This window comes from Crinia signifera, chromosome 1, assembly GCF_055691185.1.
Source record: "Crinia signifera chromosome 1, ASM5569118v1, whole genome shotgun sequence".
Lineage (NCBI taxonomy): Eukaryota > Metazoa > Chordata > Amphibia > Anura > Myobatrachidae > Crinia > Crinia signifera.
Genome location: NC_139217.1, coordinates 331210254 through 331282342, shown reverse-complemented (window position 1 = coordinate 331282342; position 72089 = coordinate 331210254). Strand labels below are relative to the sequence as shown.

Genomic DNA, 72089 nt, shown 5'->3' with positions numbered 1-72089 from the left:
TGACACATACTCAACTTGAGCTTGGTACACTCCCTTCTTCTGTTAAATCAAATGTACCCTAGATCGATAACTTTTAGAGGCAATTGAAGTTGGATCAATGTTGGGTCCAAAGGACTGACATTATACTTAAGCTAGCCCAACAACTTATTTTAGGGCACATCCCTTTGTGTCTGTAAGGCAAAATGAGCGATTTTACGATAGCAGTGTGATGCCACATTGAGGGCATGTGTGTAAGTAAAGCAAAAGAAAGCAAGTAACTGGGCAATACCAAGTTGCCCTGCAGGTGGGGCAGATGTAACATGGGAGAGAGAGTTAGATTTTGGTGGGGAGTGATCAAACAAAAATCTAAAATGCAGTGAAAAAATAAAGCTATCTAACATTTGTGGGCTACATGCCAAAGCAGACAGTATTTACCATGCACAGAAACAATATAACCCACCCAAATATAAATCTCTCTGCACATTATATCAGCCCCAACTGCAGTGCAATATGTTTTTTTTTCCCAGTTGCTTGCTTTTTTACTTGACTTACAAACATTTCCCATTGCCCACACTACATCACTTGAATTGATTTGCCCCCTTAATACTGTACAAAGGGGGAAATTTACTAGGATGGGATTTCTAGTTCTCATGGGATGTTGCTATGGGCAACCAATCAGAAACTTAAAACTGACCTGGCCAGAATATCTATGGTGATCTACCTGTCAAATTGTGGAGCTCCTGCGGATAGATCGCGATCAAATCTGGCGGCTGGCCTCAAAATACCTGCATTAGCTGTTGTGGTCCCAGATATGCATTGCGGGGGGTGATGTCCCCGCACAACCGCGCACCTGTGGGCGACATCACCGCACACAACGAGGAGCTTGTCTGAGCAGTTGTGTCTCATATTGTGAATTTTGGCTCATTCCATGTGGTATAATGTGTAAGGGGCGTATTGCACGGGGAGGGAAATATTTGGCACAGGGTTAGTAAGTGTAAAAATGTAAATCCCAGGTTCCAAAAGTCCAGCCACAACTGTTCTAGAAGATAATGGTAAGTATATGATTGGTTGCCCATAGCAATCTCCCCTGAGAAATAGAACTCCCGTCTTAGCAAATTTCCCTTTAAGCTTCATAACACTTCTTGAAAGAAAAAAAATTCAGATTAAAAAAAATATAGAAATTCTTTAAGGAGAAGAAGCAGAATTAGTTTCCATACACAGGGAGACCAGGATGCAGATGAACTTTTCTCATATCTGGAGAAGTGCACAGGAAGGTGTCTCTCACAGGTGACATACACAATGCCCTTCACGTCTTTCTGACTGTAGGAACAGCTTGTGGAGGATTGAGACCTGAGCAAGCTACAGTCAGTGAGTTTTAGTGCGCTATCACTCCCAACAACTGTAGACGTCACGTACGGAGAACACATCTGGCGGATTTTCTTTGCACCTGTATCATGGATGAACGTGTTACGAAATCGGCAAGTTTGTTTATTGAGGTTGCGCTCTTGAATAGTTACATTGCAATTGATGCTGTCTTGATCATCAATAATGTGTTTACTCTTGAAGGTATCAAAGTTCTGACATTTAATAAGGGACGCACTGGCAAGAATTCCAATAATTATGAGAGGACAACAAGCTGGTGACATTCTGACTGATGACACCTGCAAAAAAAGAAGGCACAAGAAGATCTCATAATGGTTATATGTCCGCCACAATTAAATAAAATATTGACAGGGGACATCATTGACACTGGGATCTGGTGTCTTTTCCTGCTTATAAAATAATCTCGATAATGTCATTTTTGCAAGACCGGCTGCAGATATTGCCATGTTTTTTTCCCCATGCTGGAATCAGTTCCAAAATTAACACCATGGTGGCTTCAAGGACACATTGCAGGAAGATCACAAGATCCTGACACATACAGGACAGTGAACATGATAAAATGGGACTCATTAGCCATGGCATCATCATACACATGCCAATGACTATTGAATCATCACATTTATCTGTGCAAAGTCAATTGATTCCATAATTTATGTTAGAAAGAAGGGATGGCCATCGACCATTGATGATTCGAAATCATCAATGGTTTATGGCAGATGGCAGATACTTTTGCCATCGATGAGGAGAACCATATGGTTTCCCTACATCGATGGCACAGCAGAAATTATGTTTTTTTTTTTTCATAAAAGGGGCCGGGACACGAAGCATAGCTCCGCCCCCCGACAATGCTGAAGCCCCGTCCCCACGTTCGAATTGGCCTATGGGCCAGTCAGTCAAAGAGAATGGGTGACCACTGACAGCTAAAACTATTGATGGTTGTTCATCACATAGTTTGTAACTATCAATGGCTGGTTGCAGAATCGCCATCGATGGCAACCATTGATGGCGACTGCAATGATTGCCATCCCTACTAGAAAGCAGGGATGAGATGGGGGATGTAGTCATGCTCCACAGAGGCATTACCTTGAGACACGTCCCATCTCTGGATTTCGGCTTGTGATTGGTCATCATACTCCTAGCCCTCCCCATTATTTTGCCTTTTATTCTACAGTATTGACTTAGGGGAGTTTTACACTGTAAAACATTCATCATTTAAAATCATTGATTTAATCATGGAATTAACAGGTTTTTTGTTGTTACAGGAGATAGAGTAAAATAAAGGTCTGATTATGAGATGGGTGCAAATAAATAAAAAAGCGAGTAACTGTGCACGTTGATAAACCATGCAGCACTGCAAGGGGGTAGATTTAAACTGTGCAGAGATTTAGATTTTGTTACCAACCTCAAATCTGTAATACTGTATATAAAATAAATCTGTCCAGCATGTGTGGGCTACATGCAAAAGCAGCTAGAATTTACCCTGCATGCAAAATGAATAAATGTATTACATTGCATTAAAACATGGGGGACATTAACTAATATAGGAGTTCTATTTCAGATGGGATGTTGCTATGGGCAACCAATCAGATCCTATCTTTTATCTTCTAGAAGGTGCTAAATAAATAAGTAGTAGATTTTGATTGGTTGCCCAAAGCAACATCCCATGTGAAATAGAACTCCCACCTTAGTAAATTTTCCCCATGGTATCTCTAGTAAGAACCTGGGTAAATAAGAAGAGATTGGATGATTTTTGCACCGGATTATTACAGCCATAGCAGCAACTGCCAACATTCAAGCAGGTAGGGATGACTTTGCAGAAGACATCTATTATTAGAGGTGCCCATAGTGTTCAGGCTTTCTTGGATAGAAGAACGATGGTGAAGGCCCAGCTGGATGAAGAAAGGTCACTTTTAATGTATCTTCATTCTTGTCCATCACATCACATTTCTTGTTGCACAACAGATATATAGTAATTTATTTGTGTCAACTGTAGTTTGTAGAGTTTTTGTAACAAATCATCTATATATATGTCTAGTGCAGAGGTTCCCAAACATTTTTGAATCACGGCACCCTAGAGCAGTGGTAGCCAACCCTAGCCCTGGAGAGCTACCAACAGTTCACATTTTCCAGACAACCTAGCTGCTGCACAGCTGCACTCATTCATCACTGACACATTTTAAAAGATCCACAGATGGAGCTAATTAGCTCACTTGTGATTCTATGAGGAGACCTGCAAAACATGCACTGTTGGTAGCTCTCGAGGACTAGGGTTGGCTACCCCAGCCCTAGAGTATTAGAATATATTTCAGGCACCCTTAGGCCAAAGTTTGTTACCAAGAATAATAATAAAAAAATTAAATCAAATAAGTTGTGCTTAAATGTCATCCTTAGGTCCAGTTATGTGGTGAGGAACACGATTCACTTCTGTTTCCCCACATATTTTAGAATCGGAAGCCCCAAGCATTGATTTGGCCTGTTTCATCGGCCATAAATAATTTGAATTGGTTCTGGACCATCAACCTGAGGCACCCCTGCAAGTGCTCCGAGGCACCCCAGGGAGCCTAGGCACACAGTTTGGGAACCACTGGTCTAGTGTCTGATTGCATGTCTCCGAAACACTGCCATCTGTTGCCTGCGAGTGAAACTACAGCTCTTTCTCTCTCACACATGTACAAACACAGAGGCACTCACAAGGTAGCAGACTAGCTTTCGAAGCATTTGCTTCAAGCAAGCTTACTAGTATTGTATATGATGCTTAGCCTTAGAAAAGGTTTTCACAGATATTTTTGATGTACTTGAATTCAGGGAACACAGCAGCATCATGTTTTTATACCTGTTGATTCCAGCACATCAAAAGTATCTGTGAATTAGGGGAGATGCTATGGCAATTTGAACATATGCTGGTTGAGATATTTAAATACATTTTTGTATTTTTCTTAGACTATATATATATATATATATATATATATATAGAGAGAGATGGGAAAATAACCCTTTCACTGCGCTATATAAATATCGGCAGCACCTCTATAAGTCCCCCCTGTTAGTGGAGGAGAAAGAACGGATGGATAAAAAAGATATAGCGTGCGCCTTCAATTGATTCACCACCACCACCTTAAATATCAGATGGACATAGATATTTCTGGTAAAACAATTAGTACAATTTATTATAAAATACAATTTGTTCCATATGCAGTCACAGTCTTCTTAATCACAATAACCTGATGCGTTTCGTCCTACGGACTTCATCAGGGGTATTACATATGACTCTAGGTGGTGAAGAACAAAAATCAGCTTTAAAAAATTTTTTTTTTAAAACATAAAGTTATACATATAAGACTTTTTAAATGGTAATATACATACCATATTGGCATGTGTTCTTTGATAAAAAGCTGGATTGTGCTGGTTTCTCAGTAGAATACTGGAACCGTCTAAAAACGTGTCTCTGCAATTTCTATAGAGCAGAACATATTTTTCAGGTATTACGCTAGGAATAACATCAGAGGTGAAGGTACGTATTTCTCTCAATCGAGATAGGAAAGGAGGTGAAGAAGGAGGTAGAAAACGGAGGAAGGTAAAAAAGGTACAAAAAGGTAAAAAAGGTACATACCCCTTTCAGTATGGGATGGGGCAAAAGAGTAGATGATTTGGAGAGGGTTTTTTTCCTCAGTCCTCTCTAAAATAATATAATAAGGGATCCACATGATTTATGTCAGCACTGGTGATATTATGCATAAATCTCAGTTAAGAGTTACCCAAATGATGGATATTTGGAGTACTCAATACTTCCAAAACCAGAGAACAACAAGGTTTTCACCCTGCACCAAATACTATATCATGTAGTTTTGTGCATGGTAATTGAAAAATGTCACTGTGTGATATAATTTTGTACATAATAATCTAAAGGACTTTGGCTTTATCCCATCAATTGATAATTCATGACTTCACACAAGCATATACATTGTATCATACAGATTACTACAAGAGTGACAACATAAGAGGCTTTCTCTTTAGGTTACATCTGGCTATTAAATCTCTTGTTCTCAATAACAAGGCACAAGATGTGATACAAGTTTACAGAATACATAGTATTGATACAAAATGTAGCAATCATGGAAAACTGTATAGTGTCAGGCTATTACTTCCCCTGTGGTCAGTAGCAGAGCACAGGGTAAGCCCGCAGTATTATTACATAACATAGGAATATATATAGGCATATCAATTAGGCATGAAACTTACCCAGAACGCATTCAGTAATTCTCAAGCTGCCACTCCAAATGACTGCAGATGGCTACTAATGCACGCTGGACTGATATATATAGTGAAGTACCCGGAACGTCACTTCCGGTTTAATAAAATCGTGCTAACTCCTTTATTTGCGCTATTGAGCCCCTCTAGTCAATAGTTATACCAAGGAGGGATGCCAGGAATGACGGGGATATGTCCTATATAATCATACTGTTGATAGAGCATTAGCGCATCACCTTGAATCAGGCGTGCGTTCCAAATGCGTTCCAAAGCTCAGGAGCTACTTCCGCCCAGAAGCTCTCACCGAGATTAGCTCTCCCACCTTCAGGGAAACTGCGCTAGATTAGTTCCTACTTCTCTAAGAGGAGTCTTGAACTTAACTACCGGTTACCACGAGCTTATTGTTATTTTCGTGCCCTTGATCATTGGATATTCTAGAAGTTATGTGGCGGTGTAACAGGGATTAATAGTATATTATATACTTCTGATTAAGTGGGGCTGCTATACAACGTCCTCTAGCGGGCGTGCGTTCCAAATGTGTTCCACCGCCCGGAAGTCCCCTCTCTAATTAGTGTTCTCACGCTGGGGAAAATACTGTTTAAACACCAAGGTTCCTATTCCCATAAAAAACGAAATAATCAGTGTAAAATATATAGTGATTTATTATGTTTTAAATGCAGCGATTAATTTATATATTACTACAAGAGTCTGAATTTTGTGAAAAATAGTTTATTCTTATTGGTGCATAATATAATATTTATTTATTATTTAAATCAATAAATATGGAAATTATGGAAAAGCATAACTTTTATAATAAAAGATTATTATATAATAAAAGATTATTTAAATATATTTTGATTTTCATTTTGTGTTTTTATATTGGTGATTTCGTGACTTTATCTTTATATATATTGTATAGAACACCAAGGTTCCTTTTCCCATAGAAAACATATAAACTACGAAATATGGATTCCTACTAATCAGTGTGTTATATATATATTTTATTACATTATAAATGCAGTGATTAATTTATTTATTACTACAAGAGTCTAAATTTTGTGAGAAATAGTTTATTCTTATTGGTGCATAATATAATTATTATATAGATATATTTATATTTTCATTTTATATTTTTATATTAGTGATTTCGTGGCTATATCTTCATATATATTAATATGGCTAAATTTTCGAATGGAAAGGGGGGGATATAGTTCCTGTCTTTTTCATGATATTTGAGATGCCTTTATATTTACAACTTCATCTTTTTACTTATTTTTACAATTATTCATTCAATTCAAAAAAGAAAAAGAAAAAGGAAAAGGAAACGGAAAAGTAAAATTAAAAGGAATAAGAAGAATTACACCCTTGTGAGATATATAATCGGCTTTTGGTCTAAAGGAAAAATTTAATGTCCCAGAAAAGAAACTATGTCCACATTCTCATTAAGTCCCTTTGGGACAAGTGTGTCTAGCGAATAGATCCAAAAAGTCTCCCTTTTCGATAGTTTCAGATCTTTGTCCCCTCCTCTTGGGTCTGAGAATATTTGTTCGAGAACTGTGAACTTAAAGTTGTTGCTATCTACCTGGGAGTTATGCTTTTCCAGGTAGTGCCTAGGTAGACTATGTGTGACCACTTTGTTTTTAATGTTGCGCATATGCTCTTGAATGCGCAATTTAATTAATCTTTTTGTCTTACCAATGTATGCCAGACCGCAATCACAGGTTATTCTGTAAATTACGTACATTGACATACAGGTAATTGGAGCATTCAGTGAGAAATTTTTATTATTGATTCTACACTTAAAAGTATTTAGTCCATTGTACCGGCTCTCCGTCTAAGGATTTGTAGTGCGCCGGGTGTCAGGACCAAACACTTGTGGGATCAAGTGTATAAGCAGCGTTGCGGGGGGGAGTGCTACACTCACGGCGTCTTGTACAAAGAAGATTCAGCAGTCTGATTTACAACGTTTCAATGCCTTTATTTTGGCATTTTACCATATATATATATACCTGACGAAAATGCCAAAATAAAGGCATTGAAACGTTGTAAATCAGACTGCTGAATCTTCTTTGTACAAGACTCCGTGAGTGCAGCACTCCCCCCCGCAACGCTATATATATATATATATATATATATATATATATATATAGAGAGAGAGAGAGAGAGAGAGAGAGAGAGAGAGGCAAAGAGGACCGCACTCTCACTAATAATGGAGTAACTTCCGGGGTGTTCAAAGGGAGTTGACGTGGATCACCACGTGCCCCTAATCTATTCCAGAGCATCCCTCCCTTGTTGGGGGGGAATTGAACACTCGCCTTGATATAATGATAGGACAAAGTCACTGGTGTTGTGTAAAAATCACATAACTTGTTTATTCCAGTAAGGTAATTTCCATCATTGCCCCGACGTTTCGGTCCACAAACGGACCTTTCTCAAGGAGCTTTTTAGATGGATCATCAGCGCATCAAATAGCCTATACCTCAGCCCTGGAGGATCCGTAGCTGTTTCCAGATCCTCCAGGGCTGAGGTATAGGCTATTTGATGCGCTGATGATCCATCTAAAAAGCTCCATGAGAAAGGTCAGTTTGTGGACCGAAACGTCGGGGCAATGATGGAAATTACCTTACTGGAATAAACAACTTATGTGATTTTTACACAACACCAGTGACTTTGTCCTATCTTTATATCAAGGCGAGTGTTTAATTCCCCCCCAACAAGGGAGGGATCCTCTGGAATATATATATATATTTATATATATATATATATATATAAAGCTATATATAGATATATTCTACATAGAGCACATCTGAACAAAATCTGAGCTGTGAGGAAAAATGTTAACAAAAAGTGCGTTGATTTGACACCGAATGACCTGTAGCGGAGATTTAGGGGTCTATTTACTAAGTGGCTCCTAACTACCATATTTATGAAAGGAGCTGCTTGATACTTTATCTCTTTCAAAGCTTAGTAAATATACTCCTTATTCTATTGCTATCATAATAGAATAACATTTTAATAGGTGGGCATTCCCTAACCCAGTTGTTCGGAAACTTTCTTGACCAGGACGCCCTAGAATATCAGCATTTGCTCAAGGCACTGCTAGTCAAAAAGTTTCTTACGGATAAATAAAAAAATAAAGCAAATTGTGCTTAACTGGCAGTTATGTGGTGGGGAACATAGCTGTGGATCTAATTGTCCATACCTTTTATGATTGGCAGCCTCCAGCCCTGGTTTTGGTATCACTTAAAGCATAAATAATTTGTTCTGGTAGTGGAACCCCAACCCGAGGCATCCTTGCAAACACCTAGGGCACACAGTTTGGGAACCACTGCCCTAACCACAAAACTGATTTTTCTGCATTTCTGGCATTGCAATAAATTGTAGTTTTGAACAGTTTTCTTCTTTCTCCAAAATATAAAACATCTGTAATAACACATTATTAAAGGTGTCTAAAGATAGAGCCTCCTGAATGTGTGAGCATCACGCTATTCACACTTTGAGGTGTATTCAATGCCGCGGCGAGCGGCCAGCGAGGGGGTTAAACAGCAAGGATTGCAGAAAACCAGCGATCCTCGCTGTTTAACCCCCACGCCGGTCGCTCGCTCTATTCAATGTTCTGGGGAAATCCTCGCCATCACAGGACGGCAGGACTGAGGGAATAACAGAAATCATATTTAATACTCACTTGCAGGTTCTTTGCAAGAACAAAATATCTGATGCTGATTTTGTGGCCTGCTTTTCTTTAAGCCCCAAACTGGCCTGTTCGCCTCAGTCTGTGACACACTGCTTTCTACGTAACGTGTCTCATCCACATGGATCCTCTCCAGTCTCCTCCTGCTTCCTCCATTAGGAGAGATGGAACACTCCCAGTAACCACTAATATGTTAGTTGTTGCAGAAAAGACTTCCTCTGTATACAATGTATTACTCCCTCTAGTGCCAATATAGAGCAATTGATGATTCTCCAGCAACCTAAAAGTTACAGTGAATAAAGTACAAGTTCTCTATTCTCCGAAAACACTGTATCTGTTTTATGTTATCTTTAGTAGAATTACATTGCTTTAAATTCTTATGTATACATAGGTTACATTACTTACAGTATATCTTTTGGTATCATGTATATATAATAAGATTTCATATAGTGTACTGTAAAACGCCACTATGGTATTTTCTCTTAGGAAAAAATATTCTAGACTGCATACAGTACTATATTAACTACATTTATTATTTCTTTACAGTTTCTTATATAGCGCAGCAGATTCCGTTGCGCTTTACAATGGTAGACAGTGATAAAACAAACTGGGTAACAACAGACAGACTTGGGGGTTAGAGGGCCCTGCTGCAAGCTTACAATCTATAGGGTCATAGGAGGGAAACGCAAGGACAGGCACCAGCAATAGCATAGTAGTCCCACCAAGTTGCAGGTCCATAAGGGAAGCTATATAATACATAAGTGCCTCAGAGGGTTATGCGTGTGGTACTTAAATATGATAGGCTTGCCTGAAGAGGTGAGTTTTCAGGGAACACTTGAAAGTTTGGAGGCTAGTGGAGAGTCTTATTGTGCGTGGAAGGGCATTCCATAGGATGGAAGCAGCCCGATGAAAGTCCTGTAATAGTGAATGGGAGCTAGTGATCCGTGCAGAAGAGAGACGGAGGTCTTGTGCAGAGCGTAGTGGTCGAGATGGGAGATATTTTGTGATAAGTAAAGAGATATATGCTGGTGCAGTATGGTTAATAGCTTTATATGCGAGTAGAAGGGGGAAATTTACTAATATGAATTCGTAAAAAATAGGTGTATTCGTAGTCAGAAATACACCTATTTTTTACACATTTGTATTTTTGGGATTTACTATCCCGAAAATACACCAATTCGTATTCCTAAAGATGGCACATTCGTATTTGTATTTACAAATACGAATGTCTACACCATTGATAGGATACGACAGGAATCACTATTCAAAAGAATGGTGGTTCCTGATTTACTAAGCAGCCGTATTGATAATACGGCTGCTAATTGGCGTGAAACAGCCACGAAAATATGGCAGGAAAATACACCTTATTTTCCTGTCGTATTTGCTTTAAGCCTGCACGGATCAGTCAGATCCGTGCAGGACCTACAGTGCAGGACAAGGATTAGTGATAAATAAAATAAGAAACTACAATATTAAAATTCCCCCAAGTACCAAATTTAAATCGCCGCCCCCATGAACGCCTGCCCACCCCAAGCCTGCGAATGAATGTTTTGAATAAACATCCATATGCAGCCTTGCGTGCGGACCCAAAATCATTCGATGGTCACTGACACTGCCTGGTGACTTAGATTAGTGGCTCCCTTCTCCGAGAACAGGAAGAGCAGCTGACACCAAGTCATGTCAGCTGCCCGCTCCCTGACGTTCGCATGGGGACATCCCAGAATATTCCTGGGCACACCCAGCCTTTTTTGTGGGTATACCCAGGAAATGCTGGGCATTTGTCTCCTCCTGCACGCCCCCCCTGCTGTGAGCACCTCAGAGACTATGCAAGTCTCCAAGGGCACCCGCAGTGAAGACCTACCCAGCATGAGGACCATGGTGAAGACAATACCAGACAGCATAATTTGGAGAATAATTAAGCAATGATTCAGATCAGATATTGTTTTTATAGAATAGGAAATCACCACAACCTGCTGGCACAACAGATAATATGACATGCTCTGAATCAGTCTAGTGTATCCCTTGTAAAATGGATACGTCAGCCTATTTTAGAATAAGATAGGAGCCCCAGAGCTACTGTAGAATAGAAATCTGGAAGAGGTAGGTTCTGTTTGTGCACTAACCTTTTGCTGCATGAATGCATGTCTGAGATGATGCTTGTACACAGGAGTACAATTGCTGTAGCCATATTTGTTACAGTGGGAAACAATATTCTCGTACAATGCAAGTATCAATAGACATGAGGAAATGTGTTCAGAGGGAATAAATATTTAGAGGGATCATCATTTTAGAGAATGATGGTGTTAGGACCAACCACATGCACAGAGGGGGTCAAGGAAGTAAAAACATTGAGAATGATGATGTATTAGAATAATGACGGGACTTTTATTTTGAATATGAAATATTTAACAAAAAAACAAAAACACCTTTTCACCATTGAATGTGTCTTTCTTCCTGTAACAGGCTCAGAATTTTCCGTATTAGAGTCTACAGCATGATACCTGTATGTGTTTGACATACAGGACCCCTCTGCGCACAAAATGAAATGGAACGTATAAACACCCTGATTGGTGCTAATATAACTGTAGGTACAGTATAAACATAACTTAAGGATCCATCTATATGGGAGGAGAGGGGAGGCAGGCAGGCATACATGCCAGCAATATGTGGTGGGATATTGACAGATTCCTAGTGACTAGTGGTCTCATTTACATAGTGTTCTCTTAGGCCAGGCACCCACTTTACCCCAATGTTAGAGACCTCACAGCATTTATTACACTAATGCAGATTCACATGGCTTTTCTGTGCAATATTAAAGCCATATATCATTAGTGTGGATCCCTACAAAATATTCAGTGGTTTAAGCGGTGGGGACAGCATGGCTAGGAGTCTCTGAGACGTCTCACTCAGATGCCTGTAACCTCATTAGGAGGTCACTTGCTTTTCTAATAAAAGATAAAATCTTGACAGTAAAACAGTATTCTGCATATCCCAATCCTGTACCCAATTATGTACAGGACAGGACACTCGTCATACAGTCGGTCACTAAAATGCTCTTACCATTTATATAAAAAACTGCTAAATACACAATGGTGACAGTGTAACAGGTGTCACCTTTATCTGATGAGCACCATCGACCACCAAACTCCAACTATAGAACGAAAAGGTGGTTCATACATGAAAAAGGAGTGCGTCAGAAAAGTCCAAAAAGTGACGGAGCCCACTCGCCAAGGTAAATAAAAGAATGATTCGGTACTTGTTTCCTAGCACGGCCACAATCGCGGGCATCGCGGGTAATTTTTAATGGTCTGCGATGCGACCGACACGATGCCCGCGATTTCCCATTGAAATAGTCAAAATCGCGTCGGTCGCATCGTATGTGGCCAAAAAAAGCATGCGATGGTACCGACGCGATGCCCGAGATTTCCCATAGGGAACAATGTAAAATGCCACAATTTACCCAAATCAACATAGGGAATAATGTTAAATGGGCCAGAGACTCCAAAAACCCCCCCTGACCAGTGAAATGGCCCCCCAAAAATAGTTAACGTCACCCCACGATCAACGTCAACCCGAAGCGTGGCGAGCCCGCGAGGGGCAGCGGTACGCGTCCTCCGACCTTTTCATACCCCCACTATCCACGTCGGCGTGGAGTTAACTCTGACAAAATATTTCTAAAGCCCCGTACACACGGAGGAGATATATTGCTCAGCCATATATAGCTGAGCAATATATTGCTCAGTTTCTCCTTTTCATCAGTGACCTGCGACCAGCGATCACTGCAGGGGTAAAAACGGGAGAGCGCACCCGGAGATATATCGCCGGTGCACACTCCCATCGCGGGCAATATGGTCGCTTAGCGACCATATTTCCCGCGATATTGTACAAAATCGCCCCCGTGTGTACGCACCTTTAGATGGACAAAACCATGTGCACTGCAGGTGAGGCAGGTGTTACTTGTGCAGAGATAATTAGATTTGGGTGGGGTGTTACACCTGCCTCACCTGCAGTGCACATGGTTTTGTCCATCTAAGAAATATTGTCAGAAAGAGTGAACTAGAATAAGGGCCTCAGTTCCTGCTGGAGCCTTCTGAAAAATAGCCCTGATTATAGGTAAGAGAAGACTGAGGATGTGGCTACTGGCAAAAGAGGCTCCTTGCACATCTAACAAGAGAGCAGGGAATGGCAATACCACAGAACCCCCTGGTGGCCACTCATATTGTCTATCACACTTTGGGTTCTTAGTCATAGAAACATAGAATTTGACGGCAGATAAGAACCACTTGGCCCATCTAGTCTGCCCCCTTTTTAAACATGTTACCTCAAACCATATTTGATCCTTATTTTTTTTGTAAGGATATCAATATGCTTATCCCAAGCAGTAAATTGTACTACTGTATTTGCGTCTACCACCTCTGATGGTGGGCTATTCCACTTATCTACTACTCTTTCTGTTAAGTAATTCTTCCTCACATTTCCCCTGAATCTTCCTCCCTCTACTTTCAGTGTATGTCCTCGTGTTCTGTTGCTCCTCTTCCTGTGAAGAATGTCTCCCACCTGTATCTTGATATATTTGAAAGTTTCTATCATGTCCCCCCTTTCCCTTCTCTGCTCTAAAGTATACACATTAAGATCTTTTAGTCTTTCCTGGTACGTTTTGTGATGTAGGCCATGCACCATTTTAGTTGCTCTTCTTTGTACAGTCTCTAATGTATTTATATCCTTCTGGAGATATGGCCTCCAGCACTGAACACAATACTCTAGGTGAGGTCGTACCAATGACCTATACAGTGGCATTATTACTTCTTTCTTTCTACTGCTGATACCTCTCCCTATGCAGCCAAGCATCTGACTTGCCTTCTTCATTGCTTTGTTACATTGCCTACCTGCTTTTAAGTCCCCTGAAATAGTGACACCTAGATCCCTCTCTTCCTCAGTAGTTTCCATTATAGTGCCATTTATACTATATTTAGTCTCTGGATTTCTGAGACCCTAGTGCATGATTTTGCATTTTTTGGCATTAAATTGTAGTTGCCATGTTCTTGACCATTACACTTATCTACCTAGATCATCAATCATTTGTTTTACCCCTCCTGGTGTGTCTACCCTGTTGCATACCTTTGTGTCATCTGCAAAAAAGGCACATTTTACCCTCAATTCCATTTGCAATATCACCAATAAAGATATTAAAAAGCACTGGTCCAAGTCGATGATACAGAGTCTGTTTGTATCTTATCAATGCCATCCGCACCGCTTCTGGTCACAAATGGGGTTCTTGAGTCCCTGGCTGGCACATCTTCATAGAACCCATGGGGGAGCATGGGGAATTCAATCTTGTGACAACTTTGATCTACTAGATTCCTGAGATCATGCTTACATGACCTTTCTGAACAATTGGGTACATTTGGCGGGGCAGCTTTCAGAGCTCTGTAAGCAGCAAATTTTGCTTCTTATCAAGCCGACAAGAATCATTTATGTATGTATATTGATAAAGATCCAGCAGGATGGAAACATGTTGGTAGCAGAGAGGACAGAGGCGCCTTCAAAAGTGACATACAGTATGCACCACCGCAGAGAGCTTTAGGACCATGAGAGGCTGTATTGAGGAAAGGAAGTCTGGACTCTTTACAGTTTCTCCCTTCTGGTATTTTAATAGACAGGATAGAAACATACTTGCCTACCTGACCCTCTCCTTTCAGGGAGAAAACGTATTTTAATTATACCTTACAGTATATACATTTATTTCTTCTTAGTATCTACATTTCATGATTATAAAGCTGTAACCAGACTTATACAGCGCTCAAAGAAAAACATGTAACTGAATTTCTACATCACAATACTGAGGCGGTTCCCAACATTTTTTCTCTCCTGTACATCTTGATTAGGTTTTTCATTTAGGAGTAACCCCTCCTCTCAATTTGAAATATCCACAGTACTTACAAGTGGAGTGGAAGTGATCGGCAGGCATATCCTTATGTGTGTCCTTATATTAAAGAGTAGCAGAGTAGTGTGCCGTCAAAGTTTGGGTCCCACTATGTCTAGCCACTGGCTGTGTACTGTCTCTGGGTTTCCCACTAATGCCTGGGGCACTGATGTCTGAGGGCAGAATGGTTAGCTCCAAGTGGATTGCTGGTCAGGCAAAACATGCTGATGGTGCTGCTGCAGACAGAACCGGAAGTGGCCGGACGTGGATCATCTCCACAGCAATGGGAGACTTCTTCTACCATTACCAATATTCTTTTCAAGTAGTCCTAACCAGTCTGCAGCATACCCCCAGGTGTACAAGTACCCTATGTTAGGATCCTCTGCTATAGTGCATAAATATTACTTCCTGCCCAACATAAAACTCTTGGGTTCTGGAGCAAAAAAACAACTGCACCTAGCGGGACATAATTGGGACAAAGCCTCAGAGTGACATTGGGGCCAGGAGAGATCAGTTATAAATTATATTTTTTTTCATAGCCCACAAAAATGTGTAAGAGATAAATAGAAAAAGTTGTTTTGTGTACATCCTGAAAGGTGGGTGCCCTGAGCATGTGCAGAACGGGACCTGACTGATTGCATGCAGTGCCTCCTAAGCTGAAGCCTGTGGGGGTGGGAACGTTGAGCGGAGGCATGACACCCCCATTCTCTGGGATTGCGGAGGCCAATGTGTCCTCCAATGTAGAATTTCTCACCCTGGCCAAGCATTTCTGTCACCATAGTGACCGATGGTCACGATGATGGTCCTATTCTGCATCTTTGAATTGCAGATCCTGGCAAGGAGGAATCTTTGCCTATAGACGCCTCCTGTCGCACTAGCCTTTTTAGATTGCTGCTTTAACAAAAAAGACGCACAGCAATGCGTTTGGTGTCCATCTCTGAATCAGGCCCAGAAATCGCAGTATAACCCTATTTAGATAAGGTTAGTCCTGCACCCATGCTGCAAAGTACCAATATTCATAACTTTGCTCATGTGCAGGACTCACTCTGTACGTGGGACGGGAGGTTGCAGTCTCAGTTTTTGAAAATGGGAAAGTCTCCATTTCTAAAAATAGAGGCAAGTCGCCAGCATTTAGGGCAGGGGTGGGGAACCTCAGGCCCTGGGACCGTAAGCGACCCCCGTAGCTGGTCTGAGTGGCCCTCCCACCCACCAGGCGGCTTTGCTGGGAGTCAAGTACAGGGGCATTCTCACGAGAGGTCGGTACTTCTCGCAAGATTCGTCTTAATCAACAGCAACTGGAGACTGTCAGTCCTATTCAGCCCCTTGGTACAAAAAGGTTCCCCACCCCTGGTTTAGGGAGAACGAAGAGGTGAGGATTTCCATTGTAGGAGATTTCCTGGCCTCTAATAAGGATCTTCGACTGGTGTCTTGCGTGATGCCATGGGTGCGTCCAGCCACACAATGGTGTCGCAGTGATCCGATCACTACTGCAGCAGGAGGTGTCCACATACAGATCTATGGCTGCTATTCCACCCACATCTGAATGGGGGCCTAAACATCTACTTTTTTTTTTTTTTTTAATATGCATACAACCAAGACATACACACTGCCAGCCAAATATGACCTGCATGTATAAATAACCACACACAGGATAACAAAGAAAAGCTCTTTACTCTTAACTAGTAAATAATAGTAATTTTATTTTTATACAAAAGAAAAAAAAAAACTGTATTCCTCCTCTAAATAAGAGGGCAACAAGAAGTACTGGCAAAATAAATAGTCATAATTCTGAATCTGCATTATAAATACAACTACCACTGATAAAACAAAAAGATCTGAAACTGGGGAAAATAGCACATGGGACATACAAGAAGCATTACGGAATGTGGACATGTGCCAAGGAGCGCTAGGCGGAATATCCCTTACCGTGCGAAAACACTAGCAACAAGGCATTAGAGAAAATTAACTGTATTGTACCAGATTAGTGCAGTTTGTAAGTCTCTTCAGCGCAGACTGTCAGGGACACACAGCAGATCGGACACGTCTGCTTCGTCATCCCTGTTTTCACAGCATCCAGGACAGATCCAGCTGTCCTGCAATCACTCGCTCTGGGGTCTGTAAGCCACTGATGCACTGGCCTGTGTGCTTGGCCCTTGTGGCTTCCCATTCACCAATAGTCGCACAGGAGTATCCACACGTATACTTTGAAAAACGAACGCCTAAAAAATAAAATGTAGCAAGTTAAAAATTTACATTATTTGTACATGGACTAACAAGGCGCTAGGTTTGTAATCCAGCTCATATTCTTTACTAGGTTAATTAAGGGATTTATTTTTAATATTGCTGTAGAGTCTGACAGGAAACAACAGTCATATAAAACGTTGGTGCCGCTAGACCAGGCATGTCCAAACAATGGCCCTCCAGCTGTTGGGAAACTACAAGTCCCACCATGCGTTGCCACAGTTTTACTATTAGGGAATGCTAAAACTATGGCAAGGCATACTGGGATGTGTAGTTTCACAACAGCTGGAGGGCCACAGTTTGGACATGCCTGCGCTAGACTAATGTGGGGTACACACCAGGACGGTATGGCCCAAAACGAGCCAATTTAGATACAATCTCGACCGAATGTATGTATCTGGCCGTGTTTTGGGCCATTTCGCTGCCCTTTTGATGCGATCCCAATCCGATGCGTGGCCCCGCGGGTCATTAGGTCTTTTCTGAGATCCTACCTACGGCAGGTAGGATCTCAGAAATGAACATTGTAGTGGGTGCGGGTCGCGATTGGATCGATCACATCAGGGGCTTTTTCTGTGCCGGTCGACGGCGGGTCAGTCAGCTCGTGAGCGGGTCGTACATTCCTGTGACAACCCACTCAGGAGCAGGATCATCCTGGTGTGTACCTAGCATATGGCCCTCGTGACTCTCAGGATCAGCAGTCAGCTACACTGTCCCTTTGATTAAAAAGTGTGGTAAACTGTGTCAAATCTCACCTGGCCTTTGTGCTGTATATTATGCTGTTTTAGGTGAGGTTCAGGAATGGTCACGGAATCTGCTATGAGAACTCCCCAGCTTTCCACCATATTGTAAACCATTATAGCATAACAAGTTCCATCTGCATCAACAAGCCCAAATGTGCTAAAAAACAACAAACAAACAAATAAACAAAAAGACACCAGAGTTTGGTGAATAGAGTGGTGAAAACCAGATACATTTATGTAAAAACACAGGATTTATAAGCACCAAAAGAAACATGTTCAGTATCTATTAGAGACGGCATTGCTTTCCTGCTTTATTCCACTTCGTGCCAAATATTGGCCATACATTAGGATGACCAGCATCCGATCTAAATCTTCTCACAATTTCCCTTGAACTCCCCAGCAGCTACCAGACTCACAATTTGCATTTTCACTAGGGATGCCAATACCGGGCCATTATTTTTCAATCCCGGTATTCAGGATTGAAAAACTGGCAATTCCGGTATTCACAGGATCGGCCTGATGCCGCAAACTTCTTAGAAGCAGTCCTTCAGCATTGTAGCAGGCAGACGGAGGCAGCTCAGCGGGGGGCCAAAAAGCATCAGAGCGAGCAGGCGGTGGTGGAGGCGGCTGGTGTGTGGCTGCAGAGCATGGACTTCTAACGTACACTGTGCAGCCGCATTGCATTTTTTCAGCGCTGCCCGGCAGAAAGTGATGAAATGTGCATGTGCATTTCAATCCCAAAATCCAGAGATTGGAGGCTCCAATCCAGGGTTTGAGATCCCAGACAAAATTGCCTGGGATTCCGCGACCCGGGAGTGGCATTCCTAGTTTTCACACCCGAACAGTTCTCCACAGATCATATGTGCTGCACATACAATAATAGCATCCATCTTAAGATCTGTGGGTCCGCGCATAGGATCACAATTGTACCAAAATACCTCACGATGTGCACACAAACACACACAATGCATCGCGCAAGCCCTCAAAATCGTGCATTCGGCCCTGAAATGTATATAATCTAATGCTGGCCATACATTCAGCCCTGAAATGTATGGCCAGCATTAGATTATAACCACGCAAAAGCTTTTTATGTCCTTCAAATGCAACTGGTTTCATTTATACAGAAAGTTAATAAATAGTTTCACCAAATCCAACACTCACAAAGAAATTTAAACAGGGTTCAGGGTTCCTTCACAACGTTCTTCCATTTTAAATGGACCTTTAAATATTAACGCACAACAGATTGTACCTAGTCAAGCTTTGTTTAACCCTTTCAGGTCCAACGTCTAGTCAGGCTCAACAGCCCTAGCGCTAGTAGCAGAGCCAGGGGTGAGCCACTTTAACATAAGAACATTAACATTGTTGAACATTCAATGTAGACCACTTTTGAATAACAAAAAAAAAAAGATTAAAATTAATTTGAACAATTAAACCAGACTGTTTGAAAATGTGGACTGCAAAAGGTTAACATATAGAGAAGAGCTGAAAAACCGCTAATGCTAACAAAAAATAAAAAAGCTACACTATTTTAAATGGCAAAATGAACAGTTATAATGTAAAACTGTACATGGTTTAAACCATAGTGCTATAAAATGCAAATTGCCACAGAAATGCAAAAATTCTGACTAGGTTCACGTATTGAAAAGAAATCACAGAAAGAAAGCAAAATCATGGAACGTCCAAGAATAATTATACCTAATACAATGCAACTACACACATAATTGATAACAAAAGCATAAGAGGTCTATATTGCAGGGGCGATTACTTACAATGGAACTCGTTCCTCAGGCATTAGGCTGAATACAACCCTCCCAAGCACCACACAGCCAGCGTTCCTTCCTGGCTGTAGAGCACTGAGTGGCTTTAGCTGTAGTCCCCCAGAACTTCCATAGTGACCTAGAAGCACTGGGCTTAGGCTGCTCAGCATGTTCTGCAGTCGCTTACCACGGATTTTTCCCTGTACAAATATAAGCAAGAGTCACGTCAGACAGCAACAAAAGCCGTGATGTATCTTTTTTAAATGCTACTTTTCTGAACCTATATGATACTAAATACACATGGATTGTGCCAGCCATGACAAACACTACCTTCATATTGCTAAGGGTTTAATAAGACATTAACAAATACTACATAAATAAGAGCTAAGACACATCAGGATAATGGCTCCAGTCTGGCTGCACAGTGGATACCTGGCGAGTGCTACAAAACACGCTCTGCATTGTGATTGCACACTACAACTTAATATGACGCCACTTGTCATGTGAGAGTCACAACGTGAATATATCCCCGAGAAATTAGAAAAAGTTGTTTTTTTGCAGTCTCATCTGCTGCTCGTAAAACCATATGTGTGGATTCAAGAGACCCCTCCAACTTAAAAATATTTCACAAACCCACACTTGAATTATTTTTTGGCACTTGGGGAAGCCATATCGAGATTCTAGCACTCTACTAGCAAACCTATAATCCAATGTTTTAAAAATACATTATGGTATGAGGAGCGTATTCTTCTAAATGACCCTCCAATTTCTCTTGTGTAATACTATTTATGGAACTTGGATTAGCACAATGATTGTAACCTTTTTTTTTTAATGTATTATTATTAGTTGGGTATCCCTTATCCAGATATCCCATAGGCTTACAGAATATTTCATTTTTTTTTTCATACTCACCTCATCCCCCAGTGTGTGGCGGTTATTGGATTAGTCTTCAGCAGCATCCCTGGTCCCAATGATGCATTGCATGGGTGTGCCGATGAAGTCACTGGCGCACCTGTGCACATGTGCAATGCTACCTTGGGACCAGAATGCTGCTGAACACAAATCCGGTGGTCCCCCTGGACACCATGGACATCAGGGGACCTCCAGGGGGCCAGGTGAGTATCTATAAAAAAAAAATTCTATATTCCAAAATTCGGAAAAAGGGATACTCAATCTGTACTTGATAATTCTAAAATGATTTTCTCTGATTCTAATACAAATACTGTGCTTATCATATTGTCACATCTTGAAGCTTTGATAAAATAATGTGTTTTAAAAAAACAACAACATGAATATAGGGGTGTGTGTGTCCTGTATTTGCACCATTGTAGGATACTGTTGCTAACCTGCAGAATAATGCTTTTATGGAGATGCCAATTCCACTCTCATTCATAGTGCTGGCTACTATTGCTGCTCTTCATTTTTTTTCCCAGGACTGTTGTGGAAGAGCAACTGAACAAAAATGGACAGATGCTTATTTTGCACATTTAATTCCTAAAGCTTTGCACTCGCCACACACTAAAGACACGGGCACTTAGCCATAAAGCACCTAGTCTAAGAAAAGCACGCTATAGGATTGGGAGGAGTGAGGGATAATACCTTGTTGCTCAGCAGGCCAATCAGTCTGCCCAGGTAATCGACTAGCTGTTCTTCCCTCATTACAGGTTCTGTCCAAGAGGGTTCCAGGGCAGCAGCTCGAGAGAATCCATCCAGCGCTCCCTGATAGTTCTCCTCATACTTACACAGCTGACAGAAGAGAACCATGTCAGACATAAAGCAACCATATAATTTCCACTCCACTAAGTTGTAAAAATATACCTACATGGAAAACACATGCAGTGTGGGAGACTCTACTCTCCACTATGCTATGTATGCTATGTATATAGATAAGAAGTAACCGAGCACAGAAGCTTTTACAGGACATGACCTTTCCAGCAGAGAGATTTCATAGAACATGGAATAGTGGAAACTACACTAGTATTTACATATTACCATCTATCCGCACATCTGCTGAGCTGTACATATACCAAACATATGTTTATCATCCTGAACATACCCTATATACTATGTATACAGGCGTATGATATAATTCTGCATCTCAGACAACCTAGAGATTTTTATGGGAGGGGATGAAATGTGACAAAGACTTTTCTGCAGAGGTAGGAATATCCACCTTGAATCTGTAGTATCCAGAGGTGACCCACTCCGCAGGCCTGGACTGCTGAAGTGTATTGCCCCACCTCCTACATGGGCCCAGCCTCTGTAGTTGGGAGTGCATCTACCCAGGAGAAGCCAATACCCCTGTCTTGAAATAGACGGAGAAGAGAAACCTAGCTCTGCCCAAACGTCAAACACTACAAAACAGAACACTTGGGTTACAAAACTCCCTCCAAGGACCCCCACACTCCCTTTGCCTGCCCGCCCACACACACACACTGAATAATCTCAGACTTTTTGGAAATGTTTGAGGTGGACTAAACAAAGCACCTTGCTACGGCTGATGGAGAGGGGAAGGGTCCATGCAAACCTCTCAAAATAGGAAGGGTTAAACAAGTGAATTTCCCCCTACCACCATGCAGTGCAGACTGATTCCGTGCAGGTATGACAGAGTATATAGAAAAAGACTACATTGTGCAAGGTTATGCTCTAGAAGTTTCCTTTCATAAAATCATTAAATGTTTATAGGAGGATTTGTTACTAAATTGTATTTGAATTAAATACAATTCACCAGTTAACAGCCAAAATTATAATGCAAAGCAATGCTTGGCCACCCCAGATTATCAGCTTCATCACTTAACCTCTTACAGTTGCTCGGTTGAGATGCAGATCTGGATTACTGGTGGCAGTCTTGTCAACTCTCTCCTAAAACAAGAAATGGAACTGCTCTTATATAATGGTTAACAGGTTACATTTCCTTTTACTGTAGTATGTCATGCCTCAAATACAATAAAATTTTGAGTAAAATAAATAAATAAATAATAATAAAAAAAAAAAGGTATGAATAAAATACTTAGACAAAATGTATACTTAAGAACACAAATTAATTTTAAAAGATCCAAACGTGGAGCTAGCTAATTACTTCCTTTATGATTCTGTGAGGAGACCTGGAAAACGTCAGCTTTTGGTAGCACTTAAGGACTGAAGTTGGCTACCCTGTGAGTCTATGGCATGAAGGTTTGGATCATGTTTTTTTTTTTTTTAAAGAAAGTTTTTATAACAGTTGAAGTTTGTATCCTGTAGTTGGACGGGTGCTCTGTGAGCAGGGATGGCTTTTGTTTAAAGGAGCTGTATGTAAACACCACCGCTATAGCAAACGTTTCCATACTGTAATAAGAAAACTGCTTGGTCCAAGTAAAGATCATGGGCAGTATTCAATGCCGCTGTGAGGGGGTTTCGTACAGCGAGGAGGACTTATTTTTGGTGAGGAAAAGCCATACTTGCTGTCAAACCACCTCGCCATATTCAATGTTAGGAAGAAATCCGCGACGATCGCCTTAAACGGCGAAGTCCGTTGCAAATGCAGCATGTTCGCTACATTTTGTGGCGAGCCCCACCGTTTTAATGGCCACACTCGCTGTTACCACCTCGCCAAAAGGAACCAGTGAGTGAAGGAGAGTTCAATACCCACTGATCATAGCTTGCCATCACAGCATTGAATACCAACCCATTTGGTTGAGTAGAGCTGAATTATTTCTGGTTTCTTAAAGCAATGCAAGCAAGTTATGAGGAAGGTAGTGTATTAGCAAGTACAAGATATTTCCAGAGAAGTCTTGGCACACTCACCGCCTGCAGGTATGCATTCAGAGCCTGCTGGGAAATTTTAGGATTCTGTCCAGTGCAGAAGAACAGCGAGAGATAGGCATTACCAAGGATATCTGTCAATATAAGCCACAAGACATAGAAATTAAGCCAAAATAATTTAAAGACCAGTGGAATAAGAAAACTTATGGGGCCTACACACGTAGCAATGTGTGTAGATGAGTGTTTTGAGCAATGCTAGATCACTCAGCACTGCACAGGACGGATATTTATATTCACAAAATTACAAAAAGGTTCTGTAATTGATTAGGAGTTATTTTGTGCCAAGAAGATATAAAAACACAAGGGAAACAACTATTCTTTGTGGTGCAAAATAAACATAAAACTTTTATTAAATGTAATAAACGACAATAATCCTAAAATTGTAAAGGCTCCATGTGGTGCCACTCCAAGTCATCTTGCTGTGATGCACCAATGCCTCTTGGGACATATGTGTGCACCCCAACTGGTGCCCAGGCTGCCACTGCCAACTAAAGCCAAAGTGCATGTTTTAAATTAGAGTTGAGCAGTTTTGGTTTTCTCAGATCTCAAAGTGGGATCTTACTGGCTATCCAAAACACGGGACAACCGATAGTCAATCAGAAAATCCAAAACTACGATTATTTGGCAAACCAAACCTGCTCATCTCTATTTTAAAAGTTGTGCACCGGGATCCACTGCCCAGCCAGCTTCATCCTAGAAGCTATAAGTCTTTTAGGACAGTCTCAGAATGACTACGAGTTGTGGTGCCTTGAGCTTGCCATGGCTGTAGTCTAGGTCTTGATTTACTAGCCACAACCGACACAATCCATTAGGGTTGCTGGGTAAGCATCCCATTGGTGCCTGGCAACCACAGCTGCCATGTGGCCATTTCTCACCTCTGCCATGTGAAAACTGGGACCAAGCCTAACAACCTCTCTGGCTTAGAACATCAGTACAGCCTCAGGCCTACCCTCAAGGTAAGCGGGCAGCTGTTTGGGGGAGAACACCAGGACCAGGCTCAGCAGGGACAGGCACATGCTTCCCACATTCTCACACCCCCATGTACTGTTCCAAAGAGACCAGGACAGTAATATGAAATTTTAGCAAAATAATGTGTTTTCCTGATTTTCTACCTTCTATTGGTTACTTAAAATGTGTTTTTAGCGAACAAAATAATAATATAGCATACCACTTATTTTTATTCTCTGCATACATTTTACTAGGATAGTGAAATAAAAAAAATAAAAACTTTCAGAACATATCAGACATTAATATGATACACATGAGCCAAACACACAAAAAAACAAACGAACATATGGTTTAGCAATTTCAAAAAAAGGTTTTTGAATCGTCCATATCAAACTTCAAGTTGGGCTATAAATGGGATTTTTGTTTAGAGTTGCTATATCGCTCACAGCGACCAATACAGCCAAGTCAAAGTTAAATATTGCACCCTCTCGCTGTGGGAGACGCTGCCATTTTTAACTGATATTCTGAGGATCTCTCACAGCAACGTTGGCACTCAAAGGGTCAAAAAAATGAAAGGGAAGTAGAGGAGAAGCTTAAGGCTTATTACATGTTTACTGGTAATGATCCCATTTGTGAGTAACCCATCAGGCAAATTTAGATCCCCATGGTTTGGTGTATGCACTATTGTTATTTTCTTTTATTTGGAGCATTAAAAAAAAAAAGACCTTCTCTGTGATCCTGACACATATTGGATTTTGTAACCTTGTGAAGAAATTATTTTATACCCAACACAAAATCTCTGACTAGATTTTAGTTTATACAGAATCAAAGTTGTCTGCTCCCCAAGTGTACCCAAATTTTGTGGAACATCAAATGCTGTCAATATCCAGCGTAATGGTCAAACATGTAGCAAGCAGTGCTGGTGCCATCTTTTTTAAGATGAAAAAGCGACCAGACAATATCTCCTGCATTATAAAGTTACAGATACAGGAAGACACACTCCATTTGGCTCTCTGCAGTATATACAAGCTCTTTTGTTTGTTTGTTTTAATTTAACTTAAAAGTAACCATTTTATTTTAGGTGGATTTGGCTCCAAAGAACTGCATGTATCACACTTACACCAGGAGGTCCCGTCTCTTGTGTCCATCTGAACAGCTTGTTTGGCTTGTTTAACACTATCCATGATGTTTCGAGAATTCTCATCAGCATCTTGTGAGCGCTGCTGCCTCATCACCATTGACAGGTTACGTAATGAGACCTTGTCTTTACACTGCAACATAAAAATAAAGTAAGTGCACTTAAAGGTGGAGTATTATATTACCTACATTGATACAGATATATAGGAACAGCTGCTTCAAGCTGCAAAAAGTGATAACATGGAGTGTGATAAAAAAAAAAAAAAAAAATCAGCTCCCACTTATCATTTTTCAAACCCAGTCTGTAACATGGCAGGTAGGAGCTGATTGGCTGGCTGTTTATCACTCTCCATTTTATCACTTTTTGAAGCTTGATACATCTGGGATAGATAGATAGATAGATAGATAGATAGATAGATATTGCACACACACACAGAAAACTAGATGGAACTTTACATGATTCAGGGCACCCAAAAAGCAAGTTTTGGCAGATGCAACATCCAATTTCTTCCAATACACCTCTCCAAGTTGATTCCAGGCATCTACCAGCCCCGGCTCTAGTTTGACTGCCTTGGAGAGGACCTCCTCTGCCTCTGAGCAATAGTTTGGGGTCACATTCAGAGCCTTCCCTTTCAGCATTAAGAAAAAAGCCTTGTTCTTCCAGACATCTGCAAAAGAGCCCAAAACAGTTCATTAGTACCATTCTGCTATTAGTGACAAAGACATCTATTATAGTAAGTATAATTGCCAGTCTGCATTACCATCAGCCTCCTCTATAAGCAAAATAGTTTGTTCCATTTCTTGTTTCACATCATACTGTTTACGGATAGCATCCTCCACACTGTGGTTCTCAAAATAGTGGTCCCGAAAATGATAAAGTTTGTCTACTAGTACCTATGGGGGAAAAAAAGGTTTCTCTAAGTTACAGTAACACTTATACGTAGTCCTCTACCAAAGTGAGTTTTATACAGCTTACTCTGTTATGTAGAGGAAAAACCTTCCAAAACCGGGCACACACTATCCAATTATTGGGCTGATGAAGAAGCAATAGCAGATCAACGGCTTCAAATGCTCCTGCTATGATTTGTCTCTAAATTGTTGACTCAAAGCATAGCAGGGCATGTGCATGCTTCCACTAAGTATATACAACATAAATCAATCAACTTTATTGGCCATGTGTGCTAGCGCACACTAGGATTTTTTTGTGGATTTACAGTGCACACCAGCAGGGATGAGGGGGGGGGGGGGGGGGGGGATTACATACATTACATAGGGGGTTATTCTAGTTCACTTCTTAGATGGACAAAACCATGTGCACTGCAGGTGGGGCAGATTTAACATGTGTAGAGAGAATTAGATTTGGGTGGGGTTTTACTACAAACTGATATCTGTATTGCAGTGTAAAAATAAAGCAGCCAGTATTTACCCTGCAAAGAAACAAAATAACTCACCCATATCTAATTCTCTCTGCACATGTTACTTCTGCCCCCCTGCAGTGCACATGGTTTTTTCCATCTAAGAAGGATTTTGTCAGAAAGAGTGAACTAAAATAAGGCCCATTGAGACATTAAATGCGGGGATGACATGCCCACCGAGCAGCACAGCATGCATGACCAAGCTGTTGTTAACTACACATCCCAAGGCATGCTGGGATGTGTAGTTTCACAACAGCTGGAGAACAGCAGGTTGGACATGCCTGCACTACAATGTAAGCAGGCCATTCACTTTAATGGGAGCCGGCTTCAATATGCGAGCATCATGATCCTGCTACAGCTGTAGCAGGCAATGGTATATATTATATTCAATTACAGTTGAAGCTGTCTGTAACCAGGTGGATTTGCGGAACAGCCGCGGATCCACCTCCTTTTGCTGGAAACGCGGACAAATCCGACCCCATTTCTGGCAATCTCAATCCGACATGAAAAGACGCCGGATTGAGGCAGGGAGGATAGCGCTGGGTGAACAGCAGCAGCTCACCCGGCACAGTCCTCTTGTCCACCTCCCACATCACTCACGACGGGTGAGAGCAGGTCACTTACTGTTCAATGATATTTTGTCTTGGCTTTGCTAATTCTGATATCCATTGATAGACACTCATTCATTGTTCCCTTCACGTCATGACTGTATTGGATTTGTATGTGTACAGTGTGTGCACTGGCTGTGCACCTGTATAGTCTTATCTCATTTTTGCTCATTTAAGGCCCATACACACTGGGCGACTTTGAGCTGAAAGCCGCTCAAAACAGCCTGTTTGAGCGGCTTTCAGCTCAAAGCTGCCCAGTGTGTATGGCCCGGCGATGAGCACTGCTGCGCGCTCCCGCAACATCGCCGGGAAAGCCGCTCATCTGCTGGTTATACCAGCAGATGAGCGGCTTTCAGGACGGCTTTGCATAGCGCTGCGCTATGCAAAGCCGTCCTCCCCCCACCGTCGGCGTCGGGCAGGGGAAAGTCGCTGAGTGTGTAGGCACTGAGCGGCTTTTCCCGCAGCGATGATACTGATCATCGTTGTCCATACCCGCTGGGCGACTGTGTGTATGGACCTTAACTTAAAAAATTAATAAAAAAAAAACTTAATAATAAAAAAAAAAAAGTGAAGATGTTTCCCATAGTATCCAGATTCTAGCTATTATAAAAGATGATAGATGAATGCAAAGTAAAATCTGATTGGTTGGTATGGGCAACACCTCCACTTCTATAAAACAGATACTAGTAAATATACCCCTTAATGTCACATTTAATCACAGCTTTACTTAAACTAATACACCATTATGTGGGTTCCCTGACTAGAACCTCATCATTGTAAATACTACTTGCTAGAATTTAGAATGCATGCGCACGGTACGCACTGTGGCAGGTATTCAATGCTGTGTGCGAGTGACAACAGCGAGCAGGGATTCCTGCTCGCTGTCACCACTCACCCTGACAGTATTCAACACACCCCTCCCCCCCTCATATGCCAATCCCCCCTCGCTCCATTTTTTGAGCGAGGAGGAATTGGCGTATGCGGCTCCAGAAGCAGCGAGTCTCGCGGCTAAATACAGCGAGTTTTCTGCATTAGCCGCGGGTCTCGCTGTTTTGGGGAAATCTCACGAGGATTTCCCCAGAATGTTGAATAGAGCGAGCGGCCGGCGCGGGGGGGTTTAACAGCGAGGATCGCTGGTTTTCTGCAATCCTCGCTGTTTAGCCCCCTCGCCGGCCGCTCGCCTCGGCATTGAATACCCCTGTGTGAATGCACAAGGCCCCTCTGCGAATGAAGGATAGCAACTGGCCATTCGCAAGATGATTGACAGCATTCTCAGCCATGCACAGAGGTGGGGAAACACTTAACTAATCCCTGGGCTCCAAAGATTCACAGCCCAGCAATCAGGTCTGAATCGGGCCCATACTTCCCATAGGTATATGGAATCACACAGTAACTAAAGCACCAATGCCGGCTTAGAAGCTAGCGACAGCTGGGGGAACAAGTACCTCCCTTGTATGAACATACATAATGAGGGAAGGGGTTGTTTTTAAATCAAAACATCTTTGTTGGAGGTGGGTGCAATATGGTATATACATTTATACAACAGCACAGCAACACAAACATATTGAAACATGGAATATTAATATAAAGCGGTTTAGTAGAAGTTTGAATAATGCAACCTCACTCCCCTTATATGCCACTGTAAATTCCTTATCAGCGCATCCTACTTATCAAATGATTTCCATATATACTGGTCAGTGATTTGAAGATGGGGGCAAGATAGATAAAATCCAAAACAGTACCAGATGGCTGAATGGAGAGGGGATAACCAGACATTATATCACACTGTGATGTTACTGTACTTATTATACAGGTTTATAGCCAGCAATCTAAATATTTTTTGTTTTCAAATACAATAAAAATGACACCAACACAAGTGAATGGATAACACACACACAGGTGACATGACAGAAGCTAGGGGAGGGAGGCTGGGGACATGTTGCTATGGCAACAAACACGAGGTAGAAGTGACAGAAACCTTGCAACAAACTTTCCTAAAGAAATGCAACATGCCAGCTCTCATTGCCTGCTGGAACTGCGGCAGCTAGGGGGGCTGGCACACAGTGTGCAGCGCTTTGTGTACCTAACACAGCCCAATACTGCACTGCTTCCACCTACTCCGCACATGTATGTATGCAGCATAGGCAGCACAGCATACACCCCGTGTGTTACTGTACTACACCCGTGCCCACCTATGGCAGAAGTGATCACTACTCACTAATACACACAAGCAAGAAGCAGCCCCCACTGGGTTATCCATACCCTGGGCAGATATCCGGGCACTGCAACCCTGCATACATGCTGAGATCTTACTGAGCGCCCCTTTCCCTTAAACCCGGTCATATACCTGCAGTTTATTCCTGACTTCTAACTCTGTCTCTGCTCCCCCTTCGGCCATAATTTCAGCAGCTCCAGCTATTCCTTCTGGTAACACAGACTTAAAAGATTGGAGCTGGAGGAAGGCGGGATGACGGTTATAGCGCCCCCTTGCGGTCAGGCGGAGTTACAGCTCACGATACGTCTGTGCTGTGTTGTGTACGATGCAGCAGCAGGAGCCCTCTCCTGATGCACTGAAATCTCTACAGCAGAGTTGAGAATAAATTGGCTTTGCACGAATGCACTGGAAATGCAAAGTTTGGGCTGGCAGCACATACTATGGTACAGACTCAACGGTACTTGTGTAGTTTCACGGCGCCACTTATGTAGTCAGCGTAGTGCAGGGTTGCCGACCCTCCCGGAATTCCTGGGAGTCTCCCGAAAATCGGGTCCCCCTCCCGGCCCCCCCGGAAGGGTGGGCAACCCTCCCGGAATCTGGGGGACCCCCCCGAGCCCCCCGAATTGTGGCAAGTAAATGCAGCAATCCGCGGGTCTCAGAGGAGGGGGCGGAGCTAAAATGGCACAGTCGTGTCATTTAAGCCCCGCCCCCCGCCCCCTCCATGGAGATCAGTAATTTCTCCTATTTTCCGTAATGGGGGCGGGGCTTAATGATGTCACAGTCAAGCCCCTTAATGATGTCACATGAGATGCACTTGCGCCCGCACCCCCCCTTTGTGCACGAGACGCACGTGCTACTGAACCCCTAATCCTGACGGTCTTCCTGAAGCGGAGACGGGCAGGGTTGCCTTACCCTGCCGCACAAATTACTGAGATGCACTTGCGTATGAGACGCTCGTGTGTCCCAGGCAGATGGAGCGCCTCTTCACCGGCGCCCACATTACTGCCTCTCCACCGGCGTCCACCAGCGCAGGGGATCTGGCGGTTACTGGCGCTGTATGAGAGGTGCTCACTAGGCTTGCCAGGGATGCCGGGGACATAGCTGCAGCTCGCAGGGACAGTACGGTGACTATGCTGCCTGATGGGGACACTACGCAGGGCTGCCGTGGGGACACTACGCTGACTACGCTGGGCTGCCGTTGGCCTACGCTGACAACGTAGCGTAGTGTGGTGCCATGAAACTACACAAGTACACATCTATTATGTGCAGTGGTGGCTCTTACCTCTGTAGAGAAGGGGAACTGCTGCAATGCCGGACGTACCCCCCTTCCTCTGCTGACACACCCCACCGCCGGTTCCAGCTGGTCCCCGCCACCGGTGTCTGCTTGTCCCAACCCCCGTCACGGTCACTTGGCCTGCGCTCGCCCCCAGCCTCTATGAGCTGCTTCAGCAGCAATCCATAGAAGCATATTCACGGTCCCGGGTCCGGCGCATGCGCAATATTGTCCTCGGTACTGCGCATGCGCAGAACCGTTTTTATGGGCTGTCTCCCAATGGGACTGCCTTGGGTGACTGGCATGTTGGACTTCCAAAAATAAACCACTGCCAGTCACAGTAAAGCCAGTGCAGTCTCACAGACTGCATCTGGCTTCACACAGTGGCGGATTTTACCTGGGGGGCTGACCTTCCAACACACAGTCTTGGTGAAATGTCCTTAAATATTACCTGCCAGTTTATTATGAAGCTACATCTATTCTATTGCTCATGCACCTAAATTGTTACCTTCCAACAGCCAGGTCCTATGAAGCCTCCACGAAGGTGTCCAACCTGCCTTACTCAGCACTGCCCCAGTGGCAGTAAATTGAGACTGCGGGTTCCAGACATAACAATTAGTTTGTGACAAGCACATAGAGTCTGGCCATGTGCAGTTCTTCTCTGCCATAGACCTTGGAGACTTGCATAGTCTCCAAGGCGCTTGCAGGGGGGGGGGACACGCCCAGAAAAAAATGCTGGGCGTCCCCATGCAAACGGGGGGCGACTTCCGGGGGCGGGTAGCTGACGTCACCGGATGTCAGCAGTCTGCCCTGTTCACGGAGCAGGGTGCTGCTAATCTAAGTCACCAGGGAGTGATTTAGATTAGCAAGCGCTTCAGAAATCATTTTATGGTTGGCATCCACACAAGACTTCGTATGGATGTTTATGCAAAACATTCATTAGCAGACATGCAGGGATATTCAGCATCCAGCCTTGAAATCCTTGAACTGTGCAGTTGTGAGTATTTGGAGCTGTCTTGAAAAAGGCCCTCTAGTGGCCGAAACGTCGACCTACAGGATCTGAGGATCCTTGAAGTAAGATCTTTGGTACTTATGTAGTATCTGGGCTGCCGATTTTGTGATTGTATGCCTTACCTTAAGGCATACAATCAGATGCGATGCGATGCGATTCGATGCGATTTTGCATAGGATTCAATGTTAAGAAGGTCCTGTTCATTTCCCCACTATCTAAGTGGGCATAGAGTTGATTTTATATAGCGTGGCGAGCGAAGCGAGCCACCGAGCCCGAAGCGTGGCGAGCGAAGCGAGCCCCGCGAGGGGACGCATATTTCTTAAAAAGTATTCTGTGTCCCCTCGCGGGGCTCGCTACGCTTCGGGCTCGGTGGCTCGCTACGCTCGCCACAGGTTTATATCCAACTCCATGCCCACTTGGATAGTGGGGAAAGGAAAAGGACCCCTTTTTCCAATTGAATTCTATGTTAAAATGGACTCAGACCATTTTAACATTGAATCCTATGGAAAAATCTTGACCATCGCATCGCATACGATTTTGTCACATGCGATGCGATCCGATCCGATTTCTAAATCGGACGCCCAGATACTACATAAGTACCAGATCTTTATATTATAACAAGCAAGTACGAAATTAAAAGATTGATGTTTTTACTGGTGAGTGCTCATCGTGGATTAATTATCCCATACACATTACAATGGCATACGATGCGATGCAACGTGATTTCCCATAGAGTCCTATGTTAAATGCACCCCCAGACCCGATTTTTAATTGTACACCCACCCTCATGGGTAATTACTATGTGAAATGCCCCCCAATGTTAACGCCACCCCAGTATCAACGCCAACCCGAAGCGTGGCGAGCGCAGCGAGCCCGTGATGGGCGGCGGTATGCGTCCTCCAACCTTTTCATACCCCCACTATCCACGTTGGTGTGGAGTTGATTTTATATAGTGTGGCGAGCGCAGAGAGCCACCAAGCCCATAGCGTGGCGAGCGGACGCGGAATATGAGCCCGAAGCGTGGCGAGCGCAGGGCACCCCGCGAGGGGACACGCATTACTTCACAGGTATTACGCAGGTGCTCGCCACGCTTCGGGCTCGTATTCCGCGTGCGCTTGCCACGCTTTGGGCTCGGTGCCTCGCTGCGCTCACCACGCTATATAAAATCAACTCTACGCCGACGTGGATAGTGGGGGTATGAAAAGGTCAGAGGACCCGTACCGCCACCCCTCGCGGGCTCGCCATGCTTTGGGTTGGCATTGATAATGGGGTGGCGTTAACAATTGGGGTGGGTGTACAATTAAAAATCGGGTCTGGGGGGGCATTTAACATAGGGATCAGCCATCAGGGTGGCTGTACAATAAAAAATCAGGTCCAATCGCATGCGATATGATTGCATGCGATGCGACCGTTTTTTTGCTCGTACAATGCCCTACAATGGAAATCATGGGCGCCGTGATAATACACAAGTACTGAAATATACATTATATCCTAACACAGTGGTTCCCAAATTGTGCGCCACGGCTTCCTGGGGTGCCGCCGCAGCAGGTCGGGCAAAGTGTACACTGGCTGCGAAAGTGAGAAAAAATGAATATGTTATATGTGAGATGCTGCATAGGGAAATCTATAGGAGGGGGGTTCCCGCTGTAATTGACTTATACCTCTTTCACACCGAGCAGCAAATTACCGGGTTAAAAATATCAATCCCGTAATTTTCTGAATAATGGGGCCTACACACAAAACTATATACAGGCATTTTCTCACTAATTCGCTTATAAAATGCCCCTACGTTGCGCTGTGTGTAGGGGCGATAGCATCACTGTCACTTGGCGATTAATATGCAGCATGCTCTCCAGTGAGAACATTGGCCCTGACAGGTCGCTTGTGCTGAGCGATCATGCTCAAGTGTTCTGAGCGATCTATCATCATTCACATCGCTTCTGCATCACTACATGTGCACTGATATTTCTTTGGTGTGGAAGGGTCAACTTGGGTCTTAAATCCCAAGTCACCAACACTACTCTTCTCCAGGGTCAGCAACCAGGATTTAAGACCCATGTTGACCCTTTCACATCAAAGAATTACCCATGTTGTTCAGCAAATTACCGCTTGGTGGGGAAGGGGGTCAGAATGCACCTGGCAAAATGATGCTGGTTAATTGCCAGGTCGCAGGTACTGTATGAAAGGGGTATTATACAATGTTATAGGGAAGAGAGAACAAGCTGGTAAGCAGGTGGCGGTGGGTTTCTTGGATTTCTGTTTCTTATTTTTACAAATAAATTAATAAGTCATTTTTTCCTGAGCTAAAGACTGATAGCATTGTTTTAGCGTTGCATGATAGCATTATTTTGGCTTAAAAGTGCCTTAAAAAAATAGAGGAGATGCAAAGGGTACCTTGTACTGAAAAAGTTTGGGAACCACTGCCCTAATAGCTAACATTAACTGACGTCATTAATATCGCTCCTGTCCACGGCTCCTGATATTACCCAATTCACATTCCTCAAAAAGCTGTGCAATTTTCGGAAGAGGATGCTCATCCCCTATTGAGAAGCACCAAATATTCCCGAATGGCAATGATGTCGCCATTGCTGCGATTTTCTGCTACAACCTCCAATAGTAGTAAACAAGTCCAAGGTAATTTTTTTAGGGTAGTCAAGCTCCAAGTCTGCAGGCACATCCAAATGAGGCACCGGGTCTGTGACAAGATACTTATCTCCTGCAGGGATCTCTCCCCAAGAAGGCTTGGTATATATGAGGAAACATCAGGTTGCAGAAGACGTATCTGAAGGATAGTAATGACAGAAAAGGTTATACTGTGTTCATGTCCTGGGTAGGTAAGAGAGGCAGCAACAGCAAAGCATTGGTATGCAGTAGGCAGTCACCATTATGACATCACGGCACAACCTCATTTGTGTTCGATAGTCCTTAAATGAGAAGCGCTCACAATAATCTCTAGTGATGTGTGATGTGCCTATTCCTCCATAATACCACCACTTCCTATTACACACCTATCATGTAATACACATCTGTCCCCTTACCATCTCTAGTGATGTGTCTATTCCTCCATAATACCACCACTTCCTATTACACACCTATCATGTAATACACATCTGTCCCCTTACCATCTCTAGTGATGTGTCTATTCCTCCATAATACCACCACTTCCTATTACACACCTATCATGTAATACACATCTGTCCCCTTACCATCTCTAGTGATGTGTCTATTCCTCCATAATACCACCACTTCCTATTACACACCTATCATGTAATACACATCTGTCCCCTTACCATCTCTAGTGATGTGTCTATTCCTCCATAATACCACCACTTCCTATTACACACCTATCATGTAATACACATCTGTCCCCTTACCATCTCTAGTGATGTGTGATGTATCTATTCCTCCATAATACCACCACTTCCTATTATACACCTATCATGTAATACACATCTGTCTTCTTACCCTCTCTGGTGATGGGTGATGTGTCTATTCCTCCATAATACCACCAATTCCTATTACACACCTATCCCCTTACCATCTCTGGTGATGTTTCTATTCCTCCATAATAGAAAAACTGTGGCAAGGCATGATGGCACTTGTAGTTTCATAACAGCTGGATGGCCATAGTTTGGATGGGGGAGAACCAGATGGTTTCCCTCCATCGATGTCAAGCATAAACTAATCATTTCTTTTGCCCCTAGGGGCTGGTACACATACTGTAGGTAAAAACATTGATGAAACCAGAGTACCCGGAGTAAACTCACGCAAAGCATGGGGAGAACATACAAGATGGCCAGTTGCACTATTGCCATCCCTAACTTGAGTGTCATTGATGAGCTGCAGCCACATCCCCTTTTTCAGGTCCCGGGGCTCAATGGTTCTCCATATGCGGAACAATCCTCCTGCTACTTGCACAAGCTGTGTATTTTGAACCTTGTTCATCACCTCCTTGGGTTTCAGCATGCCGAATGTGATGTCATGCCATCATTATCGCTGAAGTGAAAAGTGCCACAAAGCGAGGTATTCAATCCTGGAAAATATTTCCAATCCTTGGAAATATCTGCTATTTTTGTGTTGAATAGATCAAATTCTCATTAGATCTTCTTTTTTTTTTTTGGGGGGGGGGGGGGGGGGTTCTGGCGAATCCACTTCCTTTTCCACAAAAACAGCTGCTAATTTGCTAATTTAGCGGGCGTTTCCACAAATGCAGATTCAGCTTTTCAAATGCAGCATTAAATACCCCTCTTATACCCCTTTAACACCGCACAAATATCCTGGGTGGACCCTGGGTTTTTGCCCAGTCCACCTGTGTGAGCGTGCAGTGTGAAAGGGATATTTTCAATATCCTGGGTCCAGCAACCCAGCAATCTGAACCGGAGTAAAAGCAGTGTTTTACGCGGGTTGGAACCAGGTTGCTGGGCAGTCTGAACAGGAACCCTGGGTTGAGCAACCGGATCCTGTTCACTGCTATGGAAGAGGCAGCAGAGCCAGTGCTGCCTCCTCCTCCACCCCCACCCGACGCGCTACCGCTCCATCGGGTGCTGACAGGGCAGGATTTATCGCAAATGTCGGGTCGCTCCCATGCCGGAACCGGGTCCAGATCCGGGGGGGGGGACGACAGGCATTTGCAATGTGAAGGAGGTATAAGAGGTATACTCACTGAAGACAAAGAGGAGCAGGATCTGTGCTCACTGAAGACAAAGGGGACCATTTACAATGCGATCTGGGCAGAATGTTACTTGTAAAATGCGATCCCATCGGAGGTATGTATCATACCTCAGGGTGCAGGGACAGAGCTCCGAAAATAGCCCATCCCTGCGATGCCCGGAGCCGGGTGGTCTGCGCATGCGTGGTTAGTGCTGACCCCCTGCCGACCGCACTGCTGCTGGGGCAGTGCGATCCTATAGCCATAGGCTACAATGGGCGATCGCCATCTCAGAATGGCGATAGCCCAGGGATGCGAAGCCGTGCTGCCCGATGTTGATACATCGGGCAGCTTTGCATCCCCCTTTGATACATTTGGGGTCTACTTAATATTTGCAGGTAACCCTCCAAAACGGGTGTTTTCGAGGATTTAGCAGCAAATATTCTTTGATAAATGTGCCCCAAAGTGAGAGGGGGCTTGAGGGGAAGTTGCTGAAAGGATACAGGGCATAAAGCTGCTGGAGGGACAAGGGTGGTGAGCCACTGGAATGACAGAGATGCACATAAGGGGAAATACTGTTGACATTATGTACATAAGTTGCATTACTGTGTGACATAACATGTACAAGGGGTACTACTGCATAGCATAACATGAGTAGAGCAGAGTGACATAAGGAGAGAAAATGGGTCCTGCCACCTGAGTGGCATAAGGTGAATACGTGACACTACTGTGTGCAGTAACAAGATTAAGGGGCACTACAATGTGGTGTAATATAAACTGGGCACTACATGTGAATAAGATTGGGGTACTGTGTGGCATAATTTTAAATGGGGGTACCTTTGTGTGACCACACCCCTTCTTTGTGAGACCACTGCTCCTAAGTATGGGAGGTAAGACACAAATACACTCCACCACCTCTCTACGACCACTTTAAGCCCTGATTGCAGTAGGAAAACCTCAGGAATTCAAGCAAAAACAAGCAAGGTGTTTCTGATCTAGTATCATGTGGAATGTTTATGTGCACAATTATATAACATACCCTCACCGCTTATTGAGCTTGCCCCCTATATGTTCCCCTGCTTTAGCAGTAACCAGCTGGTGTAACTGCAAAATTGTGGGCAGTGCAGAATGGAAGATGCCCAGAAGAGAAACATTTACCTAGTAGTTCATCACTCCTGGTATACAGTCTGTAACGTTTCCTTTAGGTTCTAGTGTTGTGTTGTTAAAGATTCAAGCCCATCCAACAGAAGGCCAGTGTGGCAAGCCAATCGGGGGTCGCAGCCAGGCTCTTTTTTAAAGTTGGTGCTTGCTAGCAGAGGTGGAATGAGGAAAAAGGGGGTTGAGGAGTCTCTTGCCATTAAACTGGCAAAACTGGGCACCTATGTAATCTTCCATTCTGCACGCCCAGCGTTTTATTGGCGTCACCTTGAAAATGCTGGGCATTCCCATGGGTACGCAGGCGGGCCAGAAGAGGCTCATCTTCCTGAAGGTAACTGTGGACACTGGTTATTTATTTAGGGTGGTGAAGCATTTTTTTTTTCATATTAATATGACCACGCCAGACCACCATTCTTTCACTACAAAAATGTGGTTTGGTTCAATTGTCCTTCTGAATGAGAGCAGAAAGAAAATTGTGCCTCAGTAACCAGCCAAAATACATTTTTCATTTTCACTATACCCAAGCCAATTTTTTGTTGTTTAGAACATACTGAGCTTTATTGGAAGCATATGAGAGTAACAATATTTTTTATTTTAATTGTAATCTATAGAGAAACTGTTAAAGAAAGAAGAAAAAAAAACCACTATAACTATCCCGAAGTTTACTTTTCGAAATATAAGATAAACTATACTGACTTAGTTTTACAAAAGAGAAGGAATAGTACAAGTTAACCTTTAAACAATAGTTCAAAAATGTTTCTAGTTTTTTGTCCAGTTTTAATCCAGTACGACTTCTGGGAGCCTAAACATAGCCTGATTTAGGCCTACATCAGTGTTTTAGATGATATTCCAGTCCGTAATGCCCATTCTGTCTAGTAAAATAATAATGGTGCTTTGTGGACTCAGCTGGTAAAAGCGCACACTAGCAGGTGTTGGTACTGTCCAAGTGAAAACTTATATAGACTAAGCTGATATTGAAAATGTACTGATTCCAAAACTTTTTAGTAGTTTACATCCTGTTAACTTTGAAAGCTCTTGATAAAGGCACGTTCTGCTGGTCTCTTTTATTTGCAGGGGATCCATTGTTGGTGTTTCCAGCATCATCAAAGGGAGATGTGCAGAAAAATGTTTGTGCATACAGATTGCCATCATTTGCTCTTAGAGGGGGTGTTCTAGCAGCTGGGAACTTGTTTCCTAAATATAAATATGTGCATGTCATTCACACTTCAGATAAAAGTATTTACATACATGTGTATCACAGGTACAATTTGCTGCACAAAGGTCAGATATTAGCAATCGTGATTAGACAATACAATGTCTAAGGGCTGCAGGTGCAAACTCTACCCGTGAAAATCAAATCGCGGGTGCACCTTTTCGCACACTAGATAAACATGGCTACATCTGTACAGTGCTCCCCAATGGTCAAACAGGTATAATAGTAAAGGTACCCATACACTTATCCGATTTGGGCTGATTTAGCCCAATCCTGATGTATTGGGGCGAGAACTTGGCCCAAATAGGATGTGTTTGACATCCCCTCCAACCCAATGAGCGGTCCTGTTCAGGAGGTCGGACAGGCTGCATATAAAATCTATTGGATCGGACCCCATCAGTGGCACATCGCGAAGTGTTGGGTCCAATTCTTAGGTGTGTTCCAGCAGTGAAGCAGCGGCGGGGTCTGAGCGGTGCCTGGGAGCATGCAGCGGCATTTGCCTGGCATCGGGAAGCGGCTGCTGAATTTCAAGAAAGTATTTTGAAAAGACTGGCCAGTCGCTGATTGGCTGAGAGAATTCTCTCAGCCAATCAGATGGAAGGCTGCTCAGCCTATATTAACTGGCCAGCCAGTCTTTTCAAAATATTTTTTTTTTAAATTCAGCAGCCGCTTCCCGCCCGCCACTATGCGTTTCCAGCTGCTTCCCGGACTCTGCCATTCACGATGGCCGGACCACTCTGCCCGCCCCCACAGGATTACATGCAAAAATGGCACATCTAGTGCCAAATCGTAAGTGAGCCTCCCGGGGGAGCTGCCAGGGAAGTTCAAGGGCAAACTGGTCCAACTTGTCCTTAAGACAAGTCGGACTAGTGTGTGGGGGCCTTAACACTTGCAACATATAGAGGGGGGCACTCATAGAGGTGGGTGTACCCATAGAAACACTGGATGAGCCCCAGCGAATGCAGGCTTACCCCTGCCTGTTCAGGGCGGACGCATGATGTCAGCGCACGCCCCGAAATCACGTGAATACATGCAGCCAGCGAGTGACTCCTGGGTCATGCAGAAGTGCAATAGCCAGGCAGAGTAGGAAATCATTTAATGGTAACGCATAGACATCTGTTCACATCCCTTCACAGGGATTAGTCTTGGGGGGGGGTGGGGTGGGTGTGTTTGTTGGGGCGGCATTAACCTGCTCACTAGGCTGTGAAAACACGCAGACTAGCGAGCAGGTCTGAATCTGGCCCCGAGTATGCTTCTCATATGAAGGCTTTGTCAATTGTTTTTTTATCCTCAAATATTGCTTTTCTAATAGAAATATTTTGTTTATATGCTTGTTTGTTTTCTTATCAGGATACACAGAATTTGAAGCATGGAACCATTTGGCCCATCTAGCCTGCCCCTTTTTTTAACCATATTATTACCCTGAAACCCTATTTGATCCTTATTTACCTGTAAGGATGTCCTTATGTCTATCCCATGCTTGTTTAAACTCTTCTACTGTCTGGGCCTGTACAATGTCTGATGAGAAGCTATTCCACTTGTCCCCTACACTTTGGGCCTGATTCTGGTTCACTCGCAAAAGCAAACTCCTTTTTTAATGGACAAAACCATGTGCACTGCAGGATGGGCTGATGTTACATGTGTGTAGAGAGTTAGATTTGGGTGTAATTTTGTTTCTGTGCAGGGTGAAAACTGACTGCTTTATTTTTACATTGCAATATAGATTTCAGTTGAAGTACAAACCCCACCCAAATCTAACTCTCTACACACATGTAACATCAGCCCAACCTGCAGTGCACATGGTTTTGTCCATTAAAGAAGGAGTTTGCTTTTGCGAGTGAACCAGAATCAGGCCCAAAGTGTTGGTGACAAGTGGAATAGCTTCTCATCAGATGTTGTACAGGCTCAGACAGTAGAAGAATTTAAACATGCATTGGATAGATATAAGGACATCGACCTGAAACCAACCCACAGAGGGTGAAAGATCAGGTGCCGATGCTGGCATTTAAACGATGTAGCAACAGCACCTCGCACCCTTCGCAATTAATAGGATCACCGGTACTTGTGTATTATCACGTCGCAAAAGAGGTATAGATTTGTATTATCACGGCGCCCCCGATTTCCATCGCAGGGCATTGTACGATGAAAAATCTTAAATTAAATGCCCCCCCAGACCCGATTTTTAATTGTATACCCACCCTCATGGGTCATGAGTATGTGAAATGCCCCCCATTGTTAACGCCACTCCGCTATGAACGCCAACCCGAAGAGTGGCGAGCACAGCGTCGGCGTGGAGTCATTTTTCTAAAGTGTGGCGAGCGCAGCGAGCCACCGAGCCCGAAGCGTGGCGAGCGAAGCGAGCCCCGTGAAGGGACGCGTATACCTGTGAAGTAATGCGCGTGCGCTCGCCACGCTTCAGGCTCATTGGCTTTATAAAATCAACGACGTGGATAGTGGGGGTATGAAAAGGTCGGAGGACGAGGATACAATTAAAAATCGGGTCTCGGGGTGCCATTTAACATGGGACTCAATGGCAAATTGCGTCGCATCGCATGCCATTGTAATGGCATGCGATGTGACCCGATTTTAAAATTGTATACTCAGCCCGGGAAAAGGCTGAAATCGGGTCCATCGCATACCTTAATTAGTGGTATGTGATGCGATGGGCGCCGTTATAATACACAAGTACCGGATCACCATATATCAAGGCACATATAGAACAGAATGGCACAATCACACTTCATCCATCCCTCAGTACAGTACTGGGATTAAGTACTGTGATGTGGAGGGAGTGGGGGTAATGCTGTAATATGAATTGGCGGAGGAGTGATACTATAATGTAGGGGAGATTATTACTGCAATGTGGTGGTGGTACAACTGATTGCTGTCATTGGGAACTATTGCTATTATTGGAGTGTATTGCTATAATGGGAAAATGGGACATGGCCCCAAGGCATGTCCCCGTTAACATCCCCAAATAGGTGAGCCTACTGTTCTGGGAAATCCAGGGCTGCCACAAAAGACTCCTTCAACACTGCTGGCTCCTTCTCAGTAATACCCCTTTCACACCAGCCTAGATTCCCAGGTTGGGGAATCACAGGAAATTTTGCCGGGCTTTCAACCCTGCTAGCTAGCAGGGTTGTTCCCGGGTTCAACCGAGGTCGTGGCCGGTAAGAAAGGGGTACTAACCTGGGTTGCCAGTACAGGGTGCAGGCAGTCAGGCCAGGGACCCACACAGGCAGTTGGCGCAGATGACATGACAGCTGGCAGATGAAGATTACGTAGCTCTCTGGTGCCTTCACTGCAGCTGGAGAGCTGCGTCATCTGCGTCCGCCGTCTGACCTGTCATCTGCACCTGCCACCTCTGTGGATCCCCGACCTGCACCGAGGACCGGCAACCCGGGGTGAGTACTGTCCACAGGGGACTTTTCTGGTGTGAAAGGGGCCAACCTGGGAATGCCCCGGAATGATTCCTGGGCCGTATTCTGGGGTGGGTCCCTGCATTTTCTGGTGTGAAAGGGGTATAACAGGAACCAAATGCTGCAGGATAATTTACCACTGCAGCACGTGGCTAAGGGTCACTGAGGAGGATGCCAGAACTGGCCCCTATTAGCAACATGTTATTTTTTCGGTACTTGTTTCCTAGCACGGCGCCCATCGCATGCCATCATGTACCTTATTTAGTAGTGTGCGATGCTTGTACAATTAAATATCGCATAGCATTGCATGCCAGCAAATGGGATGCGATTTTTAATTGTACAAGCACCCATGCCATGAGATGGGTGCTTACAATGAGATGTAATCCCCAGTATCCACACCATCCCGAAGCGTGGCGAGCGGCGGCGGTACGCGTCCTCCGACCTTTTTATACCCCCATTATACACATCACATGCCGCAATATTCCAGGGGGATGCAATGCGATGAGATTTTTAGGAGCCCATACGATGGAAAACGTGAGCGCCGTTCTAGGAAACCAGTACCATTTTTTCTTTTAAAGCAGAATAAAGGTGCCCATACATGTCCCGATACTGCCGTACTTTTTGTGCTTTGCATGCGTTGTTCATGCGATGTGATAAAAAGACAGTACAAAAAGTATTTGCAGCACATACTTTTTGTACTATGCGATGAGATGCCGCGGGAGCGCGCATCTCAAAGCACACATCGCATCGTCAGTATCGGGACGTGTATGGGCACCTTAAGGCTTTAAGCAGCCCTATAACCAACCAGCCCAACAGGACATTTGGCTATGGATCTTATGGCCAATCCAAAGGGATTTTTGTAAGAACTTACTGTTCAAATCCCTTTCTCTGATTCTATCCTGGTGACGCAGCGATCCCTCCCTTACGCCCAGTAAGTAATACCGTTCTCATGTATTGTCATGTTAAAATGGTTATGTTATGATTGTGCATATAATTTGTTCAGGCATTGTGCTGAGTTATTGTATCCTAATGTACTCTGAAAGTTGAACTGAAGCATGATGGGATGCAGTGGGGGAGGAGCCTGCCGTCTTCAAAGATTAAGCATAGGTGCCTGGCTCCTACCGGACCCCACTACATCCCAAGGTTAGCTGCGTCACCAGGATAGATGAAGAAGAAATGTTAAACCAAATGTTCTATCCGTTTAATGATCCTTTTTGTTTGTGCTTACCCATAGAAATTCCAAAGGCCCCAAACTGTTCTTGCGGAACTCGCTCTCCATATGTAGAAGTCTCTCGGTTGGCCATAGCAATATTGCGGAGTCTCAATCCATCATACATTCCCTGCAGCTTTTGATACTGACGGTTGCGTTCCATCAGTTTCTCTGAGAGTTCACTGTATTTTCTCTTGTATTCCTCTAGGACTTTCTTCAAAGAGTTCACCTCCTCTTTCATGGCGACTAACTCTGAGTCCTTGTTTTGTACTTGATGTGCATACAGTTTTTCCACTTGCCTCAGGTGGCCTTCTGCTTTGCTGTAGGTGTACTCCTGGTACAAACGTTCCTGGTATACCTGGTTAGATATTCAGCAAAAGTTCATTCACGCTGTACCAATAATATGAGTATGGATACATATTGTACTTCAATACAGACAAATAAAAAGAATATTAATGCAACCAATGTTACTATTTTCCTACACTAACATGTAAAAATATGTCCATTTAAACTGCCAGAATGTAAGTTATAAATGTAGATATCAAGTGGCCATTGTTTTATCAATTTTTATCATGTGCCTAGTCACCTTTTTCACATTAAAGTACTTTAGACTGAAAACTGTCTTAAAAAAACATTTATTCACCCATGCTTCTGGTGGCAATTAATCTTACTTTACCTAACTGCCTGAATATCAGAACGATGTATTCAGCATATTTTATGCAAGCACTTATAAATGGGGATTTAGCTAGGTCTTATTTTCGGGGTAGGGCTTATTTTGGACCGTTATACAGAAGAAAGGGTAGGTCTTATTATCGGCGAAACACGGTATGTTCAGACACAATAGATTACATAAAAAAAACTCCCAGGATGGAATTAATATATTTATTACTGCTATATTGACATCTCTTTTATATAAGATCCGTGTAGGCTGCCATGTGTAAAAAAAATAATAATAATAATGAAATCATTTTAAAAAACGGCATGGGTTCCCCCCCACGGGCAGCAACCAGCACCAGCCTCAAAGAGCCAGTCCTGGTTGTAGAAATTCACAGGTCAAATCGAATAGGGGGTCCTTGGAATTTCTAAAACCAGCACCAGGCTCAAGGGCCAGTCCTGGTTCCCAAAATACATGGGGACAAAATGACTCGGACTCCCTCCGTATTTAGAGATCTAGCACCAGGCCCAAACAGCCAGCAGGGTAATGCCACAGCCGGGGAAAAATATTTATATTACTTCCCCTGGCCAATGCATTAATCCCTGTGGATGGCCAGGCAGGGACCCTGGGGGAGTAGGGGCTGAAAAAGGGGTCCTCCCCTTTTAGAATAAACCCTGCCCGGACTAAAAACCAGGGCTGTCATCGATGCCCACGGGCGGTGGGCACCGGGCTGATTGCTGTGTAAAAAAATAGATGAATAACTATTTAATTATGCTGTGGAACTATGAGTCCAATAGCCAATAGCTCAATAAAGATACACACACACACCTGAAAAGTAAAACTTTATTACATACGTAGTCCATACATATTATACTCACCTATCTTGACCCGAAGGATCGGTCCCCTTGTCCAGTAGAAAATCCACATTGTACCTGCAGGAGGAAATTGTTCTCACAAGCCCCTATGGCAACGATCGTGTCCTCTTTATTGTTCATTCGAGCTCCCGCCATCTTTGAAAACCCATGCAGTTCCTGTTACCTGCCTGGAGTGTCGCTGTTTGCTGTGGTGTTTCTAGCACAGGTCTGGTTTGCAAATCACTGCTGACATACAGACCACACTGTGCTAGACAGCGACACCCCAGGCAGGGAAGAGGAACTGCATGGGTTTTCAAAGATGGCGAGTGCTAGAATGAACACTACTCTTCATTCCAAGTAGGCATCCCAGGTCAGGTACAGTAATATATGTTCATTTATTGGTCTAGTTATTAATTCATGTTTAATTAATAACTAATCATTAATTCCTAATAATAATTAAATTAAATAATTTTCATTTATATGATGCTTTTCTACGGCAAGACTCAAAGTCGCTTTTCAGATATCAAAAACATTGTACAAAGGATTTAGGGCCAGATGTACTAAGCTTGAAAAGTAATAAAATAGAGAGTGATAAAGTGCCAGCCAATCAACACCTTATTGCCATGTTACATGCTGCGTTTGAAAAATGACAGGTAGGTGCTGATTGGTTGGTGGTTTATCACTCTCCAATTTATCACTTTTCAAGGCTTAGTCAATCTCGGCCTTTGTGTTATAGCATCAGTGTCTACATGAAGAATGTCAACATAAACATTATCATGAGGACATATATATACTGACAATTTGACAGTTGAGATATAAGGGCCGGCTAATGTAATCTTGGGGTTTGGCACCTTTGGGATGAACTGGAATGGAGAATGTGAGCAAGGCCTTGTTGTCCAATATCACTGCCTGACCCCACACAGAGCACAAGATGACAACTCACCCCCGCTGGCTGCCGAATCATATCAGGTCCGTGGTGCGGCTATTTCAAATCTCAAAGCTTCAATGGGAGCTCGCTGCCGGCACCTGATTGGCTGCCAAAGCGCAAGCTCTTCGATTGGCTCGCGGTTCGGCAGTGAGCTCCGATTGAAGCCTTGAGATTGAAATAGCCGCTCCGCCCATCCGTGCTCTGATACAGCGGCAGCCGGAAGAGTTGTCCACCGCTCTGCCGACTGCTGCCATTAACACAAGCCACTCTGCCTGGGGAGATCTGATTCCTGGCAAATCTGGTCGCCATGAAGCAAAATCTGGTCGCCGTGGCGACCTGGCGCCCAGGGTTTGTCGAGCCCTGAGGGTGGGGTATGCCTGAAGTGATCACACATACAAAGGAGGGAATATAGTGTTTTCCTCAATTTTTCCTATGAAGGGTTAGCAGAAGCAGGTAGAACTAGCTGTTAAAAGTAGAAGTGTAGAAAGTGTGACAGACATGTTGGGTAAGTGTGACAGCTAGTAACGGACATCTGATTATATTTGGGGAGATCTGATAGGCATGTAATGGATGATGGTTTGTTGAACAGATAAGAGCCATGAGAGCAAGTACGTTATGATATTTCAAGGTTGTCTTTGTGAAAATGACTCTGACAAAATTGGTTTGTATTTTTTCTTTTATTTTATCCTGACCTAATTTAATTGCTTATATGAGTTGGACCATCTGCTCTACACATTTGCTCCTTACCTGATAGGTCCAGAATGTCAGTGCACGAGAGCAGATATCTAGAATAATCTCAGGACGTAAACCAGCCAGCATCATAGCTTTATGTTCTTCTGAAGGACTCAGCTCAGTACGAACAACATCCAGCTTACTGGAGAGTGTGCTATGACAGGCTGGGCAAACAGCAGGAGATCGGCTGAAGTCTCCACTTCCATGCTGGTCACAAAAAATGTGTGAGCAAGCAGTGACCCAAGCACGGCCAGACAACTTTACCCGGCACTTGGGAAAGTTGCATAGTAAAAGATCATCACATACTGACATAGCTGCTAGACAAAATTACCTGGAAAAAACATAGAGGAACATATGGTAATTTCGTTATGAATGCTAATAAAACATACAGAACATACAGATGTGACAAACAATACCATTTATTGGAAAATATATTGGACGTAACATAAAACAATCCAGTATTTCCTCATCTTTGCGGCCACAGCTAAAGCCCTGTACACATGCTTAGATTTGCTTTAGATTTGATGTTAGATTCGATTTTCTATTAGATCTGGCATTAGATCATCCCATTCAATTTGGCATTAGATCTGTACTTTTGCATTCGATAGGATTTCGATTTTATAATGTAGGCACAATGTACTCATTTGATTTACTGGATCGAATTCGACATTTCCTTGGCTGCACAGTAGATTTTTCTATTCGATTTTGAGAAAACGGGAGCACGCATCGAATGCAGATCGAAAGTGTCTTAAAAACCATTCGATGTGGATTTGATTTTGCTTCTATAAGCAAAATCCAATTGAAAACAGGGAAAAATCTAAGCGTGTGTACAGGGCTTTACACCAGTGACGTTAGCCGCTTAAAGATTAGCATTATTGTCTCCTCGCCGGCTCGCTTTGCTCGTCACGCTTCGGGCTTGGTTTCTCTCTCCACTCCTCTTCGCTCGCCACTATACAAAAGGTAATAGATGGTGGCGTGGACACAGAAGGGTGGCGTGGATCCAGGGTGGTGCAGTTTACGCTACGTAAATTCCGTAGCGTAAGCTGTGGCCGAAAAGATGAGGAAGTACCAAAAATCATACATAACAAACATCACTTTTAGAAAATGTTTACTGAAATGACAGCTGCACTACATATTCTCTATAACTTTTATATACATTTTTCTGTCTAGGAGCTCTTTAGCCAAGTATTGGACAATATAACAGCAGCAATGCTAAGTGAAGCAGTAGTCAAGGTCTAGCAGAATAATGGGGGTTTAAAATGAACTGAAAAAAGGAATAACATTTTGATTCCGGTAGCAGTATTTCAACTGCCAACATCCTGATTGCGGGCATCGCAACCGCAACCCATTCAGGAAGCAATTGTACCCCTTCCCACCAGCAGTATTATCCAGTTCATCTGTATAGTTACTAATTGTAATCTGCAACCAATGTGTCCGGATTAATATTAACTCTAAAGAATTTAAGAACAGAAGGGAAGTACTATATTTGTTGTTATAAGCGCTAGAGGGAATTTGTGTGGTGTATGTAGTGTTGGAGGAGTGATGTCTCCTCATTAAGGCCCTTATTCTGGTTGGTGCGGCCAGAGCCGCACACGGGGCTCCGGCCGCACAAACCAATCCCCGCCCACCCTACGGATCGCCACGGCCGTCCGTACACGGACGGCTGGCGATCCGCATAAAAATGGTGGAGGCGTACGCCTCCACCATGGTGGGAGCTGCCCCCTGCATTCGATGGTCGTCGACCATCGAAGGCAGGTCCGCACGCCCCGGCAGCTCCCGCAAGCTGAGACCACACGGACAATCGTCCGTGTGGTAGCTTGTATGGGGGCTGAAAGCTGACATCCGGCGACGTCAGCTTTCCGCCCCCATGAGTTGCGTCATGCCCTCATTACCATGCTTACGCCCCGCGTTTGCATGGGAACGCCCATGAAACGCGGGGCGTATACATAGGGAAATGAGGGCATGAAGCCCCTCACTCCCCTATACGCCCCCTTTGCGGCGTAGTAACGTTATGTGCGGCGAATTCGCCTGCACATGCGCAGATTGACCTCTGCGCATGTGCAGACGGAAAACATCGGCGGTACGGCCGCACGCGGGCCGTACCGCTCGAAACAGAATAAGGGCCTAAGTGTTTGAAGCCCACAAGCAGCTGCGCCCAAGGGTGATCCATCTATTTTTGTGTCCAGATTAATATTAACTCTATGGCATATATTCAAATGATGTTGAAACTTGTTTTCGACTAGAATAGGTCAGAAGGGGTTTCGAGCTATTCAATGCTAGCTGTTTTTTTTAAAGGTCGGAATGTTCTGACCTGCCGAAAACCAGGTGGATTGGCAGAATAGCCGCAAATCCACCTGCTTTTGCCGGATGTTTCCGGCAATCTCAATCCGACATGAAAAAATGTTGGATTGAGTCAGGGAGGACAGTGCCGGGTGAGCAGCACCAGCTTACATGGCACCGTCCTCCCGTCAGCTGCCTCCCGCACCCTCCTGCCTCCTCCCGCCGCTGGGCTGGGTGTGAGCAGCTCATCCGACCACGTCCCAGCTAGCGCCGGTGCGCTCACCCGGTCCCCGCACCAGCCGGATGAGCATCAATCAGCGGCCAAATCCGACATCTGGATTTGGCCGCTGCATTGAATACACTACATCGGATCCATTCCGTCAAACGAATTTCAGAATGGATTAAACATCAATTGAATATACCCTATGTCCTAACTGGAAGACACTGCTATCTGAAAGTGTATTTCCTGAATACGATCTCATTTTGGGTGGCTGAACAATAAGCTGTTTTATGGGACTGTTCCATTACTGATTTAATGATTATGTGTTAAACTTGTTATGGGCACCTGTAGTTATCATCCTGATTTTTAGTTTTTGTATGTTTTGAAACACCATTGATTGGTAAAGTCTGCATTGCTGTTTATATTCTTACTTTTTTAAAGTTTTTTTGTTATAATGGAGGCTATCATCAGCACCCGTTGAGTGTCCAATCATTTATTTTGACTTTTTAAATGACCACTCAGCCAATAATTGGCACTGCACAGGGTGACACACCCTATGCATTTCAGCACTTGGCGATCCTGTCCTGTGACATTTTGCAGGTTGGCTGTTGTTGCATTTGGAGATTTCTACTTCACAATAACGGCAATTACAGTTGACAGGAGTAGATCTAGCTGGGCAGGACTGACTTTCAAGAAATGTGACATTTTATGTTGAGAGCCACTAAGCTCTTTGGTATCAACTTTCCTATGGCTAACTTTTTACTTTGGAGATTGTATAGTTGTATGCTTGATTTTATACAGCTGTTAACAAAGATAAATTACTTAACCCCTTCCTGACAGAGCCAGTTTTTGCGTTCCTGACAGAGCCCTTTTTTTCAAATCTGACATGTCTCACTTAAGTGGGGATAACTTTTTTTTGCTTTTACTTATCCCAGTGATTTTGAGATTGTTTTTTCGTGACACATTGTACTTCAAATTAGTGGTAAATTTGGGTCGATACAGTCTGTGTTTTTTTGTGAAAAATACCAAAATATCGTGAAAAAATGGAAAATTTAGCGATTTGCAAAATGTTAAATTTTCTGCTTGTGAGACAAATAATCTTACCACTCAAAATAGTGAATAACTAACATAGACCATATGTCTACTTTATGTTGACATCATTATTTCAACTTCCTTTTAATTTTTTGGGACACTAGGAGGCTTCAAATATGAATAGCAAATTCTCAAATTTTCAAGAAAATTTCAAACACTGATTTTTTTAGGGACCAGTTCAGTTCTGATGTGACTTTGAGGGACTTGTATGTGAGACACCCCCATAAATGATGCCATTTCAAAAACTGCACCCCTCACAGTATTCAAAACAGCATTTTGGAAGTTTGTTAACCCTTTAGGTGTTTCACAGGAATTAAAACAAAGTGTAGGTGAAATTTCAAAATTTCTTTTTTTTTGCAGATTTGCAATTTTAATACATTTTTCTAAGGAACACAGTACATTTTACTAGAGAAATGTGACTGAAAATTGATTCCCCCAATTCTTTTGTTTTCATAAATATCCTATATGTGGCCCTAGTGTGCACGGTGACCAAACCACAGGCTTCATAATAGAAGGAGCACCTACTTGATTTTGGAGCCTCCTTTTTATGAGATTATTTTTTAGGCACCATGTAGGTTTCTAGGCACCATAAGATGCTAAAAGTTAGGAACCCCCCCACAAGTGACCCCATTTTGCAAACTACACCCCTCAGGGAATTCATCTAGGGGTATAGTGTACATTTCAAACCCCCAGGGGTTTCACCAATTGTGGTACAACTGGGCAGTGAAAATGAAAAATTATTTTTTTTACACAAAAATACAGTTCTGGCTCCAAATTTGTCATTTTCAGAAGGTATGAAGGAGACAAAGCACCCCAAAATATGTGCCCCAATTTCTCCCGAGTACGGCAATGCCTCACATGTGACCAAAAAATACCAGTTGGGTGCATGGCAGGACTCAGAAGGGAAGGAGTGATTTTTGGATTTTGCAGCTCAGATTCTGGTGGAATTTTGGTGGGTGCTATGTCGCATTAGCAAGACCCCCAAAGCACCAATACAGTGGAACCCCCCCACAAGTCACCCCATTTTGAAAACTACACCCCTCAGGGAATTCATCTAGGGGTATAGTGTACATTTCAAACCCCCAGGGGTTTCACCAATTTTGATACAAGTGGGCAGTGAAAATGAAAAATTACATTTTTTTACACAAAAATGCAGTTCTGGCTCAAAATTTTTCATTTTCAGAAGGTATGAAGGAGAAAAAGCACCCCAAAATCTGTGCCCCAATTTCTCCCGAGTACGGCAATGCCTCACATGTGACCAAAAAATACCAGTTGGGTGCATGGCAGGACTCAGAAGGGAAGGAGTGATTTTTGGATTTTGCAGCACAGATTCTGGTGGAATGAATGGTGGGTGCTATGTTGCACCAATACAGTGGAACCCCCCCACAAGTCACCCCATTTTGCAAAGTACACCCCTCAGGGAATTCATCTAGGGGTATAGTGTACATTTCAAACCCCCAGGGGTTTCACCAATTTTGATACAAGTGGGCAGTGAAAATGAAAAATTACATTTTTTTACACAAAAATGCAGTTCTGGCTCAAAATTTTTCATTTTCAGAAGGTATGAAGGAGAAAAAGCACCCCAAAATATGTGCCCCAATTTCTCCCGAGTACGGCAATGCCTCACATGTGACCAAAAAATACCAGTTGGGTGCATGGCAGGACTCAGAACGGAAGGAGTGATTTTTGGATTTTGCGGCTCAGATTCTGGTGGAATTTTGGTGGGTGCTATGTCGCATTAGCAAGACCCCCCAAGCACCAATACAGTGGAACCCCCCCACAAGTCACCCCATTTTGAAAACTACACCCCTCAGGGAATTCATCTAGGGGTATAGTGTACATTTCAAACCCCCAGGGGTTTCACCAATTTTGATACAAGTGGGCAGTGAAAATGAAAAATTACATTTTTTACACAAAAATGCAGTTCTGGCTCGAAATTTTTCATTTTCAGAAGGTATGAAGGAGAAAAAGCACCCCAAAATCTGTGCCCCAATTTCTCCCGAGTACGGCAATGCCTCACATGTGACCAAAAAATACCAGTTGGGTGCATGGCAGGACTCAGAACGGAAGGAGTGATTTTTGGATTTTGCAGCTCAGATTCTGGTGGAATTTTGGTGGGTGCTATGTCGCATTAGCAAGACCCCCCAAGCACCAATACAGTGGAACCCCCCCACAAGTCACCCCATTTTGAAAACTACACCCCTCAGGGAATTCATCTAGGGGTATAGTGTACATTTCAAACCCCCAGGGGTTTCACCAATTTTGATACAAGTGGGCAGTGAAAATGAAAAATTACATTTTTTTACACAAAAATGCAGTTCTGGCTCAAAATTTTTCATTTTCAGAAGGTATGAAGGAGAAAAAGCACCCCAAAATCTGTGCCCCAATTTCTCCCGAGTACGGAAATGCCTCACATGTGACCAAAAAATACCAGTTGGGTGCATGGCAGGACTCAGAACGGAAGGAGTGATTTTTGGATTTTGCAGCACAGATTTTGGTGGAATGAATGGTGGGTGCTATGTTGCACCAATACAGTGGAACCCCCCCACAAGTCACCCCATTTTGCAAAGTACACCCCTCAGGGAATTCATCTAGGGGTATAGTGTACATTTCAAACCCCCAGGGGTTTCACCAATTTTGATACAAGTGGGCAGTGAAAATGAAAAATTACATTTTTTTACACAAAAATGCAGTTCTGGCTCAAAATTTTTCATTTTCAGAAGGTATGAAGGAGACAAAGCACCCCAAAATCTGTGCCCCAATTTCTCCCGAGTACGGCAATGCCTCACATGTGACCAAAAAATACCATTTGGGTGCATGGCAGGACTCAGAAGGGAAGGAGTGATTTTTGGATTTTGCAGCTCAGATTCTGGTGGAATGTTGGTGGGTGCTATGTGGCATTAGCAAGACCCCCCAAGCACCAATACAGTGGAACCCCCCCACAAGTCACCCCATTTTGCAAACTACACCCCTCAGGGAATTCATCTAGGGGTATAGTGTACATTTCAAACCCCCAGGGGTTTCACCAATTTTGATACAAGTGGGCAGTGAACATGAAAAATTACATTTTTTACACAAAAATGCAGTTCTGGCTCAAAATTTTTCATTTTCAGAAGGTATGAAGGAGAAAAAGCACCCCAAAATCTGTGCCCCAATTTCTCCCGAGTACGGCAATGCCTCACATGTGACCAAAAAATACCAGTTGGGTGCATGGCAGGACTCAAAAGGGAAGGAGTGATTTTTGGATTTTGCAGCTCAGATTCTGGTGGAATTTTGGTGGGTGCTATGTCGCATTAGCAAGACCCCCCAAGCACCAATACAGTGGAACCCCCCCACAAGTCACCCCATTTTGAAAACTACACCCCTCAGGGAATTCATCTAGGGGTATAGTGTACATTTCAAACCCCCAGGGGTTTCACCAATTTTGATACAAGTGGGCAGTGAACATGAAAAATTACATTTTTTACACAAAAATGCAGTTCTGGCTCAAAATTTTTCATTTTCAGAAGGTATGAAGGAGAAAAAGCACCCCAAAATCTGTGCCCCAATTTCTCCCGAGTACGGCAATGCCTCACATGTGACCAAAAAATACCAGTTGGGTGCATGGCAGGACTCAGAAGGGAAGGAGTGATTTTTGGATTTTGCAGCACAGATTCTGGTGGAATGAATGGTGGGTGCTATGTTGCACCAATACAGTGGAACCCCCCCACAAGTCACCCCATTTTGCAAACTACACCCCTCAGGGAATTCATCTAGGGGTATAGTGTACATTTCAAACCCCCAGGGGTTTCACCAATTTTGATACAAGTGGGCAGTGAAAATGAAAAATTACATTTTTTTACACAAAAATGCAGTTCTGGCTCAAAATTTTTCATTTTCAGAAGGAATGAAGGAGACAAAGCACCCCAAAATCTGTGCCCCAATTTCTCCCGAGTACGGCAATGCCTCATGTGTGACCAAAAAGTGGCAGGACTCAGAAGGGAAGGAGTGATATTTGGATTTTGCAGCACAAATTCTGGTGGAATGATGGTGGGTGCTATGTCGCATTAGCAAGACCCCCAAAGCACCAATACAGTGGAACCCCCCCACAAGTGACCCCATTTTGCAAACTACACCCCTCAGGGAATTCATCTAGGGGTATAGTGTACATTTCAAACCCCCAGGGGTTTCACCAATTTTGATAAAACTGGGCAGTGAACATGAAAAATTACATTTTTTTACACAAAAATGCAGTTCTGGCTCAAAATTTTTCATTTTCACAAGGAATGAAGGAGACAAAGCACCCCAAAATCTGTGCCCCAATTTCTCCCGAGTACGGCAATGCCTCACATGTGACCAAAAAATACCAGTTGGGTGCATGGCAGGACTCAGAAGGGAAGGAGTGATTTTTGGATTTTGCGGCTCAGATTCTGGTGGAATGAATGGTGGGTGCTATGTGGCATTAGCAAGACCCCCGAAGCACGGTGAAATTATGAACCTAATATTCCATAGATGTGTGGTATATTTTAAAACACTCCTTTATACATAGGCCGGGTTTGTCGGGGCAAGTGTCACACTGGAAAATAGTTTGCTTTCTTATTCCCTTTTTATAGCAAACTTTGCACCTTTTTTGTGTCCTGCCCTTTTTTCCAGTGGAGGGGATTTCATCAGGAAAATGCTGCCCTGGTACAATACGGGGGCCAGTACTAGAAGTACTGGGGCCCTCTGCCTGCTGGTTCCCAAATATTAGGCCCTTTATGACTTCCTCTTGAAAGTGCATAAATGTCCCCCTCTGGCCGGTAGAACGGAATAGCACGTAAGCGTTATACAGTGCCATCTGGATGATATACACGGCCACCTTCTTGTACCAGATTTTTGTTTTCCGCAGGGCACTGTACGGCTTCAGTACCTGATCTGAAAGATCCACTCCGCCCATGTACCTATTGTAATCCAGGATACAATTAGGTTTGGAGGTGTGGGTACTGGTACCTCGTACAGGGACGGAGGTGGTACTGTCTCCGTGAATTGTTGTCAGTATAAGGACATCCCTCTTGTCCTTATATTTGACCAACAACATATTTTCGTTGCATATTCCCCTGCTTTCACCCCTTCTCATTACTTGGGCAATGTGCGTTTTTGGGAGGCCTCTTTGGTTCTTGCGCACAGTACCGCAAGCTGCTGTACCTCTTGAACCAAGGGCCTTAAACAGGGGGATGCTAGTGTAAAAGTTATCCACATAGAGGTGATAACCTTTATCCAGGAAGGGGTGCACTAAATCCCAGACAATTTTCCCACTAACACCTACGAGGGAGGGGGGGCATTCTGGCGGTTGAATTCTTGAATCCTTCCCTTCATAAACCCTAAACCTGTGGGTGTACCCTGAGGTGCTTTCACACAGTTTATACATTTTTATGCCATACCTTGCCCTCTTACTGGGAAGGTACTGGCGGAATTTAACCCTTCCTTTAAAATGTATAAGGGACTCGTCGATACAAATAAATTTTTCAGGGATGTACACCTCTTCAAATTTGGCACTGAAATGATCAATGACCGGCCTGACTTTGAATAGCCGGTCAAAGGTGGGATCATCTCTGGGTGGGCACTGTGCATTATCGGTGTAATGTATAAATTTAAGAATTGTCTCAAATCGAGTCCGGGGCATGGCCATACGGTAAAATGGAGTACTGTACAGAACATCTGTACTCCAATATTGCCTAATTTCTGGCTTTTTTACTATGCCCATATGAAACACCAGACCCCAAAACGTCATCATCTCTACTGCATCTACAGGGGTCCACCTAGCAAATGATGACGTGGGGTTTTGAGCAATAAACTGCTGGGCATATAAATTAGTTTGGTCCACCATTAAATTTATAAAATCATCAGAGAAAAATAATTTGAAAAAGTCAATTTCTCTGAGACCTGTGGAATCAAATTGGATTCCTGGCATGGCCAAAAACTCAGGAACCTGGGGCTCAAAATTGTCTGGTGGTGGGGTCCATACTAGATCAATTATTGGGGGGGGAATCTCAGCTGATCTACGGGGGCGTCTTTGAGGGGGTCCCTCATCACCAGAGGAGGAAGAGGAGCTTAAGACGAATCCTTCAAATTCCCCGCTTGCATCACTGCCTGTGTCAGAGTCAGAGGCAAGCATGGCATATGCCTCCTCCACTGAATACATTCTCCTGGATGACTGGGAGGACATTTGGGAGGACATTTGGGAGGACATTTGGGAGGACATTTGGGATGCCATTTTTATTTTTGTGTTACTGGTAGTGAAATGTTTCAACACGTGTATAGTGTAGGGGGGGGTACAAACTTTATTTCAATCCGGGGGGTATGTAGTGTGTATGTGGTGCAGAAAAAAAAAAATACTTTATACCAATAAAAAAAAAAAAAATGAAGGGGTTAAAAATAAAAAATTGAAGGGGTTAAAAAAAAAAAAAAAAGGTCCTGCGCCAAAAATTGAGCACAGATGTTGGTCAGTAACGTCTGTCACTGAACAGCGCTCAAAGGCAACAGGAATCTGATCAAAAAAAAAAAAAAAAATTGATCAACCCTGTGCCGAAAAAGCTGATCAGTGATGTACGTCACTGATCGGCGCACAGTGGCCACAGGACACCCACAAAATCAGTGTGTGTAAAAAAAAAATTAAAAAAAGACCCCACAGCACTCACAAAAAAAAAAAAAGGTGATCAGTGATGCGACACTGATTACCAGTGAGGGACAGCAGGTGCACAACCTTTGGTGCAACTGACAGTGCAACTGGCAGCAACTGACAGGTATATATATAAAAAAAAAAACCTCTGCGCCCCCAAAAAGTTGCTGATCAGCACAGATATACTGATCAGCACAAAAGGGGGGGTAGCAGACACAAAATATACACTCTCTATCACTCTCTGTCACTATCTCTCTCTATCTCTCTATCTCTCACTATCTCTCACTATCTATCACTCTAGGACACTGCAGCAGCAGCACTGACAGTTATATGTATAAAAAAAAACTGCACCCCCAAAAAGGGGGGGTAGCAGACACAAAATATACACTCTCTATCACTCTCTGTCACTATCTCTCTCTATCTCTCTATCTCTCACTATCTATCACTATCTATCACTCTATGACACTGCAGCAGCAGCACTGACAGTTATATATATAAAATAAAACCCCTGCACCCCCAAAAAGGGGGGGTAGCAGACACAAATCTCTCTATCTCTCTACCTCTCACTATCTATCACTATCTATCACTATCTATCACTGTATGACACTGCAGCAGCAGCACTGACAGTTATATATATATAGAAAACCCCTGCACCCCCAAAAAGGGGGGGTAGCAGACACAAAATATAGCTCTCTCTGTCACTATCTCTCTATCTCTCTCTATCTCTCTCTATCTCTCTCTCTATCTCTCTATCACACTGCAGCAGCAGCAGGAAGTCTCAGGAAGTCAGATCCAGGAAGCGTCCAGCACGCTACAAGCAGTGATAAGGTGATCAGGTAAGGTATTTGCAAGGATCAGGTAAGTATTAGCAAGGATCAGGTCGGTATTCACGGCAGGCAGGCACGGTGACCGTTCTGCACGCTATTCCAGACCGGAATGGCGTCTGCAGCGCAGTCACCGTCAGTTTAAATGTCGCGCCTTGGCTGTGATTGGTCCGTGGGTCCCACGGACCAATCACAGCCTTGGGGGCAGGTGGGGTGAGGGTGGGGTGAGGTGTCATCGTCACCGATGACCCCCTCATGCCCCCTGACGCCCGGCGGTGATTGACACCTGTGTTACCGAGCGTCCGATTCGCTGGTAACACAGGAAAACGCTGTGAATGGCTGTTCACACTGAACAGCCAATCACAGCGATCGCCGACGGGGGGGCGACATCGCAGCCCCCCCTGGGCATGCAGGGACATGTCTGCTGTCAGGGACAGCAGACATCGTCCCTCTGTCACTGCGTCTCGAGACGCAGTGACAGTTTAAACTCATGACGTACATTTATGCCATGTGTCGGGAAGTACCTCCCGGCCATGACGTAAATGTACGTCAAATGTCGGGAAGGGGTTAACACATTAAAGAGAAGGAATGGCATCATAATAAGCATAATGTACTGTGGTTTATGTAATATATTTCTGTGCCTGGGGCAGTAACAAATGTTTACATGTCACCGGCATAGCGTGTATCAAGCTACCTCTCTACTTTTTCTATTTCACCAGTATGATACATCTCCCCCAGTTCCACACCTCCACACCAGCAATGACCAATCCCTTCTCTTCTACCTTCATTGGACAGCCACAGCATCTATCAGGGATTCAGTATTGAATCCCGGCGGTCGGGATCCCGGCGTTCAGAATCCCGATGCCGGAATCCCGACAGCCGAAATGCCGACAAGGGGGGGACGTGGTTCGCCCCCCTTGCGGGCTCGCTGCGCTCGCCACGCAGCGGACCCGGTGCATCGCTACGCTCGGCACACTAATTTATTCTCCCTCCAGGGGTGTCGTGGACACCCACGGAGGGAGAAAGTGTCGGCATTTCGGCGGTCGGGATTCCGGCGTCGGGATTCTGAACGCCGGGATCCCGACCGCCGGGATGGTAACTGCATCCCTCTATCAGAGGGTCTCTATACATGGACCCCCCCAATATATGGAAAAAGATTATCACATTTGCATAACTAACATGCATGTGAAGCCCTGCCCCTGTATTTTAACTGGCCAACAGGCCAATCAATCAAAGAAAATGGATGACCATCAATATGTAAAAGCACCCATATCACATTTATACACTATCGATGGACAGTTGCACTTTTGACATCGATGGCAAAGATGGCCATCCCTACCTTGTGATTGCCTCTTTGTTTATGTATGTGTGATTGCCTCTGTGTTTCAGTATGTGTGAAAGAGATGTGGTTTCACTCACTGCTAACAGATGGCAGTGTTTCAGTTACGCACGGACACTAAACATTATATATATATATATATATATATATAATCTCAACTAGTGCAGTGGTTCAGAAACTGTGCGCCGCGGCTCTCTGGGGTGCCGCGGTGCTGTCACAGGGGTGCCACCGCAGCCTGACAGTCGCATGTCTTTTGTTTTCATGCAAGCTGGGCAGTGTTTAAGGAGCTAACAGACTCGGGGAGTGGGTGATCAGGGAGCTGAGCGACTGCCTGTGCCGAAACGTTGTCGGCGCCGGGAGGGGGGTTTAGTGCAGGGAGCGGAGCAGCTGCCCATGCCGAGTCAGCAGGTCGGGTAGCGTGTACACCTGCGCTGGGGGGTGCCGAGGCAGCAGGTGTACATGTAGATGGATTGATTGGAGCGCAGGGAGCCGAGCGGCTGGCTTGTGGCAGTGACCTGTGCCGAGTCAGCCAGCAGCTCGGGTGCAGGGGGTGGGATGTGCTGGAGATGGTGCAGTGGCAAGTGGTGGTCCATAATTCATGTGATTGGAATCAGCCGGCAAAGGGGTGTTGTGCGAGATGTGCTCAGGACTGGGCAGGGGGTGTTACCTGTAACTTGGTCAGCCAGCAAAGAGTGTGATTATGCTGAAGTGGCCAATGAGTGCACTGGACAAGGGTCTTGGCAGCTAATTTAAGTTCTGGCGGAGAAAGTAAGAAAAAATTAATATGTTATATGTGAGATGCTGTATAGTGAAATCTATAGGAGGGGGGTTCCCGCTGTAAGTGACTTATACCTCTTTCACACCGAGCAGCAAATTACCGGGTTAAAAATATCAATACGGTAATTTTCTGAACAATGGGGCCTACACACGAAACGATATACAGGCATTTTCTATGCGGTCTCACTAATTCTCTTAGAAAATGCCCCTACGTTGCGCTGTGTAGGGGCGACAGCATCACTGTCACCTCTTGATTAATATGCAGCATGCTCTCCAGTGAGAACATTGGCCCTGACAGATCGCTTGTGCTGAGCGATCATGCTCAAGTGTTCTGAGCAATCTATCATCGTTCAGAACGCTTCTGCATCACCACATGTGTAGGCCCCTTAACACTGATATTTCTTTGGTGTGGAAGGGTCAACTTGGGTCTTAAATCCCAAGTCACCGACACTACTCTTCTCCAGGGTCAGCGACCCGGGATTTAAGACCCAGGTTGACCCTTTCACATAAAAGAAATACCCATGTTGTTAAGCAAATTACCGGGTAATTTGCCGCTTGGTGTGAATGGGGGTCAGAATGCACCTGGCAAAATGATGCTGGTTAATTGCCAGGTCGCAGGTATGAAAGGGGTATTATACAATGTTATAGGGAAGAGAGAACAAGCTGGTAAGCAGGTGGCGGTGGGTTTCTTGGATTTCTGTTTATTATTTTTACAAATAAATGAATGTAATTTTTTTCCTGAGCTAAAGACCGATAGCATTGTTTTAGCATTGCATGATAGCATTATTTTGGCTTAAGGCTGTGTACAGACGGGGGCAATTATGTCTAATATTGCGGGCAATGTGGTCGCTGAGCGACCATATTGCCCGCGATGGGAGTGTGCACCGGCGATATATCGCCGGGTGCGCGCTCCCGTTTTCTCCCCCGTAGTGATCGCTGGTCGCAGGAACATGCACCTGCGACCAGCTGATTTCCATTGCCGGGCTCCCTTGGCAGTTTCTTTTTCATCAGCGACCATCTCTGGTCGCTGATGCAAACGGAACACTGAGCGATATATCGCTCATCGCGAGCGATATATCCTCCCGTGTGTACGGGGCTTAAGCATACCTCCCAACTTTTGTCTTGAACAAATAGGGACACTCGCGCGGCGAAGCCGCGCGAGCGTCCGAAAAGGGGGCGGGGCGTATGCAAATGAGGGCGCGGCTTATGCTAATTAGCCGCAACCTCATTTTCATACGAGAATAGACGCTGTGCGCATGGCGTCTATTCTACTAGATTGGGGGGTCTCCCAACTGTCACCCCCCGCAGCGGGACAATGCCTGCCGCGGGTGGGACAGCGGGACAGGACCCGAAAATCGGGACTGTCCCGACAGAATCGTGACAGTTGGGAGGTATGGCTTAAGGGTGCCTTGAAAAAGTAGTGGAGATGCAAAGGGTACCTTGGACTGAAAAAGTTTGGGAACCACTGGTCTAGTGTCTAAATGTGTTTCCAAAACACTGTCATCTCATATTTCTTTTATTTTTCCTCCCAAAAATGTAACCACTATGAATGTGGGTTAGGTAAAATTCAGGGAGTGTAGGATTACTACCATTTCAGGTAGTCTCCTTCAGAATGCAGGAGGGTAGGCAATTATGCACAAGAGGCAATCACAAGGCAGCAGTCAGACTAGCTTTCAAAGCATTTGCGGATTAATTCACAGGTATAGCATATATACATAGTAGATTTCATTCCTAATTCCTAACATTTCCTATATCCTGACACTTTTGCTTCACCTGAAACAGCTCTTGACGTATTATCTCTTATGTTATCTTATAAACGCTCTACTCTACAGTATATAAAATGGAGTTCAGGCTACATCCAGCAACTACTGCGTGTGCTGCAGTCACACAGCCTGCTGCTGCTATTAAACAACCTCGTGTATGGCGGCGTTGTAGGAACACAGCAGCTGCCCCGCGGCTTGCTGTGCACATGGCGGGGAGCGGACACACCCTCATACACCGGCTCAGGCGGCCTCGGACGCGCGATCAGTGACCCCGGCGTCCCCTCATTGGTGCCGCGCAACCTCGGCTTCTACTGCGCAGCGGCACAGGGACTTACCAGCCGGTAAGACTATACCAACCAATGGTACGGAAGCGCTCAGTTAGTCGTCATAGCAACGGCAGTTCTTCAGATAATGAAACAGCTGCTGTGATTTGCTGATAGCCCAGTTGACCCCACAGGTGCTTTAAAAAGGACCTGCTGTCACTGTGCTGTTTCTTTTAAACCAGTCATGTCCAAACTTTGACCCTCTAGCTGTTGTGAAACTACAAGTCCCATCATGCCTTGCCACAGTTTTTGCCATTAGGGAATGCTAAAACTACGGCAACTATGTAGTTTCACAACAGCTGGAGGGCCATAGTTTGGACATGCCTGTTTTAAACCTATAATGTAGTATGTACTTATTATACCACTCCGGTGTTTCCGCTCAATGAAGTTCACATTCATTTAACACTTCTACACCCAGTTCCAAGTGGCCCCTTATAGTTTTCGGACAGTGGATATCCCAGCATAAAGTAAAAATGGGGACAAATGAACAAACAATATTTGGGACTAGTCCCCACAAAACACATTTTCAGGGGTTAGCCGCAAATAAGTATCACCTGAAATGTATTTAGGCGGGATTGCAGCAAATATCGGAGATGACCGCTGCAATACCTCCTGCCTACATTCCTCCCATGGGTTTCTTTTTTGTTAAAGAAAAATATATTTTTTGGGGAGAAATATTTTTTTTTATTGAGGTATCCTGGATCTATAACATAACTGCAAAACACAACATGAATCATCCCAATAGGAAATAAATGCAAATATTTGTTACACAAAACGTCAATACTAAGAAGTACATTTACAATTACATCAGGGCCGAAACTAGGGTTTCTGGTGCCCGAGGCAAGACATACATTTAGTGCATTTGGCATTTGGTTTTGCACAGAAAGAAAAACATTAATCAGAAGCCATTTATGTGCTTACAGACAGCAGAAGGGTGACATTAAACAGGGACAGTGCGCGCGCTAAAAATTTAGGGCATTTTTTGGGGGGGGGGGGGGGGGGGAGTGGTGTGGTCACATAGTAGTATCAATTCACATTATAGAACACACCGTAATGCCCAGTACACATTCCAGCACACACCGTAATGCCCAGAGCACATTACACCACAAACTGTAATGCCCAGTACACATTATAGCACACACCATAATGCCCAGTACACATTATAGCACACACCGTTATGCCCAGTACACATTATAACACACACGTAATGCCCAGTACACCTTATAACACACACCGCAATGCCCAGTACACATTATAGCACACACCATAATGCCCAGTACACATTATACCAAACACTGTGATGCCCATTATACTTATGCCACACACGCTAATGCCCATTACGCATATTACACACTGCAATGCCCCTTACACATAATATTACATGCTGTAATGTCCATTACACATAATGCCACTGACCGTAATGCCCACTACACATAATATCACATGCCGTAATGCCCATTACAATTTATACCACACACCGTAATGCCCATTACACATTTTTATTTAGGTAAAAGGTGTCACATACACACATAAGGGGAAGAGGGGATCAGACACCAGGGAAATTGGGGCAGATAGGGTCACAGACACAGAGGAAGGGGGTAACAGGGGACAAGGTGTCACACATGGGGGAAGGGGGTACAGGGGGGTCAATCCCTGGGCACTCACCAATTTGTGGGGGGAGCTGCAGGGTGTCCAGGTAGCCAGTGGATCCAGGGACAGGGCGAAGGGGGTGCCTGCTGCAGGAGGAATCCAGACTGTGCAACCGAGAGGCTCTGGCTGAGCAGCGCGCAAGAGGATGTGGAGGAAGAGATCTGCAGTTCCTCCACGGCACTGGTGCAGGGGGAGGGAGATGTAGTTTCCCCCATGGTGCCATTGAGGAGACAGGCAGGGCAGGTCCAGCCCCAGCGCGTATCGCTGGGCGCACTGTGTTCATCACAGACACTAGAGGTCAAGCACACCTCTAGTGTCTATCTTCTTCATGGCGGCGGCCATCTTTGAAGTGGCTGCGGCGCCGCAGACATAGATCTATGTCTGCGGCGCTGGCTCCCCGCTGCTGCCGCTGCTCACACTAGCGCCCCCTGCCTCCAGCGCCCGGTGCGCGTGACCCCCTAGCCCCCCCCTTAGTTACGGCCCTGATTACATACACATATATTAAAAGGAACCTCCCATAGGTTTCTATGGGAGATGGTATGCTGCCTGATTAACTAGTATAAATCATACTTGCCTACCTGACCCTCTCCATGAGGGAGAAAATGCTCTGTTCCTGGACTTCCCTGGTAATGTATGATTGCCATCACCTGTGGGGAGCTAGGTAATTGATAAGAAAGGTGTTTCACCACAGGTGATGGCAATAAAACATTACCAAGGAATCCAGGAACAGAGCATTTTCTCCCTCATGGAGAGGGTCAGATAGGCAAGTATGGTATAAATAATGCAAAGCATTCCTGATATTGGCCCCTGCAGCTACCACTGGAACGCATCTGTAGTTCCGCCAGATTTCCCCCAGAACCCCCCAATGGAAAATGACCTTGCGCATGGTGGTAAATGTGACCATGCATGTGTTCCCAAAACATCGATGGCCGTGACCTAGTGCTCAATGCTTTTGAAATCGATAGGCGAGGGTCGACTAGATTGATGCCATTGATGGATGGCATCCGATGGCGATTATATTTTTTTTACACTGCTGGCCAGCTGCCCGGCTATACCACCCTCTACGAGTCCTAGACTGTCTCTCTGAACTTAGCCAATTGAATTGATGTCATCATGTCATGTGGCACAGCAGCACTGGGGACTTGAAGTTGTTTGTGCGTGTGCGCGCACTGGTGGGCTGGGAAGTGAGCAGCCGTTGCACCACTCCCCCGGAAACAAGACACCACTTGACACAGTTCATACTTGCCTACCTGACCCTCTTCATGCGGGAGAAAATGCTCTGTTCCTGGACTTCCCTGGTAATGTATGATTGCCATCACCTGTGGTGAAACACCTTTACCTAGCTCCCCACAGGTGATGGCAATCATACATTACCAGGGAAGTCCAGGAACAGAGCATTTTCTCCCGCATGGAGAGGGTCAGATAGGCAAGTATGACACAGTTCCATGTCTGCACTGCAGAGACTCTGCTCTGCCCTGCCCTGCACTGCATAAAATTGCTGCTGACACAGTGCCAGAATGATTGATGCATCTTTGGTGTGTGTGTTGATTAAATAAAAAAATGACAACCAGCGCAAGTCCATATAGTAGAAAAAAATCAATATATATTTAATAAAGCATCCAGGCTTCATCAAGTAGTAACAGCAATGACAGTTCAAATAATGAACAACCCATTAGGCAATGAAGTATACGTTACTGTACGAGGCTCCATTCCGGACGGCTGTTTCGGACCTGCAATTGCACCTTTTTCAACTGAGTCTGCCCTCACAAGAGCAGACTCAATTGCACCAAAACAGCCTCGAAACATCGGACAACATGCATTGGATTTTTCATAAAGGCTTTTGAATTTAAGCAGCTGAACCTCCCTGCTACGCGCACACACACACACACACACACACACACACACACACACACACACACACCGCTCAGAGCTAAGCAGTGTGCGGTTATTAATTACTGACAATCTGACATTGCTTTATACATTTATTATACTGAAGTGTATACTGACAGACATACAGTTCTGTGTACAGCTGTTGTAACATAACATACAGACACATATGCAGTGCTGCATACAACTATTATTATAATATACTGACATGGATGGTGAAATTAAAGTATGTGTAACCATTGTGACTGTTTTATCTGATGAAATTGTGCAAAAAACTTTAATAAAGAATAATAACATGAAACAATGATATGTGTCAGTCTGTGTTGGGTGATGCATTATATATTGGATGATTTATATGCACATTGGGGGTTATTTATTCTTTCTGACAAATTCCTTCTTAGATGGACAAAACCATTTGCACTGCAGGTGGGGCAGATGTTACTTGTGCAGAGAGAATTAGATTTGGGTGGGGTTTTACTTCAAAGTGAGATCTATATTGCAGTGTAAAAATAAAGCCGCCAGTACTTACCCTGCACAGAAACAATCAAAAAATGTAGAAAATACTTTGGTGCTTATATCATGATTTATGAAATATTTCCTCAATATAACTGGTGACACACAAATTGATTGTATTGCAGCAGTTGAACTAAAATCAATGTGCTACTACCAATAATAGAATAGAATAGAACAGAAAAGAATCAACATTATTGGACATGTGTGCTTGTGCACACTAGGAATTATTTGTGGATTTACAGTGCAGCATCAGTAGGTATAGGGGGGGGGGGGGGTGAAGGCGTTACATACAATACATTGAGACATCACATGCGGGGACCACATTCCCGCTGCACCACTGGTCGCTGCAGCAGCCGGGTAGGTAACGGTATAAGCAGGGACAGTACAGTATCACACAGGGAACAAATACCCGCCAAGCAGCACAGCGCCTAGGCAGCCATCAGCGGCGCCACTGGTCGCTGCAGCCGCCAGGTAGGTAACGATATAAGCAGGGACAGTATATTATGGGCAAAGACAGCTCAGTTACAGCAGGGACATTACAGTTATCACACAGGGGACATGAGGTTATACATAAGGTTACATGTGGCTGAGTGCACAGATCACAGGCAGCCATTTACGGCGCCAACTTCCTGTAGGAGGTGGTGGTGAAGGAGGGGGGGGGGGGGGGGGGAGAGAGTCACTGAGGCCTAGGGAGAGACAGTGAGGCCTGGGGCTGGAGTTGAGCCATTTAAAAAAGGGCACTGTGCTCAATCTATTATCTATCTATATTAGTCAGCTCCAAAGGAGACTGCACTCCAAGACTAAACAGTATGGATCCTATGGAATGACTATCAAAGTTGTATTCATATGTAATGTAATCTCTATTTTTAATATTATATTTAAACTATATTAAATCTGGGCATGATATTAGCACCCAGAATCTCATTGCAATATGCAATTATATCAGCCATATGTATTATAATAGTAGCCCATCCATGTGATGTACTCAGTTATGCCTCAGTGTGGAAGCAGGACTTCTGTGCATGCATGGTCCCGCTGATCCCACATTTATTTATTACTGTACCACACATATTCCGCAGCGTTTTACCGAGAATATTTGAACATTCACATCAATCAGTCCTTGCCCAAGTGAGCTTACAATCTATATTCCCTACCACATGTACACGCACACACACACAGACATTCTACGGTTAATTTTGTTGGAAGCCAATTAACCTACCTGTATATTTTTGGATTGTGTGAGGAAACTGGAGTACCCGGAGGAAACCAATGCAAGCACTGGGAGAATATACAAGGACGGCGAGTATTCTTCCAAACAGCGAGGGTCGCGGCTAATGTAGGGAGCCCGCTGCATTTAGCTGTGAGTCTCGCTGTTTTAGCGGCCGCATATGCCGATTCCCCCTCGCTCCCCAAACAGAGAGAGGGGGAATCGGCATATGCAGGGGATCAGTTGAATACTGACTCTGCGAGCTGTGACAGCGAGCAGTCAGCACTGAGTACTGCCCAGTATCTCCCTCTTGTCCTATAAGGCATATTTAGCAATTAATGGAGCACATAATACAAGGCTGACATTTCCACACCACCAGACACTATTGCTTTCTAGTGAAGAACTATAGGAATGCTCTTAATTTACTGTCCTACTTAAATGATAGAAGCATAATTTTTGGTATTCACAAAAACTAAATTGCCATAAACATAAATAAAAAATAACATGGGCATAGCCTAAATTGTGATAATCCAATAATTAGGAGAATTGCCCTGTACCCCTAATAAGCGGAAATAATGACAGTAATGCACCATTACGACGCTCTGTATTTTCCTTTATTGTGACTTTTGAAAACAATGATGTGGACGGTCACTGTATACTACTTAAATTATATATTTAATTGGTGATTATGATGATTTGCCTGTGAGGAGATAGGTTAGGTAAGGACTGAAGCAGCACTGACTGCAGCACTTTTCCTTCCCCTTCCACGGCCTGCCACTAGCTGCTGTCTGCTGCTGTAGTACATTTGCTGCTGCTGTAGTACTCATTTACATTCATATTTCATACACAACATGATAATTATATTCATTATGAACGAATGAAACACGCGCTGCACGCGCGGCTTCCTTCGTTCCTTCCTTGGCTCGGGAGTCGGCCAGGAGACGCCCGTGATGTCACAAAGTTGTGACAGTTGGACTGGACACAGTGGATGGAGGAGCTGGCCGGGTGCACATGCGCAGAAGAAAACCTTATTATCCAGCTCGACTAGGTAGAGTTATTCTAGTGCGCATGCGCACCCTTCCCGACGGCGGCGGCCGCCCCGTTCCTCTGCGCATTCACAAGTAAATGATGGTGGGAACCATCGATGGCTGCCGATAGAATGGTTTATAGCCATCAATGGTTCCATCCTAAAATGCCATCAATGGTAACCATCGATGGAAGATACGTCGATGGCCATCCCTACATTGAAGTGGTGGTTTTTTTTCAATTACATGCTTAAACAAGACCCACGGTTGATTTCAGATGTATGAAATCTGCGCCTATTGTATAATAAAAAAAAATACTGATATTCAAAATTGAGCAGTTGAGCCTATGGATAGACTGGAGGTCTTGTGCTGTTGTGCTATTTATAGACAACGAACATGTGATCAAGTTACAACTGCGTGGGCGGGTTAAATAGTTTACGAATTAGCTACAATTCATATTTTGCGCACATATGCGGAAACCAATGAATCCTTACAGTTTTGAGTGTGAAAGCGTCACGTCATTGAGAATAAAAGGGAAAATAAACCTGTATGGTCAGGAGGGTGATGTCTGTAGGATAGCACAGAAGCTGGAACTAATAATGCCATCCGTTATAGAAATGGTAAGAAATATGAGCACTTTGGACGGATCAGTTACAATAAAGCTGCTTACAACTAATACATGTATGTTTCCACCTTATTGTTATGCACGGATAAAGGACTCGGCTCTTGCCTGCAGCAGTGCATAGGAGGCAGAAGGGGGCGCTATTGCATAGCGGTATGTACTACGGGCGTAGAACGTTATTATTGGCTGTCACATTTGCATGTATGTGTGTGAGGGGGGTACCGGCACGCACGGGTTGGTTTTTGGTTACAGACCTGAGACTGGTCAGTCACATTTAGGCCGGGAACGGGGGAGGGCGCCGTCTTTCCATTCCGTTCTAAATTCACACCCTTGGGAGCTGACCATTGGGGGCAGCAGGATATGGCCATAGCGAGAGTGCAGTGCATGCACAGAATCTACACTGTATGCAGAACAGACCGACATGCCCACCACAAGCGTGCATGCAGCAAATCCCAGTGATTGCATGTACTTACGTAAAAGAACAAATGGCTAAGTAATAAATCGTTACATACAGAGAAAATTAGTGCATTTTTTTTTAATTCTAGAAATAAAATAGTTCAGTGTATGTGACAAAAAATATTTTCTGTTCAGTAGACGCAGCAAACCTAAACCAGAATATTATAATAAAATAAAAAACAAGGGCTCGTCCGGGATTTGAACCCGGGACCTCTCGCACCCAAAGCGAGAATCATACCCCTAGACCAACGAGCCAGCTAGCAAGTACTGCTGCAATCACAATATTATAGTCTGGTGGAAGAAACAGGTATTACATCCGTTTTAGTTTTGCTTTCCTGCTGATTATGAAGCCTATTCAGTGGCGTATTTATATAATGGGTGCAATGGCCACACTGCACACATCCTTTAATACTTACCCTCTTGAGTGCCATGATGAAGGCTGCAACGCTGCCAGGATCGCTGGAAAAATGACTTCACTACATGCACATAGCGCTCTAGTGCTCAGACTCTACTCAGCCCATTTATCAAGAAATATTTGCTGCTTTTTCCTCAAAAACACCAATTTTCAGGGTTAGCCACAAATATTAGGAGGGACCACAGCATATATGTGATACCAGCTGGCAGCTGCAATTCCCCCATTCCCACCAGCAGCCGCATTTCCCATAAAAACCTATGCTGTTAGATTTATCGGAACACATACACCAGGCATTCCCAACCACGGTCCTCAAGGCACACCAACAGTGCAGGTTTTGTAGATATCCAGGCTTGAGCACAGGTGACTTAATTAGTATCTGAGGGATTCTGATTAAACCATCTGTGCTGAAGCCTGGATATCACTAAAACCTGCACTGTTGGTGTGCCCTGAGGATCGTGGTTGGGAATGCCTGGCAGTTAGAAGAGAATGGAGAATCCGGACAGGGGCTCCTTAAGTGACCTAACTCTCTCCTCTTACTACCCTAACCCTAATCCCCATCAACTGCTGCCTAATCCTTACTCCTCTGCCCCGCTCCCTTACCCTAGCCACATCCTTCTTAGTGCCTAACCCTCCCTCCCTGCAGTGTGACCCTGGGCCAGATGCACTAAACTTCAAAAGTGATATAATGGAGAGTGGTAAACAACCAATCAACTCCTGCCTGACAGTTTTCAAACACAGTCTGTGACATGGCAGATAGGAGCTGATTGGCTGGCAGTTTATCACTCTCCATTTTATCGCTTTTGAAGATTAGTGCATCTGGTCCCCTATCCTTTGTTCAAATTTCCAGTGCCGGCGTTGGTATACTGAACGCCAACATCCTGACCGCTGGGATGCTGATCGTATCCCGATGAATCTATGGGCGGGATGTATTAAAATACATGGTCGCCTGCCCGCCGCGATGTCAGCACATATGTACTAACATATGCGGCTGGCATTGCGGTGACGGAGACCCCCGTGATACCTGTACTCTGGTGTGCGGGGGCTCTCCGTCACCTCCCTGCCACCTGCTTCTCCCTCACGGCACCTCCTCCTCTCCCGTACAGCCAGAAGGACGTCTGGCTGCGTAGCTAGGGGAGAAGTGGTTTACCTTCCAGGGTCCAGGAGGACCTTTCAGGAAGGTAAGCCCAAGGGAGGGGGAGAGGGGGTCGGCGAGGTTGCGGCGGAGGCGGTGAAAAGAAGCCCTGGAAACTATACTATTACACCTTATTGAGAACTAATTGTGTTTAGTCCTCTTTACTAGCTGGTAATAAATGCAAATGCATCTAGAACATACCAATGCAGCTACTGGTGTACGGAAAAAACTACCAACCCCTTAAAGCAGTGGTTCCCAAACTGTGTGCCGTGGCACCCAGGGGTGCCTTGGGACACTTGCAGGGGTGCCCTGGGCTGGTGGTCTGGAACCAATTAAAATTATTTATGGTTAATGTAATAGGCAATGCTTGTGGCTTCAAATCATAACATATATGGACAAAGGGCCTTATTCTGATTTGAACTCAGTACAAATTTGTTCGGAAAATGGGCAAAACCATGTACACTGCAGGTGGAGCAGGTGTAACATGTATAGAGAGAGTTAGATTTGTGTGAGTTATTTTGTTTCTGTGCAGGGTAAATACTGGCTGCATTATTTTTACACTGCAATTTAAATTTCGGTACTTGTTTAGTTTCACGGCGGCAATATGGCCGCCGTGAACTTCCGGCTGCTGCGCTCACTAAACTATCAAAAATAAGGTAAATGAACTCTATGCCAATGAAGATAGTTCATACCCCTACTATCCACGTTGGCATAGAGTTAATTTTAGATAACGTGGCGA

At 44.1% G+C, this 72089-nt stretch overlaps 2 protein-coding genes and 1 long non-coding RNA gene across 6 annotated transcripts; all 3 read right to left on the bottom strand.

Moving 5' to 3' along the window:
- Positions 1–4723: 4723 nt before the first annotated feature.
- On the bottom strand, positions 4724–9472 carry LOC146005762 (uncharacterized). Its single transcript, XR_014444054.1, has 3 exons — positions 9296–9472; positions 4973–5038; positions 4724–4816 (listed from the first exon to the last, which is right to left on the bottom strand). It is a non-coding gene; the product is annotated as an uncharacterized LOC146005762 (long non-coding RNA).
- Positions 9473–16904: 7432 nt separating this feature from the next.
- Positions 16905–30358, bottom strand: TTC5 (tetratricopeptide repeat domain 5). Its single transcript, XM_083145183.1, has 10 exons — positions 30219–30358; positions 26610–26742; positions 26305–26516; positions 25832–25982; positions 23746–23837; positions 22768–22824; positions 21562–21708; positions 19975–20162; positions 18218–18362; positions 16905–17443 (listed from the first exon to the last, which is right to left on the bottom strand). The coding sequence occupies exons 1-10, from the start codon at positions 30267–30269 to the stop codon at positions 17324–17326; spliced, it is 1296 nt and encodes a 431-aa protein (XP_083001309.1). The 5' UTR covers positions 30270–30358; the 3' UTR covers positions 16905–17323.
- Positions 30359–38951: 8593 nt separating this feature from the next.
- Positions 38952–62522, bottom strand: CCNB1IP1 (cyclin B1 interacting protein 1). 4 transcript variants are annotated; one of them, XM_083145171.1, is made up of 5 exons: positions 62271–62443; positions 60248–60336; positions 47204–47519; positions 44038–44377; positions 38952–39371 (listed from the first exon to the last, which is right to left on the bottom strand). In XM_083145171.1, the coding sequence occupies exons 3-5, from the start codon at positions 47498–47500 to the stop codon at positions 39187–39189; spliced, it is 822 nt and encodes a 273-aa protein (XP_083001297.1). In that variant the 5' UTR covers positions 47501–47519; positions 60248–60336; positions 62271–62443; the 3' UTR covers positions 38952–39186. The 4 variants fall into 4 exon arrangements, with proteins under 4 accessions (XP_083001297.1, XP_083001304.1, XP_083001294.1 ...); XM_083145178.1 differs by lacking the exons at positions 60248–60336; positions 62271–62443 and adding an exon at positions 62456–62522; XM_083145168.1 differs by lacking the exon at positions 60248–60336.
- Between the last annotated feature and the right edge of the window lie 9567 nt (positions 62523–72089).

Coding starts and splice junctions, on each gene's coding strand:
- TTC5 (XM_083145183.1), bottom strand. CDS start 30,269: ATGGCCGAAGGGGGAGCAGAGACAGAGTTAGAAGTCAGGAATAAACTG. Junction 22,825..23,745: donor TGAATGCATACCTGCAGGCG/GTGAGTGTGCCA, acceptor TTCTTGTTTTAG/GAGAGAGTTGACAAGACTGC. Junction 17,444..18,217: donor ATATACAGCACAAAGGCCAG/GTGAGATTTGAC, acceptor TTTATTTTTTAG/GCGTTCGTTTTTCAAAGTAT.
- CCNB1IP1 (XM_083145178.1), bottom strand. CDS start 47,500: ATGTCAGTATGTGATGATCTTTTACTATGCAACTTTCCCAAGTGCCGG. Junction 44,378..47,203: donor TGACATTCTGGACCTATCAG/GTAAGGAGCAAA, acceptor ATATCTAACCAG/GTATACCAGGAACGTTTGTA. Junction 39,372..44,037: donor GGCCTTTGGAATTTCTATGG/GTAAGCACAAAC, acceptor ATTTATATTTAG/GAAACAAGTTCCCAGCTGCT.